The 72089-nt window shown below is 35.0% G+C and overlaps 4 protein-coding genes across 4 annotated transcripts; all 4 read right to left on the reverse strand.

The window, feature by feature from the left end:
* Nucleotides 1–2351: 2351 nt before the first annotated feature.
* On the reverse strand, nucleotides 2352–10873 carry LOC144545493 (monoterpene synthase 8, chloroplastic-like). Its single transcript, XM_078294061.1, has 6 exons — nucleotides 10788–10873; nucleotides 10386–10604; nucleotides 10153–10291; nucleotides 9787–9967; nucleotides 4314–4482; nucleotides 2352–2514 (listed from the first exon to the last, which is right to left on the reverse strand). Exons 1-6 carry the CDS (start codon nucleotides 10871–10873, stop codon nucleotides 2352–2354), a joined length of 957 nt encoding a protein of 318 aa, XP_078150187.1.
* LOC144546010 (monoterpene synthase 8, chloroplastic-like) lies at nucleotides 9071–16908 on the reverse strand. Its single transcript, XM_078294562.1, has 7 exons — nucleotides 16669–16908; nucleotides 11588–11858; nucleotides 10788–11168; nucleotides 10386–10604; nucleotides 10153–10291; nucleotides 9718–9967; nucleotides 9071–9440 (listed from the first exon to the last, which is right to left on the reverse strand). Exons 1-3 carry the CDS (start codon nucleotides 16852–16854, stop codon nucleotides 10972–10974), a joined length of 654 nt encoding a protein of 217 aa, XP_078150688.1. The 5' UTR covers nucleotides 16855–16908; the 3' UTR covers nucleotides 9071–9440; nucleotides 9718–9967; nucleotides 10153–10291; nucleotides 10386–10604; nucleotides 10788–10971.
* A 10489-nt stretch (nucleotides 16909–27397) lies between these two features.
* Nucleotides 27398–29885, reverse strand: LOC144545433 (hydroxycinnamoyltransferase 4-like). The gene is made up of 2 exons (XM_078294009.1): nucleotides 29416–29885; nucleotides 27398–28601 (listed from the first exon to the last, which is right to left on the reverse strand). Exons 1-2 carry the CDS (start codon nucleotides 29803–29805, stop codon nucleotides 27699–27701), a joined length of 1293 nt encoding a protein of 430 aa, XP_078150135.1. The 5' UTR covers nucleotides 29806–29885; the 3' UTR covers nucleotides 27398–27698.
* A 6860-nt stretch (nucleotides 29886–36745) lies between these two features.
* Nucleotides 36746–43496, reverse strand: LOC144545494 (uncharacterized). The gene is made up of 7 exons (XM_078294063.1): nucleotides 43338–43496; nucleotides 40434–40612; nucleotides 40163–40285; nucleotides 39999–40080; nucleotides 39812–39910; nucleotides 39590–39641; nucleotides 36746–36789 (listed from the first exon to the last, which is right to left on the reverse strand). Exons 1-7 carry the CDS (start codon nucleotides 43494–43496, stop codon nucleotides 36746–36748), a joined length of 738 nt encoding a protein of 245 aa, XP_078150189.1.
* Nucleotides 43497–72089: the final 28593 nt, after the last annotated feature.

Genomic DNA, 72089 nt, shown 5'->3' on the forward strand with positions numbered 1-72089 from the left:
TTGAGAAAATAATTATTGAGCCTTCTCCAATAATTTCCATTTCATCACCATTTGCCACAGTTACAAATTTTTTGGTTTCGTATTTCCTAAAAGAGGATAATAATTTCTTATTTCCGGTCATGTGATCTGTGGCACCCGAATCCAATATCCATTTAGAATTATTTGAAAAATAAGTTAGATTTGTAACACAAACCATACCAGAGGTCTTTTGTTTTTCCTGTTTTTGATCTAGCAACATGGAGAGCTGCTGGATCAAATGCCTCATGGCATCCCGTGGGTCTGAAGCTGTGGTGATTTCAGCGGACGGTCCAGATCTCCCAGCGACACATTCGCTCCCTTCTCCATCCGCTAAAAACCCTCTCTTCTCTCTTTCGCCTATGCCCCGTTCCCAGCCGCCTCTTTCCCCTTTTCGATCTCCGGCTCCGCCTTTCTTGTGCCACTTGGGTCGGAGGTGAGGGTAGAGATACCAGCATCGGTCCCTGCTATGTCCCTCTCTTCGGCAATGATCGCACCTCACCGGTGCTTGGTCTCCTCTTACCTCCGACCTGTGGCTAGGGTTTGGTCTCGCCATTACTGAGAATGCCTTGGTTTCAATTTTTTCGGGGGATTGAACCACCATGACAGCCCTTCTCGTTTCTTCCCTATCTACCATGGCTGCCACCTCATATGGGGTTGGTAATTCGGCTAGTAACAGAATTTGAGACCTCACTGCCTCATATGTGGAATCGAGGCTTGCTAGGAACTGAAAAATATCATCTTGCTCTTCTCGCTTTTGAATTTCAGCGAGATCGGTTGTGGGAGGCCGGTATACCCTAAGTTCATCTTTCTTCTTTTGAAGGTAACCGTATAATTCCATTGTTGGTTGCCCTTGTTGCTGTTTTGCTTGTTAGTAATCACGTTGAATTTGGTAGATATGTGAGTAATTTTTTCTATGGCCATATAGTTGTTCGGCTCTTTGCCATATCTCTAATGCTGTATCTTTAAAAGAGAGCAACTCAGATACCTTTGGTTCCATTGTTGCAAGTAACCAAGTGATGACGGTATGATCGCTCACTTTCCATCTTGCAAGTGCTCTCTTTTCGGGTTCAGTTGGGGGATTTGATTGTTTAGGAGCCTTGCCCTCAGGATCTATATGCTCACTCTTTTCTCGGCCACTTAAGGAGAAAATTACTTGCCTTGCCCACACATGGTAATTTCTGCCATCTAGCATTACCCCTGTGAGTTTCTCATGACTTTGTGACATTGTGATTTTCGGTTTACAGCCACTGGTGCTGTTGCTGGTATTGATTTACAGCTGCTTGTGCTGTTGCGAGAATTTTGATTTCGGAAATTTTGATTTACAGCTGCTTGTGCTGTTGCTGATTTTTCTCTCTTGAGTCGGGATTTTAATCCTGCTCTGATACCATGATGTTTTTCAGTAATTCTGAGATAATAGAATTGAGAGAAAAATTCTGTATATTATTAATATTGGCTGAGTTGTTACAATGGGTATTTATATGGTCAAAAGTGAAAAAGGGCTGTTGGAAAGAAAAGTAACGGTAACTTTTTGTAAAGAAAAAAAGGTTGAGTAACTTTATAATTAGTTGCTCCCTTTATTGCCTTAATTTAGCCTATGATGATTATACTCTAAAAAAGGGTCCACTGAGGCTAATCGAGTCCCTAATCCTATCTAATCCTATTTATTATTTTCAACACTTATTCTATTTATTTTCAACAGTACGTAACTCACATTGAAGTTATGGAACGCTTATATGGTGAAGCCCATCTTCACTTAAAACATATAGAGATGGACTCTATTGAAGATATCAAACCCAATTTAATTAGGATCCCTACTAGCTCTCAACCTTACAAAAGTAACCCTTAGGAAATTATAGCTGATACAATTCAGATTGTAATCAAGCAGTATCTAGTAATGTAAATGTCTATTTGTATATTAGGATATGGTAACGGCTAGTTAGCCTTTATAAGCACCTGTAAGCTATGTAAATGAAAAAAAAATCAATAAATACAAAAAAATCTTTCTTTGGTTCCCTGTTCATTGAAACAGACTCATTCTGTCATTCACCGGCAATTTATATTCAGGATATATTTTTTATGAGGAAATTATTTTCAGTATATATGAGTAAATATTTGAAAGTAAATTAAAATACTCCAAAGATTCTTTTAGTTGTAAGTTCAATTACTATATTCAGGCCCTATATATTAATATAAACGATGGAGACTGAAAGAACCTGGAGGAGATAATACAAGGATTGTACAGGTCAGGTGTGCAACCGTCGGTGTTGGAAAAACAGAGTGGTTCATGATAAATTAATTGACAACTAAATTGAGTCCTTCCTCAAAAACTCACCTTATGCACACAATCTTTTCATTTCTTCACGGTCATCAATACCAGTATAAGACACGTCCCTTCTCTTGTCTACACCTCTGCCTTCCACTTCTTCTTCCCCTCGTTTCTTATCTGAAAATTTACTCAAATTACTCCGAAAGCCTAGCACCGCTGCACTGGTATTGCTACGCCATAACATCAAACCCTAGCAAATTGAAGGAGATGCTTAAGGCTTTGAAAAAATCGTGCATTTCTAAACACCATAAGACCCTAATGCTAGGAACATAAATTGGGGATGTCAATCTTTGCAACGATCCATCGTTTCTCATGCATTTTAAGGTACAGATTACTTTCCCTTTAATTACTTGTCATCATGTTTGATCTATTTGCACCTAATACAATACCATATAACACATTAGAGTTTAGACAAAATGATTCTCTGTAGGGATTTAAGAGTTGCTATTTAAGTAGCAAGTTGGGGCTTTCATAGCAATGTAAGAATGTGGGTGCCTCTGTACCAGTCCTCGAATTTTATTTTTTCTGATTTTTGGTGGGAGAATATCTTCTCGTACTAAATACAAAACCTATATATAACTGAACATTCAGAATATTACTATATTACTTCTTTTAATTTCCTTTGTGCACTTACATTTCTTTTTTTTTTTCTTTTGTGTTTTTTCACAGAAACCATGTGCTCAGTTGACAAAACATGACCGGTACGTATGAGAAAATATAACCAAGTGTGTCAGATATGTAATTTTGAGATCAGACTTCGAACCGTAGCTACGTACACCATAAATTTCACATTTCTCATCGTTGTATTATATTACACTGTTTGGCCGCGGAGAGCATGCACTAAATTAAGAAGACGCGGTTCACTTGACTGACTAGCTAGTCCCTTTTCCAAGTCAGTCTTGTATATATGTACAATCTCCATTTATTTGTTGTATTATGACGCGACAACGAAATACGTATCGGGTGCGTATAGGTTCAGTTCAGTTAAAATCGTAATAAATAGAGAAATTTTAATTTTATTTGATTTTCATAAATATAACCAAGGTTCTGAAACTCGGAATCGGAATCGGAATCGGATTTTTGACCGCCGAGTCAGAATCGGATGAATCGGCCGGAATCGGAAGAATCGGATCGGTAACTCGGGTTTTTTTGGCAGAACCCTTGTTTTGTAGCCAAAAAATAGGAAAAAATTGATAAAAATAATTTGAAAAAAACTATGTTAATTAAGTGTTATATTCCAAAATTTTAAAATATTATTTAATTATTAAGTTGATTATTTCGTCTAATTAATTTTTTTATTAGATTAATGGACAATTAGATTTATCTGAGTAACATAAAATGAATCTAAAATTTAGAAATGTAAACGAATCAAATTCGTACATTAAAAATTGGAGGTTAAAAACATAAGATAAAATATAGCACCATAAATAAAGTGTAAATATTCGGTAAATCTAAAATTCGTTACAATCGTGAAACTAAGAAAGGAAATAAATAAAATCATGTAAATAAATAAATAATTGAATTCTAACTAAGAGTAATTAAATTAGGAATTATAAATTGATTTGGTAATTATATGTGTATATATATATATATATACTACTTTAAATTTAATTACTTGGATCTAAAAATCAAATTATAAACACGTAATAATACCTGTACGACATTATAAATTGTTACGAATCTTCGATTCGAAATTTGGACGAAAACAGATTTTTAATAAATTAAATGAATACATATTAAGTTCTGGATTGCTTGGACCATTGGATTTAATCCCAACACGAATCTTGAACTCATCCTACACTTTGATTTTTGAATTGATGAAAGGAAGGGATTTAAACCCATTTGAATAAAAATTTCGGATCCGGCACCGAATTCTCATCCTCTGAGATATGTCATATTTTGCGTGACTTGTTGAAAAATCAAAACCGTTCAAATAAGTTCTGCACAAATCTCGAAGCTCAAATAATACTGGCCCCATGCGCTATCCTTCTCTTTTTCCCTTCTCTCCCGTTCGCGCAAGAAACAGGAAGCGACTCCATGAAACTTCTCTCCAGTGATCTCAGCGATCTCCTCAGCGATCTCCATGAAACTTCTCCTCAGCCGGTCTTCAGCCTTCTCCTCTAGGGACTCATCTCCTCCTACGGCAGAGCATAATCCAGGTTAGTTGGAAATCGGAATTTTTTGAAATGAAATCGGCTCAAATCGGCTCAACTCGGCTTGAATCGGTGTAACTCGGCCGGAAAATCGGAAAATCGGCCGATTCCGGCACTGTTCATCCGAGTTTTTGCCGAAAAACTCGCACGGGCGCGAGAATCGGGTAAAACTCAGCTCGGACGCCGCCGATTCCGAGTCGACTCGGCCGAGTCAACTCGGAATCGGCCGATTTTCGGAACCATGAATATAACTGAACTGATCAAAATAAGGTGATCAATCAAATTAAAACCAAAATGAAAAAAAGCGAATTAAATTTCAGTTTGTTTAATTGAACCGAAATAAGAAGTTAATTATAAATGTATTTTTATAATTTTTATTAATTTTATTTAAGATGGATTTAAAAGTTAGTTTGCTTCCATCTAACTGGTTTCAAACCGAACCAAAAATATACATTATGTGGTAGTTTATTTTTTTTGGTACGGACGGTAGACAAGTTTAAGAATTTCGATCGGTTATGTATTTCTGTCTAATCGGTTTTAAGAAAAAATTAAACCGATCTAAACTGAACAATTAAATCAGGTTTAAAAAAATGGACCGAACCGATCTATTTCACTGGAAAAACTGAACCATTTGATAAGAATTCTTTTGGTTCGGATTAAAACTGATTAAACCGAACCAGATGAACACCGCTAAACAGTTCAATACTCAAATTAATTTTCCTTTTTATTTTTGTTATTCAATTGTTGAAATTTGTAAATTAGTGAATGTTTTTTTTTTCTTTAATATTAAGAATGGTAGGATTTCTATTACAAGAGTAGTAGAAACATTAAACTTCCTATTTAATTAACATGCATTCATCTAATTCTAGAAATATGCGTCAAATTATGGCTTAATTAGAGTCTGACTGTGTCCTTGCATATTTAAATTTTATCCACATCTTGCAAATTATGAGATAATAAGGTTAGCAGTCTTATATATATACATGTCTATCTCTGGAAATCAGAACAATAGCATTGCAATAAGTTCTTACTATTTAATCTTTAAAAGTTGAAGAAATCATCAGTTTCTGATTTTTTTTTAGTTACATAATGGTATAGTTTAGAAATATAAAATAAAATAATTGACTATTGATTGAATCTGTTTACATATTTTAGGGGTTGCTTCAAGATTCGTATACTTGCATGTTTCATATGTATTTACCTTCAGCTATATATGCAATTCTTCTATCGTATTTACTTGACAATTGTAATAAACAACATAAGAAATTGCACGTGCAAACAATTATGATGTAATCACAACGGATTTAATTGGAAATCACACTGACTGATGTCTGCCCCTTACGTTGCATCCTCAAAGTTGACTGGTCAAAATAAATTATATAAAAAAAAGGGGCCTCAAATATTTAATTCATCACTTGTAACGATGTATATATGCTGACGTCACGGCTTAAGATTTTCTACTGAAATACATCACGTATCCAAAATCATTGAAACGGTTGAATAAAGAACTAGGGTGTTTTTGAATTCATTATTGCCCTATTCGGCGGACACATGGGATTGGGAACGGATTTGGAATAAGGGTCAAAATGAACTATTTATTACTATTCCTGTGAGAAAAAAAATTATTCAGTTGAACTGAATTTCTTTCTTCCCATACAAAAAGTAACGCATGCAAATAGGGCCTAAAGAATGGATGAATTTTAAGTCAAAATTCTATCGGAATTATTTCTAATGACGAATTCAAATCGTTGAAATCAAATTACTTACATGTCAAATTATAAAATTTTGAATTAATTTTTTAATAACTTGACTTTATATTTATCTAATTTCATTAAATATAATTTAGTATTTAAACAAATGTCGTAAAGTATATATCGGTTTCAATGATTTAATTTTCTAGTTTAAAATTAATCCGATAAATTTTGAAGTAAACTTTATTATTAAACTTTGTCAACTTAAAAGCATCCTAGTTCTTCTAATAATGGGCTAAAGCTTTTATAACTTGAGATAGTATTTGGGCTATGGACAAAGTGTGTAGTTAATTAATTGGGCTGTGGACAAAGTGTAATGCCCGAAAGGGTTAACCGCAGATATTCAATTGTCTTTCTACTTTGCATAATAATCTATCCAGATTTTTTATTTTTTATACTTGCATAATTGCATTGTGTTAATAATTAAGTCGATTATTTGAGTTTAATATTTTAACTTAACATAATTTTAATAAAAAATATATATGTATTTTTTTTAGCAAAAAAACAAGCTTTTATTTTCGATTGTTTGTCGATCAAAATTGATTGATTCTACTAAATCAGCCCATTTTGATTTCATGGATAATTTTTCGATTTATATTTTACAACCATAAATTACTTGCAACATTCATTTTTTGGCTAAATATTCGATCGAGGAGGTGCATGTTGAATATAAATATTATACATAAATTAATATGATTATATATACTGAAAAATTGTTACTTTGAGTAGGAATAAGTACGTCTTCTTGGATGAAAAGTCAATATTTTGCAATTGTGTGTGAGGTTTAATAGAAATTAAAAATATCATCGGTCCCTTATGAAATATAGAGGATCTAATTTGTATTTTTATTTTTTTTTCAGTTTGAAAGATAGATGTCTAGTTTATCAACTTTCATTTAATTTTTCATAAAATATCATTCATTTGGATTGTGGAACCAACGACCTCCCACACAGAGAGCGTTAGAGAATCTTATTTGTATTGGGCAATTGTGTGGTAAATTCCGAATTCTTAAGAAACTGAGATGAAAAGAGGCATTGTGGCATAGAGCTACATGTACAAAAGCAATGAAATTGAAGTATTACCTAGGCATGTATATTAGGGTGTTCTTCAGGTTATCAAACTTCTTGACGAGTTAATTAGCTCCAAGACTTATCCGAATGACTTCAAACAACGAACTCAAAGACTTATCCGAATGACTTCAAACAACGAACTCAAACCGTTCAACCTGATCCATTTTATCAGTGATCGATGTATTTACGTAAAAAATTTATAAATTTTAGAAGTAATTTAGTGCAAAGTCAAGTGTTAAAAAAACGAAAATCATGGTAAGAGTGCATCTGATACATTTCATCATAAAAATCATGAAGAGATAAACAGATAATCCGAAATAGCTTAAACGATCACACTTTTCTTCACAACTGGAAATATAAACTAAAATATGCATAAGTTTAATTGTGGGAAATATAGAGGCGAATTTCAACTAAATTTAGTGAGTTGTGTGATAGAGTGACACATTCTGGTACAGATTACAGAGCTTCATGTTTAGCAGTTAGATTAAAAACCAGGTATGCCCACTCAACTTTCATATATTTCGGAAGCAAGCAATTTATATTCTCTTTGGAAACGGACAAGCAAAATCAGAAACATTTCTATGCACCAAATGTTATCTGTGAATCCTCTGAACTCTATCACCAACTTATTCGGCGCGGTGCCCCATAGGAATACTCTCCGGTGACCCAAATTAATGTCACACCTGAGCTTAATACAGTCTTTCCCTTTGCCATGATGTATCTATCCTCCACATCACTCTAGCTTTTGTAGTGTCCATGCCTCCTGACAATATTCCTGGCACTGAATATGCGAACCGAGGAATCCAGATGGCTCACCTAGGAATAGCAGTTAGCATGGTAATCATACATTATGACATGAAACCTTATTTTAACCACCGAAGGAGGGGATTCTGAAATTACTGTCCAATGCACAACATTTGCCAGCTTAAGAAAAACCAATGCATGGCCCTCGCTGCCCTCGTCGATTCCGTTGGGGAAATATTGAAGTTGCCACTTGTACGTTCCCGCTTAAAATTTCACGGATGTATTGGAAAGTAAAAAAAAACAAATTCTTCATTACATTAGAGGTACATTATCTCAAGATTTATTTTATTATTATAATAATGAGTTTGATCTTGTTGTATATTTTTCACTAGTGAGTAGTGATTGGAGTAGCGTAATGGATGATAAAAGGAGCACTTCGAGTTTTGTATTTTTCATGGAAAGCACATGATTTGCATGGCTTTCGAAGAAACAATATATTTTTACTTTGTCAACATGTGAAGATCTATATATGTTGATGCATCTTCATGCATATGCCACTAATTTTTTTTTTGTCTACGTAAATTGGTGTGTGTGTGATTTTTTTTTTGTCAAAAGAGAGCACGCTAAGAATAGTGACGTAAAAATGACTCATGTGGCGAGTCATAAGCAAGTGACAGATATTTTCAACAAACCATTACCGGTTGAACTCTTCCACAAATTCAAGAAGATCCACATGATACAAGTTTTTTATTTCAAGAAAATAATTAAATTTAAGGATGAATATTGGAAAGAGTAAACTTAATTTGCCTAGTAGTCCAATGTAATAGTTAATGTTACAGATAATTTTTAAGAAGTTGAGAATAGGCATAGTGAAGTACTAGTTTGCAAAAACGTTTGACATATTTCCAAATAAGAAAGTGAACACTACCAAAAACATCATATTATTTTTACAAAAACTTAACATCATTACATTCAGAAAGAAAAATCAACATCATCCCAAAACGAGAGTACAAGCAGAATGTAAATTATAGGAATGAAAGAAAGAAGAAACAAATTAAGAAAGTAGAAAATAAAAGAAAACATCCTTTTAATTAACTGGTTCAAGCAATATTAAGGTTACCAGATCCTTGGTATCACTGTTGGGCTTTCCATATCCATCACCATGTTGGTAAATACGTTGTGACATGCGACAGATACTGAAAGCAACATTAGTAATGAACTTCTCAAAAGTAGAATTGCCTACAACTTCACCGTTGACTGATTTCCAGTATTTCCAAATCAGCTCCTTTATTTTTTGGCGAGCAACAGATTCTGTAACTTTTTTTTCACGCATATAAAATTGAATGGCTTTGTCGATATCCCCCCGCTCTATCTCGTCCTATAAGTAGAATTGTGATGAGTAATGCATGAAATTTGTTTGAATTCGGTGTAAAATACAAGAAATTGATTTCTTTAGTTCTTCTTTTTCAGATGGTTCGGGATCATAATATTGATAACAACCCCATTTTTGAAAATCTTTTCAGGTCGTCTGAGTATAATTCAAAAGAATAGGAACTAATCATTTGGTTGGTTATGTGCCCCCAAATTTATTTGGTCAACAACGTAAAATTATTTATTATTATCTTGTTGTATCCATATTATTTTAATGGACTTACAGTGGATGTTGCTAAGTCGTTATAAAGTCGTATGTTCATGGATGAATATCGACAAAAAGTCAGGATTACCAGATGAGAACTGCTCTAGATCTTTAGCAGTAACATAATCGTTTATACAGTAGGCATAGGAGAGAGCTATGTGGGCTGAAATTGAGACCCATGCGTTCTCAAGGTATTCCTCTATTGTTGGTGCAAATCCACTGTGATACCACCTTGCTTCCACTATGTATGCTTTGCATAGATCTTTCCACTGCCAAATTGTTTAAAACAATTAATGTACAACAAAAGAAAGTGATTTTCTCCACTGAAGGCTGAAGCCATGATTAATGCAAGTTTATGTCTCAGTCAGCCTTCAATTTCATTATATTGTTCTAATGATTAGATGGTAACCAAATTATGCAGAATAGAAAAACTGTAAATGGATTAATTAATTACCGCTCGTCTGAGATACGGAATAACATTAAGTCCTTTTTCTTTTAAGACTTCATTACCCTGATCTTCGACAGTATTAAAGAGAGCTAAAATGCACATACAAAAGTTTTCAGGAAGCCCTTCTGTAGCAGTGACATCCCATCTTCAAAAGAAAAAGATGATTATATAATAATTGAAATAGCCTATATATTATTCAGAATGAATCAAAATACAAGTTAAACCCATAAAGCATTTACTGTTGGATGGCGTTAGTAAAGACCTCAAGTTCATCCAATGACCCATAAACATCATAGATATCATCCATGGTTGTAATCAGGCAGTTTGCCTGTGTATTTGCTATTCTATAACTTGAATGCTCTGGCTCAGAAGCCAAACCTAAACTCCAGAGGTAGTTCTCAACGAGCCTGTCACGAATAAATGGTAGTTTTTCATAAAGCCCCAAGTCAGTCCACCATCTGCACAAATGATAAGTAAAAAGAAATTTAAAAAGATACGTACAAATAAAACTTTCTCAAAGTGAAATACGTTAATACATCATCATTTTTTAAAGAGCCATAGAATAAAACAGTGATTAATTTGAATCATAGAAATTTCGTTTCCTTTTTAATTGAGTTAATGTATTTATACTTCATATTTACCTTGACACCTGCTTAAGTTCTTTCTTGTACAAGTTTTGAACTAAATTAAAATCCAAAACAGCCAGTTCCCACAGTGCAGGTCTCATCTGTTCTTCTATCTTGTATTGCTTGATAAACCAGCGATTGTGCAGTCTTTGCATACTCCAATTTAGTGGAAGCTCCAGTGCATGGGCAACTTGTTCTTTTAGCTTGAATTATCATACTTGGAGTTCTCCAAAAAATTTGTCAGGTGTTTGGTTGTGAAGTGTCTGGCCTTCTCCAATGCGTCTTCTCCTTCTTTTGCTAGAAAAGAAGCCTGGTACAAGCTGATCATCTCTTTAATGTCTGAATTTAGCTTTGCTTTGCAGTTTCCTTTCTCGTCCAAGTAAATATTGTATATATCTGCTCAATATTATTGAGTACTTGTAACATCAGCCTCATATTTTTAAATTAAATAAAAAATTAAAAAATATTGCGGGCTGGCATTTAGTCTAGTGACACAAATTACCCACAAAGAGTTTCCTTCCGGGTTTTAAACCTCCGATCTCCCAATAGGACACTAGATCAAAAGCCGGTTCTCCATATTTTACAACTATAAGAGCAACTCATATAATGAAAATAACTTAATATAAATTAATTAATGTGTTTCCAATATTATCTCTATTGAAGCTATTAATAATATGTAACCTCGACAGAAAAGGCGTTCCGCCTTCCAAAGCTGATAATTCATCTATAGTTGAATCACTAATTGTCGAAGTGAAATATACAATAGTTGACAATTAAATCTTATCTTCGGAATATATAAAGTTACAAAAATATACCTTCCTGTACACTAAAACCATGCATCCTCAACAGTCTAAAAAGAAGTGATACTTCATAAAGGCCATCAAGTATTGCAGATTGAGAAATATGATCCATTGATTCATGGATGTTGGTAATCACGCAGTTTATCTCGTCCTTGAAATGATATGCAACTCCGAGCTGTTGCAAGGTATCAACAAGCTCTAATTTATCCCTGAGCAACTCTTCCTTGTATATCATTTGACTCACCTCTTTCTTGAGCTTGCCTACTCTTTCCATGTTTTTACTCTCCTTCATGTACAGAAAAAAATAATACAAAAACAACAGAATGTGGGTGTCATTTTGTTGGATTTAAATCTGCTGTGCATTTGGCTAGTTCAAGCTCTCATGAAGGGCAAGGCCAGAAACGTAAGTCAAATTATGGTCAGCAGGGCAAAAAGAGAAAATCATAAGGGGCAAGATCGTGGCAAGGGAAAGGCTTCTCAAAATTTTAAGAAGCATAATAAGGCCAAGATCAAGTGTTTCAATTGTGGCTAGAAGGGTCACTATGCTCGTGAATGCAAAGAGCCCCGCAAGGTACAAATTATAGAAAAACTTTCATATTTTTCATATGTTTCAAGTTCTGTTTTTATTGCTGATTCTCATCCTTTGTGGACTGTAGACTCAGGGGCAACAGACCATGTAGCCAAAGACCGTGACTTGTTTGTGGATTTTCGTCGAATTCCGCAAGGTTCAAAATGGCTTTATGTAGGAAACAACTCTCGTGTACCAGTTAAGGGTATAGGCACATGCAAGTTGGATATGCGTGATGGTCGACGAAATCTTACATGATGTTCTCTTTGCACCTGACATTTGACGAAATCTTGTATCTGTAGTTGTTCTTCTTAGATTTGGATTTACTTTGAACATGTGTGACACTAGTATTAAGTTGTATCTGGATGATGCGTGTTATGGTTATGGATATGTATCGAATGGTTTTATTATTCTGGATGTTATTAATATGATGACTTCTAATATCCATTTTTCTTTAATTACATCATATACTGATGAAAATATTGATGTGAATGTATGGCATATGAGATTAGGCCATATTGGACAGCAACGAATGGATAGATTAGCCAAGGAATGCATGTTAGGCCAAATTGAAAGGGTTAGTCTACCAACATGTGAAAATTGTTTAAAAGGAAAAATGGCAAGAAAACCGTTTGGAACAGGAACCAGATCTGAATTTCCATTGCAATTAATTCATTCTGACATTTGTGGACCAATGAATGTGAGGGCACGACATGGAGGTAGATACTTTATCACCTTCATTGACGATTATATGCGATATGGTCACGTCTATTTGATATCTCATAAATCTGAAGCTCTTGCTTCTTTCACGAAATTTATAACTTTATGTGAAAATCAATTAGACAGAAAGGTTAAAGCTTTAAGAACGGATCGCGGTCGCGAATATTTGTCTGATGAGTTCAAACAAATGTGCGAAGAAAAAAGAATACTAAGGCAACTAACCATGCCATATACTCCTTACGAACTTTGGACTAATAGAAAACCAGATCTTAGTAATCTGAGACCTTGGGGATGCGCTGCCTTTGTTCATGATTCGTCTCATCAACATGGTAAATTGGGTCCACGAGGTAAAAAGAGTATATTTATACGATACTCCGAACATTCCAAAGATTATGTGTTAATTGGTGAACAATCGAGTGGGAGTGTAACAGAATTTGAGTCCCGAGATATCATTTTCTTAGAAAATGAATTTCCAAGAAAGGGTGAGATAGGTCAGGAATTTTCTCTATATGAAGTAGAGGAGCAGGATGATTTGATTGTTGCAAATCGTTTGGTGCATATTCCTGAACCTCCAACAGTATCTCATCCAAGTGGGAGCAAGTCAGTAGATGATGCTGAGCCAAGTTCAGCACAATCACAAATTAGGCATTGCAATAGTGCTAGAGTTCCTAAACGTTATTTTCCAATCGAAAATGAATCTTACATGATTGTCATGCAAGATGAAGAACAACCAAGAAATATTCGAGAGGCTCTCACTTGTCCTGCTAAAGAGAAATGGATGAAAGCAATGGAAGAAGAAATGGAGTCAATGAGATCAAATAATGTTTCGGAATTAGTTGATCTCCCTGAAGGACGCAAGGCAATTGGGAACAAATGGGTTCTCAAGATTAAACGTCTAGCTGACGGCTCAATTGAGAGGTATAAGGCACGTCTTGTTGCTAAGGGGTATACACAACAAGAAGGGATAGACTACGAAGAGACTTTCTCTCCTGTTGTAGGATTTACTTCCATACGGTTGATACTAGCTATCGTTGCCAATTTAGATTTGGAATTGCATCAGATGGATGTTAAAACTGCATTTCTAAATGGCAATCTAGAAGAAGAGATATATATGGAACAACCTGTCGGTTTTGTTGCCGAAGGACAAGAGCACAAAGTGTGCAAATTGTTGAGATCCATTTATGGTCTCAAGCAATCTTCCAGACAATGGTACATTCGGTTTCATCAAGCAATCATATCATTTGATTTTGAAATGATTGATGAAGACCATTGTGTGTATGTCAAAAGATCCAAAGACAAATTTGTGATTATATCGCTTTATGTGGATGACATACTGTTGACTAGTAATAATAAAGAGTATGTACAAATCATTAAGGAATGGTTATCCTCCAATTTTGATATGAAGGATATGGGTGAAGCAGCATATATTCTTGGAGTGAAGATTGAAAGAGATCGTTCCAAGAAGATGTTAACTCTATCACAAGAGCATTACATCAAGAAAGTACTTGAAAAATTTTATATGCAAGACTGTAAACCCATTGATACTCCTATAGCAAAAGGCGAAGGTCTTAGTTTAAGAATGTGTCCAAAGACTTCAGATGAAAAAGCACAAATGGAAAAAGTTTCTTACTCAAGTGCTGTTGGCAGCCTTATATATGCTATAATGTGTACTAGGCCAGATATCAGTTTCGCCGTTGGGATGGTGAGTAGATATCAAGCCAATCCAGGACAGTCCCATTGGAAAGCAGTAAAAAGAATACTTAGATATCTAAAAGGTACTGCAGATTATTCATTGTGTTTTCAAGGAGAAAATCTGCAACTCATGGGTTACGCAGATGCTGATTGGGGAGGAGATTTAGATGAAAGAAAATCTACCTCAGGCTATGTTTTCTTACTTAGTAATGGAGCTATCTCTTGGAGTAGTAAGAAACAAAGTTGCATATCCTTATCCACAATGGAAGCTGAATTTGTAGCATTTTCAGCAGCAGTACAAGAAGCAGTTTGGCTTAAAAGAATTTTGAATCACTTGGATTTCAGTGAGAATGAAACTAACTCAGTGTTGGTATACAGCGATAGCCAAGCAGCAATCGCTTATACAAAAGATCCCAAGTATCACTCAAAGACCAAACACATTGATACTAAGTATAACTTCGTTAGAGACATGGTGGCGAGAAAACAAGTTTGCATGCAATACATATCTACACACAAAATGGTGGTAGATCATTTTACAAAGGCAATACCTAGAGATGTGTTTATTGGCCATGTGAAATCTCTAGGGTTACGTAGATTGTAGTTATATATATATTTTGATTGAACAGTATATATTATGTATATTTGTATTTGTGGGATAAATGCAATGAATGCTATTTACTTATACATTTATGTTATAATTGTTACAAATTATTTAATATCATTATATTTAGCATAACACATGAGATATAAAATGAAAGGTATGTCAGACAGTTGATTGGCCTTCTTACACAGGCAATCGCTTCTATGTCTTGGTAGGACATAGAAATAAGATTGATTTTAAGCTAGACATGATACAAAATGTGAGAGCAAGTGCTTAAAATATACATCTCCTTGATAAAGAATCAAGATGAGGTCATATGAATATATTATTATGACCGAAGGTGAAATACCCACTATTCACCTTAACTGTCTTATGCCAAGTGGGAGTCCTGTTATTGAATTTATATGATAAGTAGAGTTGTGGACTCAAGTTAGATATTATGTATATCTGAACTATCACTTGTACGGTATTGGATTTTAAATTAGACATACGCTCCATAAGAAATGGAGAATAATACCGTAACATATGTTTCATACCATATGTGCAATTGACCAACAGGGTAACAGAAGATATGATCTCTTCTTCTTTGTTGTGTGAGATCTGCGAGATCAAAAGGATCTCATAGTACTCTTCGATTTTTTACTAAATACTTGAAGTTTCTTTTCAATTAGTTATTTTGGAATGTTGCCAATGATCATGAATGATACGATCTAATGAAACATATTTGAATAACAATTGATTTGGAATGAAGAGATTATAGATAAAAGAAAAGATCATTTGAGTGTTACATTAAGTTATATTCACTGGTGCACCAATTATGTTTATGTAACATAATTGTGAATATATAAGTATGGTTATATCAATAAATAAAAGAGATCCTGTGATACTTAAAAATGTAACTTGATGATCTGGGGTACTGCATATTTACTCTACTTAGATGTTGTTATAGATACCTAACAGTTGGATATTTACTCTACTTAAGATATGCTGATCACGGCCTATTTCCTTGTATGAATTTTAACAGAGATTAGAGATTACGTTCTCTTAGTTTATAGCGGTTATCCCATTTTGTGCGAGTGGGAGATGTTGGATTTAATAAAGGGTACGCCCATTATGGGAAACTAAAAACCTGACTCGTTATGAATATGTGCCAACCCATTAAGAAAAGGTGCATCGGGTTTTATATAAACAATGCATATCATTTTCTCTCTGACTCTAATCTGATAATAAATCCAAAATTAGAGACTGTCAAGAAAGAGAGAAAAACACTCTATTAAGGTGAAGGTCTTAGGTCGTGGAAAACGCAAGGCTTCCGGCTTCGACTTGTGATTCCTTGCAAAATCAGTGATACTGCTACGCTAGATTAATGGAGTAATTTGTAAGTTTTATCCGTTAATTAACACATTTATTTAGCTGATAATTAATGATTTTGCATATTGTGTGTGTGTATATATTGATCTTAAGGAGTTAGATACACTAATGAACGGTTTCTCACTGATCTGTTAATTTGCTTACATGTTCGTCTCCACTATTTAATGACTGTATGAAGTTATCATTCCATATGGTCAGTTGATAGTGTGCCGACCGTCGCTCAAACCCTGAAGACTGTAAATTTGCATAAATACGGAACCGACATGAAGCTACACTCATTTGTGTCTGGTGAACCGGCATAAAATATGGAAGTGCAAAGCATAGAGCCATTTATGCAAGGAGCTGTAATAAATTATAGGAGACACTTGTGGGCTTGTGGCTGTGTATGTATTAATTTCAGAGTGCTACACTCCTCTTCCATTTTATAGAGATAAGAGTCTGATTGCCAAACAACTCTCCTACACATGGTCTACCTAGATCATACTCTATTTGGAACAATAGATTTGATAATGACAGAGACCATCACTACAACAAAAACGTTAACCATGCATACACCGCATATCATATAAGGATGTGAAAATATTCAGAATAAAGAGTGTGTAATAGGAGGAGGCACTCGCACAAAAAAAACTCCATCATTCACAAACGGTTTGGAAGTTTTGAACCATGTTCGGAAGTCACCTTTATTTGTAAAAAATTGTAAAAAATGTACCTGATTTAAAAAAAAAAACTATGCACAAGTCATGTTACAGTTTTTGCTTTTCCGTTCCTATGTAGCTACCATGTAAAAGCCTTTATAAGTAATACACAGTTTTTTACTTTTTAGGATCTGTGTTGACTGTGTATATTATACACGGTTTGTTCTATATGATGCCCCTAACGGCACCATAGGAGGATGAATATGGGGCCTTTTAAATTTTTAAAACCCTTTTGTTCGATTGTTCAAGTTATGTAAAACTCAATAGCAAATAAAATAAATACATGAGCTAGAGAAGTGACACTGACACAAGAGGTGTTAATGGAGTCTCCGGGGCGTCGCAACCACTATTGTTGGTGCGTCTTTCTATTAGCCAATGGGAAAGGTTACAAAGTCAAACCGGTGAGCTCTTATAATCCTTCGAGAATTCAAATGGCGTATCAAGCGAGTACTAAAGGCTATAATATTCAAACGGTCAAAGAATATCAAGAATCACACTAATCTGAATCTAGATTAATTTTGGTGAAGTGTATTTGAGGTTGTTGAAAGTATATTGAAGTTTGAAGCACAAGCAACAATGAAGGATTGTAGATCTAGCAGAAAAATGTCTTTCTGAAATATGTGGCAGGTAGAATTGATGGAAGAGAAACAATCAAACATTATATTTATACGACCCTCAATGTTACAACGATGGATAACCGTTACAATAGTTGGAGCATCTAAGCTGAAATTTGAATTAATTTTTTGAATTCAACCGCTATGAGTGGTTAGCAAAGGTCATAACGGTAAGATCCAAACAATAGTTGGAGCATCTAAGGTCATAACGGTAAGTATTTGTTAGATTTGTTAACTAAGACATTAATGCTTGATTACAAACCAGTAGATACTCCGGTTGTACAAAATCTGAAGTTAGAAGAATTTCCAAGTCATGTACCAGCTAATAAAGAAAGATACCAATGGTTGGTAGACAAACTTATTTATTTATCTCAAACCAGGGTAGACATTGCATATGCGGTAAGTGTAGTGAGTTAGTTCATACATGCTGCAAGTGAGCAGCATATGGAAGCTGTGTTTTGAATTCTCATATACCTGAAAGGTATTCCTGGTAATGGAATATTTTTTAAGAAAAATGGGCATTTGAGAGTGGAAGGGTACACAAATTTAGATTGGGCAGGAGACATTACCGATCAAAAATTTACTTCTAGTTATTTTACCTTTGGTGGCGGAAACCTAGTGACATGAAAAAGTAAGAAGCAAAAAGTGGTGGCTCTTTCTAGTGCTGAAGTTGACTTCATTGGAATGGTTAAAGGGTTACAAGAGCTAATATGGTTGAAGAGGATACTGAGTGAACTCGGATTTGACCTGAAAGAAGGAATCAAGCTCTTTTGTGATAACAAGACATCAATTGCCATATCTTAGAATCCTGTGCAAAATGATCTCACAAAGCACATAGAAGCCAGCAGACATTTCATATGACAAAATCTAGAGGAACATGTCACTTATCTACCTTTTGTAAGGACATGTGATCAATTGGTTAATATTCTAAGAAAGGGCATTTCAAGTGCAACATTTCATGAGTCTCTTAATAAGTTCCGTATGACGGATATCTATGCACCAACTTGAGAGGAAGTGTTGATATGACTTATCTTTTATGCTAGTTGGAGGGAGATTTGTCTTTGATTATATTTCCTTTTGTATTAATTCAAATATAGAAGAAGATATGTACAATACAATAAAGAAGATACATCAGCGGCAAAGGGTATATGCCCTAGCTCTCATAATCTCTGTTATAAGAGGAGGATGTTCTCTTTTGTAGAAGGCATGTACTGGGCCCCATGTACTCATATTTTATCATTGAAATAAAAAAATAAAAAACTAAAAGAAAGTTTCATTGAAATTGTGTATTATTTAGTTTATTTCTCATAAATAATTATTAAGAGTGTATCATTAGTTTTTTAGATTGTGTATAGTTGTGTTTTATGTAGCAGTGCATGCACCAAAATGTCATTCATTAACTTTTTTAATTTTGAAATGACTTTTCTCACCGCATGACATCGCCACGTGACACAATCGTAAATATCACATGACAGCAAGAAAATAAAGTTGACTGTACGTGCAATCTGATGACGTAACAAAGTCTCATACACATGGCCCAGGCCCCAGACTATATTTAGAAAGATGTCTTTCGTAATGATGGAGACCATGCACCTGTACATATAATTGATTGAGAATTTTTTATTTATAGAAATTATTGGATAAAAAGAGAAAGAGTGTATGGATGTCATAATATGATTGAAGAGAATACTGAGTGAACTCGGATTTGACCCGAAAGAAGAAATAAAGCTCTTTTGTGATAACAAGGAATCAATTACTATATCTCATAATCCGGTACAAAATGATGCCACAAAGTACGTAGAAATCAGCAGACATTTCATAAGACAAAATCTAAAGGAACATGTCATTTATCTACCATTTGTAAGGACAAGTCATCAATTGGTTGATATTCTAACAAAGGGCATTTCAAGTGCAACATTTTATTAGTCTCTTAATAAGTTCAGTATAATGGATATCTACACATCAATTGAGAGGGAGTGTTGATACGACTTATCTTTTATGCTAGTTGGAGGAAGATTTGTCTTTTATTATATTTCCTTTTGTATTAATTCAAATATAGAAGAAGATATGTACAATATAATAAAGAAGGTAGATCAGCGGCAAAGGGTATATGTCCTAGCTGTCATAATTTCTATTGAATAATTATAACAATCCCCTCAACCCTGTCCCCCCATTTAACCCCGCACTCTCTCTCTCCAAATTAACTCCCTTAATTACCTTTTATCCCCGCTCTAATTTCTCTAAGAATTTCCATTTATCCACGCATTAATTACTGCACTTTAATAACAATCCCCGCATTAATTAACAATCCCGACATTAATTATACTGTCATCTAATAACAATCCACGCATTAATTATACTATCCTTTAATAACAATTCCCGCTAATAAATATTAATCTGTTTATTGATATTCAAGGAAGTATTTATCATTGTTCTGACAAGTATTTATCCTTATATCTGAGAAGTATTTATCATTGTCCCTGACATGATAATACTTTGATTTGATTAAACATTACTTATTGACAAGTTCAAGAACAAAGTTCAAAAAAATATTTATCGTTGTTCTGACAAGTATTTACGATTATATATGGGAAATATTTATCATTGTCACAGATGTTTTACTGTAAGTTGCAATTATGTCTGAGAAGTATTTATTCATGTAACATATAGTATTTATCCATATATCATAAAGTATTTATCCTTATGTCTGAGAAGTATTTATCATTGATATTGTACTAAAAGTTGCAATTATGTCTGATAAGTATTTATCCATGTAACATATAGTATTTATCAATGTATCATAAAGTATTTATCCTTATGTCTGAGAAGTATTTATCATTGGGTGAGGGGATTGTTTATTTAATGGTCCCCAGTTTTGCGGGGACAATCCAGAAAAAAAGGAAAATTTGTGCGGGGATAAATGGCAAGTATTTATGAGGGGATTGCTTATTTAATGGTCCCCAGTTGTGCGGGGACGATTCAAAAAAAAAGAAAATTTTGTGCGGGGACAACTCATGGGTTGATTTATTCTTTCCTAAATAGAGATCATTGCATAGGGATTAATACTTTGCGAATTCAAGATAAATACTTTGATGCTTCAAGTTAAATACTAACAGTTTTTGCGGAGCATTAATGACTGGGCAGTCCCCCCCATGATATTTTTGACAGTTTGTGCGGGGATAGACCTGCGGGGATTGTTATCAGGGTCCATTTCTATTATAAGTGGATGATTTTCTCCCTTGTAGAAGGCATATACTCATATTTTATCATTGAAATAAAATAAAAACGAAAATAAAGTTTCATTGAAATTGTGTATTATTTAGTTTATCTCCATTCTTATATTATGCATGTAGTTGTTCTGATCTGCTAACGGTTGAGATTGGAAGATGAATTTTCGAATTGAATATCAATCCTCCAATCACATAATCAGTCTTCTTTTGATTAAATACATATATTTTATGTGTAGAAATTTAAATATAGTTAAAAACATGCTCGGCACACAGATTGCTACATGATTTATCACATTAAAACTAAATAAATCCTTAGCAATTAGTTTCCTTATTTCTCCTTACAATATTTTCTATTCTTGGAATAAAATTATTTCCTGATTTCTTCTCTATTTCCTCTGTTGCATGTCCCTGCCATCTATAAAAACTAATAATCTGCACATGCGACATTTGGTTAACTCTCAATGAAGTTTTTACAATAATCAATTGTCATTAATGTGTAGACTAAGTTATATAGAAAGTATTTTAAATACCGAAAAATTAACTCACATAATGAACAAAGATAGAAAAATACAATCCAATGCATTTTATGAGATAATTAATAATACTACAAGTTATCTAGAGAATAATCATTATAATGAACATAAATAAATATAAAAAAAATTAATAATAAGAATATCACAAGTTATTCTTTATATGAAGTTATCTAGAGGAGAGTTTCAATATATAACAAATTTAAAATGTGCAATTTAGGATATAAATTTTCAAATATAAACAAAAAATAAAATTTGCTACAAAATGTCGTTTATTATAGAGAATTTTTTATTTTTAGAAATTATTATTAAATAATATAAGAATATATATTTAGTACGTTAATTTTTTTATGGCTTAGAAGGCGTTGAGTGGGTAACTCAGATTTAAATTTTCGAATTGAGTTAGTAGTTTGGGTCCAAAGTTTAAGTCCAAACCACTAATTCGGCTTCAAAGTTTAAAGCTAAACTGCTAACTTGGTTCAAAAGTTTTAACTCAAACCACTAACTCAGAGCCTTCTAGACCATTGAAAATATAATGTACTCAATCTATTTTCCTATATTATTTAATAATAATTTTTAAAATTCAAAATTCTCTGGCAAATTTTTTGTGCTATAAAATGTTCAAAGTTTACTTTTACATTTATATTTGAAAATTTATAAATCAAATTGCACATAAAATTTATTGTATTAGAACTCACTTCTATATAACTTACTTTTTTCATAAAAAAAATATCTTGTGATAATTTATTATAAATTTATTTTACTTGTGGTATCATAATATAAGAATAGAGATTTCATAAAGACAAACTGTATTTTTGTGTTCTATTTTTGTTGACCACATGAGTCAATTCTTCTATGCATAGATATATTAATGACGGATCAAATATTTAATTATTGTGAAAACCATTATTGAGAGGTCTAGAACGTGACAGACCAGGATTGGTTAGTTTTCATAGATGGCAGAAAAATTCTATGCATCTGCCTATCGGTGGATAGAGGATTTGATTCCTTCATTTCTCCTCTTCTTCTATAGTTTCGACAGTGAAAATAAAAACAATCATATATTTCCGTATTTTATTTAGGATTATTGTATTTTTGTGAATAGATGAATATTAGATCTTATGCTAACAAAAGCAATAAATTTTTCTACTCTTAAGAGAAAATGAAGAATCAAGAACTTTCGTGTAGAGAAATTTTTATTGTTAAAGTAATTTTAATAAAAAATATATATGTAGAGAAAATTCTTATTTGAATCATTTAATTATATATTTTTCAAATTTGTTTCTTTACATATCATCTCCTCTAAATCGTTTAATGACCTGTCTCGCTTGTGGAGAATATCAGATATTAAATTGCAATGATATTTAAAAAAAATTCATGTTATATTTGATTTTTTTTTATTTGTTGTTGTTTCTTTTATTGTTATTTATTATTTGGATTTTCATTTTTTTTAATTTGTTTTTATTTTCATTTATTTTTTTTATTAATTTTGTGTGAATTTTAAATAAAAAAGTCTTGTCATATTCTATTCAATCTTATAATATGTCTCCGTTACAATGCACGGACACGATACTAATTACTCATAAATTATTATTCACAGTGTATCATTAGTTTTTTAGATTGTGTGTAGTTGTGTTTTCTGTAGCAGCAGTGCATGCACCAAAATGTCATTCATTAACTTTTTTAATTTTGAAATAACTTTTCTCACCGCATGACATCGCCACGTGGCACAATAGTAAATATCACAAGACAGCAATAAAATAAAGTTGACTCGTAACAGACTCTCGTACACATGGCCCATGCCCCTGACTCAGACTATAGTTAGAAAGATGGATTTTGAAATGATGGAGACCATTCACTTGTACATATAATTGATTGAGAATTTATAACAATCTGATGAAGTAACAAACTCCCATACAAGTGGCCCTTGCCCCTGGATCAGACTATATTTAGAAAGATGGATTTGGTAATGATGGAGACCATGCACCTGTACATATAATTGATTGAGAAATTATAACAATCTGATGAAGTAACAAACACTCATACACATGGCCCATGCCCCTGGATCAGACTATATTTAGAAAGATGGATTTTGTAATGATGGAGACCTTGCACCTGTGCATATAATTGATTGAGAATTTTTTATTCATAGAAATTATTGGATAAAAAGAAAAAGAAAGAGAGTATTTTTTATTCAAAGAAATTATTGGATAAAAAGAGAAAGAAAGAGAAATAAAGAGAGAGTGTATGGATGTGATAATATGGTTGAAGAGGATACTGAGTGAACTCGGGTTTGACCCGTAAGAAGGAATGAATTAAGCTCTTTTGTGATACCAAAGCATCAATTGCCATAACTCAGAATCCTGTACAAAATAGAAACACAAAGCAGACACTTCATAAGACAAAATCTAGAGAAACATGTCATTTATCTACCATTTGTAAGGAAAAGTGATCAATTGATTGATATTCTAACAAAGGGCATTTTAAGTGCAACATTTCATGAGTATCGTAATAAGTTTGGTATAATGGATATTTACGCACCAACTTGAGGAGTGTTGATATGAGTAATCTTTTATGCTAACTGGAGAAAGATTTGTCTTTTATTATATTTTCTTTTGTATTAATTCAAATATAGAAGAAGATATATACAATATAATAAAGAAGGTACATCAGGGGCAAAGGGTATATGCCTTAGCTTTCATAATCTCTGTTATAAGAGGAGGATGTTCTCTCTTGTAAAAAGCATGTACTCATATTTTATCATTGAAATAAAATAAAAACAAAAAGAAAGTTTCATTGAAAATGTGTATTATTTAGTTTATTTCTCATAAATTATTATTAACAGTGCATCATTAATTAGTTTTTTAGATTGTCTATAGTTGTATTTCTGTAGCAGTGCATGCACCAAAATGTCATTCATTAACTTTTTTAATTTTGAAATAACTTTTCCCACCGCATGACATCGCCACATGGCACAATCGTAAATATCACATGACAGCAAGAAAATAAAGTTGACTGTACGTGCAATCTGATGACGTAACAAACTCTTATACACATGGCCCATGTCCCTGGATCAGACTATATTTAGATTAGAGTTTGGCAAAAACCCGGGTCGGGTATACCCGCCCGTACCCGCTGCCCGGGGTACCCGTGCCCGAGCTCGGGTATGGGTCGGGTACTCGGGTACGCGGGTACGGGCAAAAATCGGACCGGACCCGTTATTTTGGACCAATACCCGATCATACCCTACCCGAGTTTATCCGTACCCGATTAAACCCGTACCCGACTAAACCCGTACCCGACTACCCGAGTACCCGTATACCCGAGTTACTGTTCATCCATTTCAAAATTCAAAAATTCTGATTTTTTTCCCCCCAAACCAACAAAAAAAACCAACAAAAAAAAAAAACAAAAAAACCAGAAAAAAAAAAACCAACAAAAAAACCAAAAAAAAAAACAGTAAAAAAAAAAAAAAAAAAAAAAACCCGTACCCGCCCTACCCGTACCCGCCTTACCTGTCAAGGGTACACGGGTAAGGGTATAGGACGGGTAGGGTATGGGTTTTGAAAATTATACCCGCCAGACCCGTACCCGAATACCCTTGTACCCGAGTATACCCATACCCGAGACGTACCCGTACCCGAGACGGGTATACCCGGGGTACCCGTACCCGCCCGAGTATAAATACACTAATTTAGATAGATGGATTTCGTAACGATGCATGAACCTGTACATATAATTGATTGCGAATTTATAACAATCTGATGAGGTAACAAACACTCATACACATGGCACATGACCCTGGATCAGACTATATTTAGAAAGATGGATTTCGTAATGATGGAGACCTTGCACCTGTACATATAATTGATTGAGAATTTTTTATTCATCAAAATTATTGGATAAAAAGAGAAAGAAAGAGAAAGAGTGTATGGATGTGATAATATGGTTGATGTGGATATTGAGTGAACTCGGGTTTGACCCGAAGAAGGAATGAATTAAGCTCTTTTCTGATACCAAGGCATCAATTGCCATATCTCAGAATCCCGTACAAAATGATAGCACAAATTAATTTACATCATCAATCTTATTATTTAAACTAGGTAATAATAATAATTTAAAAACTAGGGCTTAGTTAAAAAAATTTAGCAATTGGGATAACAGTACCAACGTGTACAAAGCTTAACTTCTAATTTTCAGTGACTGTTAATTGGAAAATAGTAGAAGAAAATCACATGGTATTATTTTGTTGATTTTTTTTTTTTTTTTTTGGTGTAATAGATTTGTCCTGTGTATGGGAAGAGTTGGGATGGACTTGGTGGGCCACCTCACGTCACAGCATAGAAGCTTATTTAAGATATCCATTTTTTGTTCATTGTTATTCATATATTTTGGCCTCGGATATCTATTTCATTTACTAGTTTATTGGCTTAAATTATGGCTTAATTTAGATATAATTACATGATTGAGGGTTAATTGATGTATAATTTAGAATCAATTGAGGTTTTGTTGGGTAAAGATTTTAACAGAGCAGGTTTGGCTTCATGCAGCGCACAAACCATATCCAATTCTGTTTTGATTCTGTAATCTGTGTGCTGCATGAACAGTGGAGGCAATCTACGTACCAGTATCACAGGAGAACTACAATTATAATAGGCTGAGAATGTAATCTTTACATTAGGGTCCCTATTTTCCTTTTTCTTCTACTTCTGTAATTTTTCTTGTTTTTTCTGTTATTTTCTCAAAGCTGGGTTTCTAATCAGAAGCTAAAGAATTTGTAACCGATAAGGTACATGAGAGTTGCTTTTTTGTTATTTAATTTCAAAGGGAGTAAATTAGCAAGTTATTTATTAAAAATTTGTATGTACGGATAGAACCGGGGTCAATTTATATGGATGGGACAGTAACATGTGAACTATATGCCTGTCCAATATCAAGTTTTTAGTGTATAGATGTGAAGAACAAGTGTATTATGCAAGAGTCACTATACGTGTGATATCTATTTACAATTAATTATCTCCACAAATAATATATATGTTGACTAATGTATTTTTAATTAATTATCTCTACAAATAATATATTATCAACCGATAAGATTATCATTTGCTCTTATTATTGACTCACACATAATGAAGAAATTGAATAAAAAATAATCATATTAAAAAATAATAAAAATAATATTTCAATTCCCGTTGCAAGGGTACTTAACTAGTATTGATAAGAAAATATTATTTACAAAATTTTAAATTTTATCTCATGTAACATGACAGTAAATATTTACATTCATACTTAATTTTAAAATTTACTTTCAATCTCGCTTCACGACCAGATTTGTTTCTTCGATCGCCATTGCACTTCGACAACGATCAGATCTACTTACCAGGATGTTATCGCACTCTCGACTCCATTTGGCTCCGCTCGGCACTAATACTGCTAGGAAATGTAATTTAGGAGTCAAAATAGGAACACTCAGGTTCTAAATGCTGGATTAATGTCATCCTGTCCTTTATTTGCAGTCTGAAGTAAAGGCTCTTTTAGAAGCCATGCGAGATATATATGGTGTCGTGTGGTGTATCATCATGCATGTTTTGGACTGATAATCTGACCCAATCTAAGGCAGTTTTGGGTCTGCTACCACCTTTGGAAGTTGAATGGCGCACATTTGATGATATCATGCTGACTTGGCGACTGATGAAGGAACACTCAGGTTTTAAATGCAGAAATGTCAGTAGAGAGATGAATGGGGAGGCCGATATATATTTTACCAAAGTTAGGCTCAAGAACAGGGATTGTATGGGATCGTAAGGATTTCACATACCAAATTTTCAGTTTTCTTTATCACAGTTGTATAGATTCTGGGAAGGATACTATAGAGGTTTTATGAAATATATGTAATCTCTCAAGGATTGTGATTAATAAAGCTTTTTCCTATGGGCGTTATTCTCGCAAAAAAAAAAAAAAAAAATTAAATAAAATCCTTGCATTCATAGAATTAAAGATATACAAGTGCCAATATACCGACACCATAAATCTCAGAAATTACAGAAAGTTCTCCATAATTTTGACTAGTTTTCATTGAGCAGACGACATCAGGATATCAACTTAATTTGAAGACGTACTGTCAAAGCACAATTCCTCCTGAAAGACCTTCTTGAACTTTTGCATGGTGGCATAATCGAGCAACACATAAGCTGCTAGTCCAGCATCTTTTCCTGATTCGTTGATGATGTAAACAACTCTATTTCCATTTGCCTCAGCCCATGTCATCAGCTGTGGGGCACCCCATCCGAAATCTGCATCATACACTGGCATTCCAGAAATGCTAGTAATGCGCAGATCGGACTTTGGCAGTTCTCTTACTGGGAATAATCCCTTATCTTTGTTTACCTCCACGTAGTCAATGAAGGATCGAATGAACTCATCCGTAATCCCATCAACTGCAGCTTTCACAGTATTAGCTACAATTTTAATTGGATTGGACCTGACCTCCGATACTTGAGCAGTGGCAGACCTTCTGATGACGGCGTTACCAAAGAAATTCTTGGGTAATGGTGGGTGCATACGATCACGTATGTCTGCTGTAAACAAGAGGTGTGTCTCAATGCCAAGAGGAAGTTCTTGCGCAAGGCAGTAGCACTTCCAAATAAGTGCAGCCACAACACAGAAGGTAGAAACTCTAGTGGTACTACTCCCTTCTTTGCACTGAGATTTTAGGAAAATAATTTGTTCATTCGAGATCTTGAACTTGGTTGTAACACAAGAGATAGATGGGGTCGATGTATGCTTCAATTGGTCGTTTATATACTCAGGGTGATCAAAGGTGATAGATGTTGGAGAACGGGCAAGAAGTGGAGTATAGTCAAAGGAGGGATGTATGATGTTGTTAAGGTAACCCCGAGCAATACTAGCCCATGTCTGGAAAAAATGGAAAGCGCTCCGACCATCAATTAAGACGTGATTATTTGCAGTTCCTAGCACAACTCCCCCACATTTCAGATATGTTATCTGCACACAGTAGCACCAACATTTCGATTAAAATGATGATGACAAGTACAAGACGTGGAAATATTTGTTCCCCGACCTTGGAATAAACTTTAAGAATTTTTACATTTTCAAATCCCAAACAATCGATTCAAACCGTTCAACATTCAATCTATATTAAAATTTACTTGGAGACCAAATTTTACATTTTTTGAATTTTTGATATTTATTAAGCTAGTTTAAAAATCGATTTTAAAACTGACTTAATAAATAATAAAAAAATGTAAAATTTGATAGACTGTTTGAACTTTGAAAATCGAAAAAAGCTACGAAATAAACGTTTTAATATTAGCCAATCTCTCTATCTATATATATATATATAGAGAGAGAGAGAGAGATAGAGAAATATATTGGCTAATATCAAAATGTTTGTTGTGGAGACCCTATTCTACCAATTGGTTTTTTAATTTTCAAAGTTCAAACAGTCGATCGAATTAAGCTGTTAGATGTGATCTCTATATTAAAATGTGCTTGGAGGCCAAATTTTACATTTTTTTTAAAATTTATTTATTATTTATTAAGATAGTTTGAAAATCACTAATTTTAATAAATAATAAAAAACTTATTTCACACACCATGGCTGAAGAACTACCATTTTGATCTTAGCCACTCACTATATATATATCCTTGGTTGGCTTGAAGAGCCAAAATGTTTACACATAAAAAATAAGTCCTTGTGTTCTTTCAAAATCTTTGCTTTTACATCATAGAGAGAGAGATTGAACTAAATGAGGTTCCAATATATTTGTATTTATAGTGAAAATCTAATTTTCTATACCTGAAGCATACACATAAGAGAAGGTGATACCACACTCGGAACAAATTGGCTTCTTAGCTCAGGCGAAGGTTGGAAATTGATATCATCAGAACTGCGATCCGACTGGGCCAGAACAAACAGGACACCTTCAGCATTGCAATCAACCACTCTGCGACAGCCTTCGCCAATCAAAAACCGTCCAGCGAGGGGGTAGAAGAGCACTAGTGTCTTTGCCAAAGCAGCCTTCAAGATCTCAATCGAGAAGAAGTCCCTGGCTTCATTATTCCTATAGTGATATACCGTGCATGTGTATAAATGTGGTGCAGCTTGGTCAAAATTTGATAACCAGAGCTTCTTTCTAGGGGTTTCCTCAGATGGAACCACAAAGGTGGACTCCATTACAGACACCATTTTCTTCCTCTCTTGGTTATCTATATATCATGCACTCGTAATTAAGTTTAGTGTCTACTCTCAGGAAGAGAGCCGAGCAATTGTGTCAAGCACTTGTAAATACACCTTGCCTTATATAATAAAAACTTTGGGTTTAACAGCTTTCAATAGCCTTTCAAGTGGTATATAGTGGTGCTCAGTGGCGTAGCCAGGATTTTTATCAGGGTAGGCAAAAAAAAAAAATTTATTTATTTATTATTATTATTATTATTATTATTATTATTATTATTATTTAATTTATCATTAGTATTTTTTATTAAAAATTAAAATTGGTAAAAGACTTCTTTTTACACAAAAAATTTCAGACACTAATTAAATAATTTGATATTAGTACTCGTGGATTATTTGTATTAAATTTCTACAAATTTATTATAGTAATTAATTCTACCTGTTTAATGTTCTAATGTATTACAAAAAGATTAAGAAAAAATAAAATAGAAAAGGATTAAAAAGAAAAGAGAAATAAAAAAAAACATGAAATATGATTGAAACAGAGATGTATGGGTACGTAGAATTGGAGAAAAAAAACAAATTATGATAGAATTATATTCCAAGAGTAGAGCAGAAAAAGGGAGCTGTTTCTCTCTCATTAAATATTACAAGTGGCCCCCGCTTCCTTCTGTGTGGTTTTGTGTAAGCATGGTTCACAAGGACCCTTTAACAACTTCTTTTATGGTTCATGTAAACCATTATTAAATACTTTAAGGGAATCATCTTCCTCATTTAATCTTGAAAAACAACGGGAAGAGAAAGAACAAAAAAGCTAAAATTTTCTGGCGAAGGAAAGAGAGATAGAAATAAGATCCTTTAAATGTAAACCCTTGCAACAATTAGGCTGATTATACCGAGGGATGAGATCAAATTAGGGGTAGGCAAATTGTATCTCAGGGGTAGGCAGAGGCCCATATTTACATGGGGTATGATTTAAATTTTCAAATCCAGGGATATACAACTGCCTACCCCTGTAACAACATAGCTCCGCCTCTAGTGGTGCTACTTTTATCTTTTTATTTGAGACCGATCCGCCACCGAACCGGAACTAATCTGGATCAAGTTAATTTAAATAGGATATGGTTCATAAAATATAACCAGTTAAATTATCAATACGGTTACAAAATTAATACTTACATATCCGATTTGGATCCGAACCGAAACCGATATTATAATGGATTGGATATTTGATTGATTTAATTATCCGAACCATAACTGAACCGACACAATACCCGTAGAAATACCCAATACAACGCTAATACAATTATTTATAATTAATTAATATGAGTAAAGCTAGGGTGTGATGTGCTCACCAAGAGGGTTTGGTACAATTTCAGTTTTTGTACAAGTTGACCGAAGAGTTAAAGTAATTAACAAAACAGTAATAATTCAAAATATAAAATAAGTAATAATTCAATAGCTTTTGTACAATTTCAGTTTGGCTTCTTATAGCCTTCCTTCACCTTCCAACAGTCACACCTCAATATTAATACTACTTCCAAAAGTATTTTGTTAACCTTCTAAAGACTCACAAAACACACGTTGAAGCAACATAATACTAACTATATAACTATATATATTCTCCAAAAATACTTTAGGCACGTTTGTTTGACCATGCATGATGCTTCATGTTTCTGAGAAAACATACAATTGGTGTAACAAACCTTGTAAGCATTTTACACAATTTTTATCACTTGAATTGAAATTTGTATGTGAAAGTTAAGTTGAAAATACAAACATGTGTCAATATGTCTAGAGAGCAAGGTTCAATGCTGATCCGAATTGAGTTAACATCCTCTAGATATGACAATCAACTTGATCTGAACAAGATCACATTATTGATCACATTATTGCTAATGCTGTTGACATGACATGTGAACATAATTGGAACTATAGCCTGTTTAACACTACGATTAACTTTTCCATAATAGTACAAAATACAAAAAAAAAGCGATACTTTTCCATAATAGTACAAAATACAAAATTAGCGTGATTGTAAATGTTTTTGGTCTGTTTATTGTTTAATTAATAGTCTCTTTTTTTCTCTCTTTTTTACGAATAGCTATCAAGTATGGATTCTGGCCCATTATAAACAACATACAAAAAAAACCCTTACAAATCATACACTGTTATTTCGCATGAACCGTATACAATTGTAATCATACACATATATTCTATAGGAACCGTGTATGACTTCCCTGAATCATACACTGGTGTCGTATAGTAACCGTGTATGTATCTGAAGAGATAATACAAATCATACATCTGTTTTTTTTCTCCTGTTGTAGCGCCTTTTTTGGAGAACTGTTCACAGTTTCTTTAGAACAACCGAGTATATATTCAAAGAGATCAACACCCTTTTAGGATAGTCGTACACGGTTTTAGAACCGTGTAATATTTATCGACACTATCTGCTCGTACATACACAGTTGCAGATCCCTGTGTAATCAGGGTAGTAGTGAACATTTTACTGAGAGAATTTATTGTTTCATTTTATTTATTGATGTGCAGATTAATTGTTATTCTACTTTTAAGACGTCAAATTATTTTTTCAATAATTAGTGACACTGCACAAAAAAAGAACGCTGAACAAAATATTTTTTATGGACAAAAGTTATTTTTGTTCCTTTAGAAAACTAGTTTGATATGCACTTCTAAAATTACCTTTAGAAAACCAAATAAATTTTTTAAAAGAAGGTGGAAATGATGTTAGAAAAAGCCAAAATCAACCACAAATATAGAAGAAACAGAAGTTACTGAGATGGAAAAAAGAAAAGAAAAAAGAAGATGATAAATTGATAATTCATCGGATCGGAGGACTAAACTCCTGTCATGTGGTCCTTGACACAAGAAAGTTGTTCCTGTGGGCTCCACCAAGTGCTTTGAGTCTACCTCGTAAATGCTCAGTCAGCAGACACGTTACATCCTCGGGCATTACTACAAATTAATGGTTTTATGGAAACTACGCTCTAAATTAAACAAGCATTTAGTTTCATTTATGAGGGTCAACTAATTTTCTACCAGCAGACACTTTGATATTAATTTTGAGGTATTGATTCACAATTGACAATCTCGTCATAAGTTCATCACTATCCCCGAAAGATTCCAGCACCTACCCCTTCCTGTCAATTGGAGAAAGCAAGTACAATATTAATGTCACTATTAATTGTGACAATTTAATTTGGTCCCAAAGCAGGTGCTGCCAAAAATGTCACTGTCGGATCCCCAGACACATGTTAGCAGGAAAATCCTGTCCATCACTAAGTTTAATCAATTTCTAATTAGTTTGTATCTAATTAATGTGTTTTATTAGTGTTAATTTCTAAATCACAACTTTCCGTTAATTATACCTTATTATTGAATTAATTTATTAGTTGAAAGTTAATTTGATCAATTTCTTTAAAACATAACCAAGATAAAACATGTTCTTGTAAAGTATCTAATAAAAAATAGTGAAAGTTAAAAGAAAATAAAATTTATCATAAGTTGTCAAACATTCATGTAAAACATGTTCTGAACATTAAATTATGTTTTAATTGTTATTAATCTATATTCGAAAACCTTTTCATTGTTATTAATCTATGTTTCCAATATTTTTTGGTCCATTAAATAAGAGAGAGACTGACTAGTTCAGTTTTCGTACTAATCACATGGGAAACCACCAAAAAGGTGCTAGTATTTGTTTACTCATATATAATTTACACAAAAGACACTTAATATTTTGGATATTGAAAAAGAATCAATAAAAACTATGTCTATTCAGTATTCATATATGTTTTTTTTTTCAAACTAAAAATGGTTATTATTTTATTATTCATCCTATTTTTTGCAACTTTTATAAACATCCATCTATTTTTCGTTAGGAATATAATTTATTGTTAGTATAAAATAAGTAAATAAATAGTTATCAAAAATTAAATTTTGAGTTGTTATACGGTAAAGAAAAACTTTCAGTCATTTTTAATAAATAAATATTATTATTTTATTTAGATGCTAAATTTAAAATATTTTTTAAATTTGGACTTATATTACATTAATTATTGAATATGAATATGTGAATTCTTACGAATTCTATGTCAAAATATAATATTTTATAATAATCACAGTATATTCATTTACATAGTATTTAAATAACCAGCAATTGAATCGGTTGACCCACCAGTCCGACCAGTAAACTGCTAGACCAAAGATTTACGGGGTCGATGTCCGGTCCAGTTCTGATAACATTGCTCAAAACATAATTCTCTAATTCCAATACCTTTTTGTAACAGCATGAGATCCCCAATCACCACACCAACTTCCTTAGCAAACAATTAATAATCAAATCCTGAAAATACTATATATCCAAGTTTCACAAGATGTTATTGAAGGCTCCAACGAAAATGCATGATATGCAGTCGGGAAGGAGTTCACTGAAGATCCTGACCTGCTGTCAACAAGACCTCTAGCAACTATTGTAACAAAAAACTAGCTTACTCTTCGGCTTCCTGTACTAGGCATGTTGCAACAATTCCACAAAATCTAGCATATAGAAGCTTTTATTAAATTTAGTTTATAATAATATATTATGTGAGATTTTTAAGAAATTATAGTCGCATTTAATAAATAGAGTGTTCTTCAAATGCTTGTGACATGTACCCGCCTCCGATAATACTAGTTAGACACATAATGTCTACTACTATATATGGTCTCTGGATTCGGATCCAATCCGGTTTGATAACAATAAGTATATGGATCAAAATTCGGATCTGAATACTTTTAGGATACGAATCGAAATAGAGTAATATCCGTGCCTGACTTATCCTATTCTTACCTCTAATTTGTTAAAAGAGAATTGCTAAGGCTAGCTTAAGCAATCTCGAAAAATTTCTTGAGTTGAAAAACTATCAAATTTTTTATTCTATAAATGCTTGTGTATATATTATTATCAAGCTTTTATTTGACTATAAATACAATTCTGACAATTTGTTGGGTACAAAGAGAAGGCAAAATATAAAATAATTTCAATAAATATGGAAGTCATTTTCTGTTACATGTTTTAATTTGATTAAATATACAAATTATAAAAAAAATTATGTATGAGGGCTTCTATTATTTTTTTTTATTTTCTTCTTTCCTTTGTTCTTATCGTTCGTTGGTGTTGAGAAGTGAAATTTTTGTTTGTTTTATTAAGTCTCAAAGGGAAGGTCAAGATATCGAGGACATAATCAATTAATTCAATAATAAGGTATTAATTAACGGAAAGTTGTGATTTAGAAATTAACACTATTAAAACACATTAATTAGATACAAATTATTAGAAATTGATTAAACTTAGTGATCGACAGGATTTTCCTGCTAAGATGTGGCTGGAGATCCAGATAGTGACATTTGGCATCATCTTATTGCTGTGGGACCAAATTAAATTGTCAGTTCAATAGTGGTGCTCGCATTTTAAATTGTCAGTATATTTGGCATCATCTTATTGCTTAGGTACATTAATTTTATGAGCATAAGTATTGAACAACTCTTCAATATCGATTTAAGATGACACTGAAAGGGTTACTTTTACTATTTGTTGTGTATATGATCCATTAGTGATAGTACAAAGTAATAATAACTCATTACCATATTGAACTGATGACATATTTCCAAGGGGAATGCTTTGTAAATAATTAGAACCTTGGGTCTAGTATACACTATCTGCTCCATATGTTGAACCGATGGTGATGTTGTTATATTATATATATATCCCAGTAAACCCTAAGTCGATCAATTTATCTCTCCACAGCCTTTGAGTATGTCTCCAATTAAGTATTGTACTAGTTCGCTATGAATTTTAACTTTCCAAAATCAACGAACAAAGATCAGCATTTCATCTCCCGGAGTTATTATTTTGTATGCTAGATCACTCTTTTCTCCTTTATTTTATGTTTACTTTTATTATTATTTTGAATGGTTTCTTAAATTAGGATATAATTTATTTAAACTAGGTAATAATTAATTTAAAAACTAGGGTTTAGTTAATTAATATTTTTTATTTTTTATAAGCGGAATGAGTAGCCAAAAATAGTCGTCACTCATCATATCATCCTTATTGCAATTGATGTCTTAAGCCGACTATTGTGAAGCTTTCGAAGATCAAAAAGAATCTGAGAAGAAATTTTATACATGTTCATAATATAATTAATGGATAGGTTGGTGCAACAACACTGACAATTTAAGTAACGTAAGTTAAATCCTCATATAAAACCTTGCAGACAGTTGCAAGATACTGAAATGAGACAAAAATATCTTTGATTCTCAAGAAACAACTAGCAGTATTAATTGTATTTTATATGTTGATGTTTGTCATCTGTTTTTTAATTGTTGTGTTATTGTTTCATGTAAAGTAGTTTATTAAATGAGATGTGTGTCACAAGCTGTCCAAAATTCATGCAAAACATGTTCTTAAAATTAAATCATGAGTGTTTTGAACCCAAGTTTTTTGCCGTGTACAAATGGTACACGACAGTGCATTGTTGTTTGATCTTTTACCCAAACTCTCTTTGAATTAAGTGGCAGTTTGCGAAAGAGTTCAAACAACAACGTAAGTCCACTGTTATATGTCCATTTTTACACTTCGAAAAACTTGAGATTAAAACATAATTTAATGTTCAGAACATGTTTTACATGAATGTTTGACAACTTATGATAAATTTTATTTTCTTTTAACTTTCACTATTTTTTATTAGATACTTTACAAGAACATGTTTTATCTTGGTTGTTTTAAAGAAATTGATCAAATTAACTTTCAACTAATAAATTAATTCAATAATAAGGTATAATTAACGGAAAGTTGTGATTTAGAAATTAACACTAATAAAACACATTAATTAGATACAAACTAATTAGAAATTGATTAAACTTAGTGATGGACAGGATTTTCCTGCTAACATGTGTCTGGGGATCCGATAGTGACATTTTTGGCAGCACCTGCTTTGGGACCAAATTAAATTGTCACAATTAATAGTGACATTAATATTGTACCTACTTTCTCCAATTGACAGCAAGGGGTAGGTGCTGGAATCTTTCGTGGATAGTGATGAACTTATGACGAGATTGTGAATTGTGAATCAATACCTCAAAATATCAAAGTCTCTCGTAGAAAATTAGTTGACCCTCATAAATGAAACTAAATGCTTGTTTAATTTAGAGCGTAGTTTCCATAAAACCATTCATTTGTACTTTGTAGTAATGTCCGAGGATGTAACGTGTCTGCTGACTGAGCATTTACGAGGTAGACTCAAAGCACTTGGTGGAGCCCACAGGAACCACTTTCTTGCGCCAAGGACCACATGACAGGAGTTTAGTCCTCCGATCCGATGAATTATCAATTTATCATCTTCTTCTTCTTCTTTTTTTTCCATCTCAGTAACTTCTGTTTCTTCTATCTTTGTGGTTGATTTCGGCTTTTTCTAACATCATTTCCACCTTCTTTTAAAAAAATTATTTGGTTTTCTAAAGGTAATTTTAGAAGTGCATATCAAACTTGTTTTCTAAAGGAACAAAAATAACTTTTGTTCATAAAAAATGTTTTGTTCAGCGTTCTTTTTTTGTGCAGTGTCACTAATTATTGAAAAAATAATTTGACGTCTTAAAAGTAGAATAACAATTAATTTATTGATCTGCACATCAATAAATAAAATGAAACAATAAATTCTCTCAGTAAAATGTTCACTACTACACTGATTACACAGGGATCCGCAACTGTGTACGTACGAGCACATAGTGTCGATAAATATTACACGGTTCTAGAACCGTGTACGACAATCCTAAAAGGGTGTTGATCTCTTTGAATATATACTCGGTTGTTCTAAAGAAACTGTGAACAGTTCTCCAAAAAAGGCGCTACAACAGGAGAAAAAAAACAGTTGGATGATTTGTATAATCTCTTCAGATACATACACGGTTACTATACGACACCAGTGTATGATTCAGGGAAGTCATACACGGTTCCTATAGAAAATATGTGTATGATTACAATTGTACACGGTTCATGCGAAATAACAGTGTATGATTTGTAAGGTTTTTTTTTTTTTGTATGTTGTTTATAATGGGCTAGAATCCATACTTGATAGCTATTCGCGAAAAAGAGAGAAAAAAAAAAGACTATTAATTAAACAATAAACAGACCAAAAACATTTACAATCACACATATATAGAAGAAAATAATTTTACAACACTAATTACAACACTAAATTACCTATCTATCCCCAAATTAATCGACATGGAAGTGTCCCGACTCAGTAAACATTTACAATCACAAACTAATTAAATGCTTGTAACGGCCTTAGGAAAACTGATGCAGTACTAGGAATAAAATATTTGCATGTATCTTCATATTTTCGATATATCGCTTCCTTAATATTTTCGGGTTTCGAAGACAGTAAAATTGATATCAAGTGAAAAATATTGATAGCAATTTTAAGTTTTTCAAAAAATCAGATATCAAGTGAAAATGAATATGGCATGCTGCGGATTCCTACACATGTTTAGAATAAGTATCGCTTTTTTTGTATTTTCACTACTACAGAATAAGTGATTATACACGGACAGAAACAAGCGAGCTACACGGATTTCCCGCCGCGTGGGCTGTCACGGTTTAGAAATCCTTGTATATATACACACGGATATTTACCGCGTACAATTACTGAATAGCTACACGGATTATTACATACACAGCCGTTTACAAATCCTTGACACTGGCGCTCTCCATAACCGAGCTTCACGGATTATTACATAAAAAGCCGTGTACAATTAGATTTCTACACGGTTATTTATCTAAATATCCGTGTAGCTCTCTTATTTTTAAATTTTGTTTAATATTGAAATATCTTTCTACACAGATGTATAATTAAATATCCGTGTAGCTCTCTTATTTTTTAATATTTTTTTAATATATAATTTTATGTATTAATTTTCTTCTTTATTTTTTTAATGTGGAAAAACCTTTCTACACGGATGTATAATTAAATATCCGTGTACCTCTCTTATTTTTTAATATTTTTTTAATATTGAAAGATCTTTCTACACGGATGTATAATTAAATATCCGTGTAGCTCTCTTATTTTTTAATATTTTTTTAATATATAATTTTATGTATTAATTTTCTTCTTTATTTGTTTAATGTGGAAAAACCTTTCTACACGGATGTATAATTAAATATCCGTGTACCTCTCTTATTTTTTAATATTTTTTTAATATTGAATGATCTTTCTACACGGATGTATAATTAAATATCCGTGTAGCTCTCTTATTTTTTAATATTTTTTTAATATATAATTTTATGTATTAATTTTCTTCTTTATTTTTTTAATTTGGAAAAACCTTTCTACACGGATATATAATTAAATATCCGTGTAGCTCTCTTATTTTTTTAATATTTTTTTAATATTTAATTTTATGTATTAATTTTCTTCTTTATTTTTTTAATGTGAAAAAACCTTTCTACACGGATAATTTTTAAAATGTCCGTGTATAATTGAACTACTGTTTTTTTTTTAAAATTTTGCTTTTTTTTTGGCTAGCCTCCAGTTTTGCCAGCCATTTAAAATCAGATCAATTCCAGAACAGAGAATTTCCAAAATAAGAATACCAAAACCCCTAAATTTTCGAAATTTCCAAATTATATCAAAAATTAATACAAAATTCATGTACACTAAATTATACAAAGATCATACAAATCCATATTCTGGTTTACAAAATTGTTTTATAAAAAAATATGCCCACATACATCTAAACTGATCTAACTGCTCCTTGGAGTAACTCTTTAACTCTGATGAATACTACAAAAAATTCAAAACATGCAAGTTACAAAAATATGGCAACTACATCTCTGTTTTGCTTTATAGAAATAAATTATTGCAATTATAACAATGCAACTAATAAAACAAGTTTAGAGGAAATCAATATTAATTGTATGGACAAGTCAAGGCAAAACATATGAATTACATACCGGATATGCAGGCCATTTGAATTGTATGCTCTCAACAAAGTGAAACATAAAAATCATCGTGTAATAACCGCATTCCCAACCGCCAATCTGTTGCGGGCACTGAAATTTACATTCAGCAGCCTATGTCAGAATGACAATAAATTTTTGAACCCAAAAATATGAAATTATAAAATTATAGTGTGCTCACCTCCTTCCAGAGCCCATTCATTTTATTTCTGCTCTTACCCGTGCTTTGCACTCCACCCTCTTGAAGATATTGCCGAAAAGCCCTTACAAAATTGAGTGACTGTAATTAGCAATTCCACAATTATAAAAAAAAAAATCAAACCAAGTGATATTTAGATAACTTACTTAATTATAACAGGCATGACTCTTTTGGACTGGTGAGTGGTGATGGATTTGTCGGGCCGGCTTGAATCCATGACATAAATCGTATTTTCAAGTGGCACAATCACCAACAAACACCAGTGGGAGCTGTGGGGGGAGAAGAATTGTAGTACTTTAGCATAAAATTAGTGACATATATATTTCAGCATGTAATGGTGACACAAGTGTTTGCTATGGTTCATTGTGTAATTCTTTAACTGAAAATATAAACAATTAAGGGTTACAAGTAACCTACCTTTGGTGGTATGGCAGGAGAAGAAATTTCTTTTGATCCCCACGAGCATGATGCATCGCTTTACGCAAATAGTCGACACAATCATCCTCATACCATTCCAACATGTTTCCATTAATTATGCCGGGGTCCAAAAGTGCACACAAGTTCACCTTACCTTTCGATGCAGTCTCACGGCATTTCTGGACTAGGAACCTGAAAAATCATCATTTTACATTAGAGTATATATTTGAGTGCTATACACATGATATAAATAATTGATTGGTCACTAACATGAGGAAAACGGTGATGACTCCCACATCGAGCCATTTATCGCTTGACGAGGCGCCCTGTAGAAAGTCGTTGAATTCTGTGAAAGGCAGCACGACCTCCCTGCCATCGTGTAGAAACATACCGGGGGGGACACTGAAGGTAACAGCCGTCATGTCCTTGGGATAAGGAGAAATGCTGACGAATTTTTCTCAAACACTAATTAAATCCCGCTAATATGTGTTCACATCCTAAATGAGACACAATATTCAAAGAGCAGTCCCAAACGGGGGACTATCCAAAATTAATCCCTATTAGATTAATTTTGAACGGGCATGGACCTAAAAGCATCAATAGGTCGGTTATTGGACGGCAATACACTAATTATTTACATTACCTAAACAGATCAAGCATGCATGCTTTCGATGCGGTCTCACGGCATTTCTGGACTAGGAACCTGAAAAATCATCATTTTACATTATAGTGTATATTTGAGTGCTATACACATGATATAAATAATTGATTGGTCACTAACATGAGGAAAACGGTGATGACTCCCACATCGAGCCATTTATCGCTTGACGAGGCGCCCTGTAGAAAGTCGTTGAATTCTGTGAGAGGCAGCACGACCTCCCTGCCATCGTGTAGAAACATACCGGGGGGGACACTGAAGGTAACAGCCGTCATGTCCTTGGGATAAGGAGAAATGCTGACGAATTTTTCTCAAACACTAATTAAATCCCGCTAATATGTGTTCACATCCTAAATGAGACACAATATTCAAAGAGCAGTCCCAAACGGGGGACTATCCAAAATTAATCCCTATTAGATTAATTTTGAACGGGCATGGACCTAAAAGCATCAATAGGTCGGTTATTGGACGGCAATACACTAATTATTTACATTACCTAAACAGATCAAGCATGCATGCTTTCGATGCGGTCTCACGGCATTTCTGGACTAGGAACCTGAAAAATCATCATTTTACATTATAGTGTATATTTGAGTGCTATACACATGATATAAATAATTGATTGGTCACTAACATGAGGAAAACGGTGATGACTCCCACATCGAGCCATTTATCGCTTGACGAGGCGCCCTGTAGAAAGTCGTTGAATTCTGTGAGAGGCAGCACGACCTCCCTGCCATCGTGTAGAAACATACCGGGGGGGACACTGAAGGTAACAGCCGTCATGTCCTTGGGATAAGGAGAAATGCTGACGAATTTTTCTCAAACACTAATTAAATCCCGCTAATATGTGTTCACATCCTAAATGAGACACAATATTCAAAGAGCAGTCCCAAACGGGGGACTATCCAAAATTAATCCCTATTAGATTAATTTTGAACGGGCATAGACCTAAAAGCATCAATAGGTCGGTTATTGGACAGCAATACACTAATTATTTACATTACCTAAACAGATCAAGCATGAATGCATTAATAAATAATTGACCTAAATAATTAAGCAATAATAAGTACCAGAAAATTAGCGACAGAAAAGAGGAAGACTAACCTAGCAGGATAGAGAGGAGAAATGCAAATTAACTTCAAATATCTCAGCTCCGGTCTCAATCCTTGTGCCCAGAAATCAGACCAATTCAATATAGAGAGAGAGAGAGAGTTATTGATCAAAACGGCGCTGGAAGCCTGCTCGAAGAAGCTTTTTGTAACCCTAAACTTTTCTACACGGACATTTAGCTATAAATGTGTGTAGAAAGTCGAGAGAGCTACACGGACTTTTATATAAACAGCCGTGTAGAATTGTTTTTACACTATTAATTAAAACGAAAAACCTTTTTTTATTCTACCTTTCTACACGGCGCTTTATTAAACGTCCGTGTAGCATTGTATTTTTTTTAAATGTTTTTCGGATAGCAAAACAAACAATTTCCAAAACAGAGGAAGACATTTAAAATCCACAATTCCAAAACATACATAGCAATTTGAACAAAAAATTCAATAACACTAATTTATACAAAAATTACAAATTCTTATTGAGCATTAATTACAAAAGTTAAATCCATATAAACTAAAAAATTCTATTAAGGACTGGAAGAGGTGGATATATGAAGGACACTCTGAATCGGATGGAGAGTCGGATGAAGTGTCGGACGAGATCGTCCGACACTTCATCGACTCCCCATCCGGCTCTGGTCCTTCATCCGACTCTTCATCCGGCTCTGAAATTATCCTCCAAAAACACTTTAGCGCACAAATCAGACCGGCTCTTCATCCGGTTTGAAGGTCCTTCTCCAACTCTTCATCCGACTCTTCATCCGGCCAGCTCTGAAATTATCCAGTAGGGTTCTTTTTCTTTAGGATGAAGATACATATTTTAATAAAGAAAGAGCTAGCTGAAAATAAAAAGTTGGATGGACCTTCAAAAAAAAAGGGAAGAGGTGGATGAAGAACCTTCGAAGTCAGATGAAGAGTCGTTCGACTCTTCATTCGACTCTTCATCCGGTTCTTCGTCTGGCTCTGAAGGTCCTTCATCTTTCCTCTTCCTTTTTTTTTAAAATCTTCATCCGACTCTTTATTCGATCAGCTCTTTCTTTATTAAAACATGATCTTCATCCGCCTCTGAAATGATCAGATCACAGAGAGAGAGAATTCATCAAATCGGCCCTGGAAGGATAAGGCCTTTTATATGACCAACTCTTCATCAATAGGACCGTCAGAGCCAGATAAAGAGTCAAATAAAGAGCCAAACGAAGGACCATCCGACTCTTCATTCGACTCTTCATCCGGTTCTGACGGTCCTTCGTCATCCACCTCTTCATCCGGTTTGAAGGTCCTTCTCCAACTCTTCATCCGGCTGGCTCTGAAATTATCCAGTAGGGTTCTTTTCTTTTGGAGGATGAAGATACATGTTTTAATAAATAAAGAGCTAGGTGAAAATAAAAAGTTAGATGAAGGATCTTCGAAAAAAAAGGGAAGAGATGGATGAAGAACCTTCAGAGTCGACTCTTCATCCGGCTCTGGAGGTCCTTCATCTCACCTCTTCCTTTTTTTTCGAAGATCTTCATCCAACTCTTTATTTGATCAGCTCTTTCTTTATTAAAACATGATTTTCATCAACCTCTGAAATTATCAGATCACAGAGAGAGAGAGAATTGATCAAATCGGCGCTGGAAGGAGAAGGCCTTTTATATAACCAACTTGGTGATGGAAAAGGCGCGCCCTTTACCAAAACCCTAAAATAACCTTTCTACACGGCCTTTTTTATTAAACGTCCGTGTAGCTCTCTAACAGCTATCCACACTATTAATTAAACAAAAAACTGTGTATAATTGACACCTTTCTACACGGCGTTTTATGAAACGGCCGTGTAGCTCTCACAAGCTTTCTACACTTTAATTTAAACAAACATCCGTGTACAATGCCGACCTTTCTTTACCGGTCTTTAATTAAATATCCGTGGAGCTCTCTCAAGGCTTTCTACACTGTTATTTAAATAATAATCCATGTACATTTCCTGATAAACGTCCGTGTAGCTCTCTCACGGCTTTCTACACTGATTCTTTAGTAAACATCCGTGTAGAGATCCCACACATATTTCGGACTTCCAAAAAATTAGAATTTCTCCACGGTTTTTAGGTAAAATTATCAAATCCGTGTAGAATGTGCAGTGTACAATGACCATTTCTGTAGTAGTGTTTGTATTATTATGGAAAAGTTAATAGTAGTGTTAAACAGGCTATAATTCCAATAATGTTCACATGTCATGTCAGCAGCATTAGCAATAATGTGATCTTGTTCAGATCAAGTTGATTGTCTTATCTAGAGGATGTTAACTCAATTCGGATCAGCATTGAACCTTGCTCTCTAGACATATTGATACATGTTTGTATTTTCAACTTAACTTTCACATACAAATTTCAATTCAAGTGATTAAAAATTGTGTAAAATGCTTACAAGGTATGTTACAACAATTGTAAGTTTTCTCAGAAACATGAAGCATCATGGTCAAACAAACGTGCCTAAAGTATTTTTGGAGAATATATATAGTTAGTATTATGTTGCTTCAACGTGTGTTTTGTGAGTCTTTAGAAGGTTAACAAAATACTTTTGGAAGTAGTATTAATATTGAGGTGTGACTGTTGGAAGGTGAAGGAAGGCTATAAGAAGCCAAACTGAAATTGTACAAAAGCTATTGAATTATTACTTATTTTATATTTGAATTATTACTGTTTTGTTAATTACTTTAAACTCTTTCCTTATCTTGTTATTTTCCACCTAGTTCATGATATTCATTTAATATTTTGTATTGGTATATATATATATATGCACAATTTTTATTTTCATGGCAATATAGGATCGATGATCTTAATTAAGGCTGTGTGGCTTGCAAGGTCAAAACGTGGTTATATTAATTCCTCATGATCATGATATTCGCCTACAACGACAAAGATATTCATTTAATTATTGAAAAGCTCCGAATTTATGGATAATTATTGCATAAATAAGGAGTTGGATACCGACTAATAGATCTATGGTGATTTAATTAAATATAGGTAGAATGAAGTGATAATTAACAAATTAATTTAATTCATAATTCTGATCTTTCAAAATATTATATAAATTGAAATTTCTGACAAACTACAGAAACATTTATATGATATACATATTATACATATTCACCAAAAAGAATAAAATTTGAGGCAAGTTTTACCGTTCATTAAATTATCATGATATGAAATATAGAATGTTTCATATTTAACATGCGTTAAACTCAGATTAGTTCTGCGTTTCACCCTTGGTGAAACGTAAATTATGTTGGTGTTCACTTGGTGAGACCCAGACCTAGCTAGTTTGCATCTCGCCTGGCCCATAGCTGGAATGCATATTAGATCTACGTTTCATCTAGGAGTGGCAAAAAGACTTGTAGCTCATGGCTCGATCTTGACTTGTACCTGACTCGTTCGTTACTGGATCGAGTTGTTAATGAGCCAGCTCTCCACTAGCTTAGTTCAGAATTAACAAGTTCAAACTGGGGCCTAGCTTGCTCATCAGCTCGCAAGCTAGTTCGGTTAGGTATCAATTTGTGAATTTGTATGAATTTATGTGCATTTTATATTGTCTAGCTCGGTCCAGCTTAATTCAGCTTGATTCAAAAAGTTTGTAGAATTCATTTTCTTCTGAAAACAAGATCCAGCCAGACCCAATGAGCCAGCTTGTCAGCTCGCAATCAAGCTCAGACTAGCTTGTTACGATTTCAAGCTGAGGTTTTAGCTCGGATGCCCTAGATCCAACTCGCTGATCAACTATATAGCTCTGTCTAGAATTAACAAGTTGAGCTAGGACTTAGCTTGGATCAAGCCAGCTTGTTGCCACCCCTAGTTTCAGCTAGTTTTGACTTTTCCCCAACTTCAAGCTACTTTATAATTTCAATGTTTTAAAATGCTACAAAAAAGAAATTGGTCTTCAGATTATAAGATAAGCTTACTATTACCATATAAAAGAATTTAAATTTAACATAGTAGATTAGAGATCATGTCATGCTTAGTCTTTCTTCAGGATAAAAACAGCAAAGTAGGTTACATATTTTATACTGGCATCCTCCATATACCAATTAATAACGAAGAAAAATATCAACTAATCTTAATTAGAGGTAGATGCTCCAAATATCTATTAGCAACATTGCTGACTCAATTTGAAAGCAATAATCAATTTACATAGCTCGATTCACCATTTCCAATTGATAGAGGGAAAAGGACAAGAATCAAGAAAATTACTAGCAAATATATAAAGTTCATATGATTTTGCAAATATCTAAAATTCAATACATTAATACACTACTACAAAAAAAACACATTTATTATTGCTCATTTACCATCGCATGTGCTTCCACACAGATGGTGTATGTAACGAGTGGCAGCGCTGTAATTACTTTAAACTTTTCATAGTCTGTTAGGTATAAACAACCGATGGCGTTGATGCGCCACCTCCTTTTCCATCGGTTTAATTTTTCTAACAGTTAGTATTGAGCGACTATTCAACATTAGTTTAGCTAAACAAGATGGCACTAAGGGGGGTTACTTTTACCATCTGTTGTGTACATTATTCATTGGTGATAGTACAAAGCAATAACAACTTGTTACCATATTGAACCGATGGTATATTCCAGGGGCAACGCTTTGTAAATAATTACAACCTTGGGTATAGTATACACTATATGCTCCATATGTTGAAACAATGGTGATGCTATTATATTATATATATTCCAATACCCTAGGTCGATCGATTTATCTCCACAGAGCTTTTGAGTATAACCCCAAATTAAGTATTGCACTAGTTCACTCCAAATTTTATCTTCCCAAAATCGATGAACAAAGATCAACATTTCATCTTCCGAAGTCATTAATTTATATGCTAGATCACTCTTCTCCCCCTTATTTTCTGTTTATTTTAATCGTTATTTTAAATAGTTTCTTAAATTAGGGAATAATTAATTTAAACTAGGGTTTAGTTAATTAATGTTTTTTTTTGTTTTGTATAGGCAAAATGCGTAGCCAAAATAGTCGTTACTCATCAGATCATCCTTATTACAACATTCCAATTGAAGGTCTTTGAAGCACACTAGTAGTGTCTCTAGATGGCAACATAATACAATAGTTGCAACCCTAATACAATACTACAATTGAAGGTATTTGTAAGCACTTTATTAGTGTCTCCATATAGCAAGAGAAGAGGATTGTTGCAACCTAATGCAACACTCCAATTGAATGTCATTGTAACACTCTAGTAGTGTCTCTGAATAGCAAGAGAAGATGGTAATTGAAACTCAAATACAACACTCCAATTGAAGTTAAAGCATAGTAATAGTATCTCAAGATGGCCACCAAATAGGATAGTTGCAACCCTAATACAATATTGCACTGGAAGTTGTTTGTAAGCACTCTAGAAGTGTCTCTAGAAGGTATCATAATAGGGTAGTTGTATCCCTAATACAACACTCCAATTGAAGGGCTTTGCAGCACACCAGAAGTGTTCCCATATGGCAAGAGAAAAAGGTGGTTGCACCCCTAATACAACACTTCAATTGAAGATATTTGTAGCAGACTAATTGTGTACCCAGATGCCTAGATAACAAGAGAAGATGGTAGTTTCAGCCCCAATACAACATATGAGAGTAGACTATTAGTTTCAGCCCCAATACAACAATCCAATTGAAGGTCTCTGCAGCATTATAGCAGTTTCTCCATATAGCAAGAGAAGATGGTAGTTTCAGCCCCAATACAACAGTCCAATTGAAGGTCTCTGCAGCATTATAGCAGTTTCTCCATATAGCAAGAGAATATGATAGTTGCAACCCTAATACAATACTCTAATTGAAAGTCATTATAACACTCTAGTAGTGTGTCTGTATAGAAAGAGAAGATGGTAGTTGCAACCCAAATACAACACTCCAATTGAAGGTCTTTGAAGCACACTAGTAGTGTCTCCATATAGTAAGGCAAGAGGGTAGTTGCAACCCTAATACAACACTCCAATTGAAGGTCATTGTAGCACTCTAGTAGTGTCTCCATATGGCAAGAGAAGAGGGTAGTTCCAACCCCAATACACTCCAATTAAAAATATTTGCAGTCCTCTAGTAGTATCTCAAGATGGTAAGATAAGAGGGTAGTTGTAAACCTAATATAAGACTCTAATTGAAGGTCGTTGTAACACTCTAGTAATGTGTCCATATGGCAAGAGAAGAGGGTAGTTGCAACCCAAATATAACACTCCAATTGAAGGTCTTTGAAGCATACTAGTAGTGTTTTAAGATGGCAAGATAATATGGTAGTTGCAACCCTAATACAACACTCCAATTGAAGATCATTCTAGCACTCTAGTAGTGTCTCTATTTGGCAAGAGAAGAGGGTAGTTCCAATCCCAATACAATACTCCAATTGAAAGTCTTTTTTAGCCCTCTAGTAGTGTCTCGAGATGGCAAGAATAGAGGGTAGTTGTAGACTTAGTACAACACTCCAATTGATAGTCTTTGCAACAGTTTAGTAGTTTCTCTAGAAAACAAGAGAAGACAATGGTTATAACACTCTAACTAAAAGCCTTTGCCGCAACCTAGTAGTGTCTCCAAATGGTAGGTATACCTAATACAACACACCAATTGAATATCTTTGCAGCTCTCTAGTAGTATCTTCAGATAGCAAGTGAAGAGGGGGTAGTTGCATTCCCAATACAATACTCCAATTGAAGGTCTTTGTAATACACGAGTAGTGTCTCCATATGGCAAGAGAAGACGGTTGTTGCATCTTCAATCCAACACTTTAATTGAAGGTCATTGCAACCCACTTGTAATGTCCTCCATATGGCAAGAGAAAATGGTAGTTGCAACCCCAATAAAACACTCCAATTGAAGGTCTTTGCAACAATCTAGTAGTGTCTCTAGATGGCAAGCGAAGATGGCAGTTGTAAACCAAATACAATACTCCAATTGAAGATTTTTACAACACTATAGTAGTTTCCCCATTTGGCAAAAGAAAAAGATGGTTGCACCACTAATACAACACTACAGTTGAAGGTCATTGTAGCACACTAGTAGTCACCAGATGGCAAGAGGATGGTGGTTGCAACCCTAATACAACACTTCAATTGAAGGTCTATGCAGCACAATATTAGTGACTCCAGATAGCAACATAAGAGTGTAGTTGTAACCCTAATAAAACACTCCAACTGAAGGTGTTTGGCGAACTCTAGTAATGTCTTCACATGGCAAGATAATACGGCTTTTACAACCCTATTACAACACTCCAATTAATGGTGTTTGCAGTACTTTAGTAGTGCCTCTATATGGAAAAATAATAGGGCATTTACAACCCCAATACAACATTCCAATTGAAGGTGTTTGGAGCACTCTAGTAGTGTTTGTATATGGCAAGATAATAGCGCATTTACTACCCTAATACAACACTCCAATTGAAGGTGTTTGGAGCACTACTGTAGTGTCTCTAGATGGCAATATAGTAGGGCATTTACAACCCTAATACAACACTCCAATTGATGGTGTTTGCAGCACTCTAGTAGTGTCTGTATGACAAGTTTATAGGGCATTTACAACCCTAATACGACACTCCAATTGAAGGTGTTTCGAGCACTCTAGTAGTGTCTCCAGATGTCAAGATAAATAGGACATTTACAACTCCAATACAACACCCCAATTCATGGTGTTTGGACCACTCGAATAGTATCTCTATATGGCAAGATAATAGGGAATTTACAACCCCAATACAACACTCCAATTGAAGATGTTTGCAACACTCTTGTAGTGTCTCTACATGACAAGAAAAAATGGCATTTACGGACCTAATACAAGTCCAATTAAAAAGTGTTTGAAGCACTCTAGTAGTGTCTCCATATGGCAAGATAATAGGGCATTTACAATCCAAATACAACACTCAAATTGAAGGTGTTTGGAGCACTCTAGTAGTGTCTCCAGATGACAAGACAATAGGGCATTTACAACCCTAATACGACACTCCAATTGATGGTGTTTGGAGCACTCTAGTAGTGTCCGTATATGGAAAGATAATAGTGCATTTACTACCCCAATACAACACTCCAATTGAAGGTGTTTGGACCACTACTATAGTGTCTCTAGATGGCAATATAGTAGGGCATTTACAACCCTAATACAACACTTCAATTGATGGTGTTTGCAACACTCTAGTAGTGTCTCTCTATATGGCAAGATAATAGGGCATTCAGAACCCCAATACAACACACCAATTGAATGTGTTTGGTGTACTTTAGTAGTGTCCCTATATGGCAAGATAATAGGGAATTTACAACCCTAATATAACATTGGAATTAAAGGTGCTTGGAGCACTTCCATGATGTCTTTAGATTGCCAGAAAATAGGGTATTTACAACTCTCATAAAACACTCCAATTGGAGGTGTTTGGAGCTCTCTTGCAGTGTCTCTATATGACAAGTTTATAGGGAATAGGGTATTTACAACCATAATACGACACTCCAATTAAAGATGTTTGGAGCGGTCTAGTAGTGTCTCTAGATAGCAAGATAATAGGGCATTTACAATCATAAAATGCAACATACCAATTGATATGTTTGGAGTACTTTAATAGTGTCCCTATATGGCAAGACAATAGGGCATTTACAACCCTAATACAACATTCAAATTGAAGGTGTTTGGAACACTTCCGTAATGTCTCTAGATTGCAAGATAATAGGGCATTTACAACCCTAATACAACTGTCGAATTGAAGTTGTTTGGAGCACTCTAGTATTTTATCTATACGACAAGTGAAGAGGAAAGCTGCAATCCTAATACAACAATCCAATTGAAGGTGTTTGGAACACTATAGGAATGTCTCTATATGGCAAGTGAAGATGGTAGTTGCAACTCTCATACAACACTCCAATTAAAACTTTTTGCAGGACTATAGTTGTGTCTCCCGATGGGACACAATAGGGTAGTTGCAACCCTAACACAACTCTCCAATTGAAGGTGTTTGGAGCACTCTTGTAGTGTCTCCAGATGACAAGATAATAGGGCATTTACAACCCTAATACAAGAGCCCAATTGATGGTGTTTGCGGCACTTTAGTAGTGTCTCTATTTGGCAAGATAATAGGGCATTTACAAGCCAAATACAACACTCAAATAGAAGGTGTTTGGAGAACCCTAGTTGTGTCTCCAGATGAGGGCATTTATCACTCTAATGCAACACTCCAATTAAAGGTGTTTGGGGAACTCTAGGAGTGTCTATAGATGACAACATAGTAGGGAATTTACAACCCTAATACAACACTCGAACTAAAGGTGTTTGGAGCGCTCTAGTGGTGTCTCCAGATGACAAGATAATAGGTCATTTACAACCCTAATATAACATTCGAATTGAAGGTGTTTGGAGCACTTCCGTAGTGTCTCTAGATTGCAAGATAATAGGGCATTTACGGACCTAATACAAGTCCAACTGAAAGTGTTTGGAGCACTCTAGTAGTGTCTCCAGATGGCAAGATAATAGAGCATTTACAACCCCAATACAACTTCAATTAATGGTGTTTGGACCACTCGAGTAGTGTCTCTATATGGCCAGATAATATGGCATTTACAACCCTAATTGACACTCCAATTGAAGATGTTTGCAGCTGTCTTGTAGTGTCTCTATATGACAAAAAAAATATGGCATTTACAAACCAAATTCAGGTCCAATTGAAAGTGTTTGGAGTACTCTAGTAGTGTCTCCATATGTCAAGATAAGATGGCATTTACAACCATAACACAACACTCCAATTGAAGGTGTTTGGAGTACTCTAGTAGTGTCTCCATATGGCAAGAAAATATGGCATTTACAACCCTAATACAACTGTCCAATTGAAGTTGTTTGGAGCACTCTAGTATTTTATCTATATGACAAGTGAAGATGGAAGTTCCAATCCTAATACAACAATCCAATTAAAGGTGTTTAGAGCACTATAGGAATGTCTCTATATGGGAAGCGAAGATGGTAGTTGCAACCCTCATACAACACTCTAATTAAAACTTTTTGTAGGACTCTAATTGTGTCTCCCGATGGAACATAAGAGGGTAGTTGTAACCCTAATAAAACACTCCAAATGAAGGTGTTTGGAACACTTTAGTAGTGTCTCCAGATGGCCAGATAATAGCGTATTTACAACCCTAATACAACAGCCCAATTGATGGTGTTTGGGGCACTTTAGTAGTGTCTCTGTATGGCAATATAATAGGGCATTTACAACCCAAATACAACACTCAGAGAGAAGGTATTTGGAGAAGCCTAGTTGTGTCTCCAGATTAGGGCATTTACCACCCTAATGTAACACTCCAATTGAAGGTGTTTGGAGCACTCTAGCAGTGTCTCCATATGGCAAGAAAATATGGCATTCACAACCCTAATACAACTATCCAATTGAAGTTGTTTGGAGCACTCTAGTATTTTATCTATACGACAAGTGAAGAGTGCAATCCTAATACAACAATTCAATTGAAGGTGTTTGGAGCACTATAGGAATGTCTCTATATGGCAAGCGAAGATGGTAGTTGCAACCCTCATACAACACTCCAATTAAAACTTTTTGCAGGACTCTAGTTGTGTCTCTCGATGGAACATAAGAGGGTAGTTGTAACCCTAATAAAACACTCCAAATGAAAGTGTTTGGAACACTTTAGTAGTGTCTCCAGATGGCCAGATAATAGCGTATTTATAACCCTAATACAACAGCCCAATTGATGGTGTTTGGGGCACTTTAGTAGTGTCTCTGTAGGGCAATATAATAGGACATTTACAACCCAAATACAACACTCAGATAGAAGGTGTTTGGAGAACCCTAGTTGTGTCTCCAGATTAGGGCATTTACCAACGTAATGCAACACTTCCAATTGAATGTGTTTGGGGAACTCTAGGAGTGTCTCCAGATGACAACATAATAGGGAATTTACAAGCCTAATACAACACTCGAACTGAAGGTGTTTGGAGCACAATAGTAGTGTCTCCAAATGACAAGATAATAGGGCATTCAAAACCCTAATACAATACACCAATTGAAGAAATTTGGGGCACTATTGTAGTGTCTCTATTTGGCAAGATTATTGGATATTTACAACCCTAATACAACACTTGAATTGAAGGTGTTTGGAGCACCTAAGTAGTGTCTCCAGATGGCAAGACAATAGGGCATTTAGTACCCTAATTCAACACTCCAATTAAGGGTTTTTGGAGACAAGATAATAGGGCATTAACAACCCTAGTACAACACATTAATTGAACGTGTTTGGAGTGCTTTAGTAGTGTCCCTATATGGCAAGATAATAGGGCATTTACAACCCTAATACAAAATTCGAATTGAAGGTGTTTTGAGTACTTTTGTAGTATCTCTAGATTGCAAAATAATAGGATATTTACAAGCCAAATACAACACTCCAATTGAAAATGTTTGGAGCACTCTTGTAGTGTCTCTATATGGCAATATAATAGGGCATTTACAACCTTAATACAACACTCCAATTGAAGGTGTTTGGAGCACTCTTGTAGTGTCTCTATATGACAAGATTATAGGGTATTTACAAACCAAATACGACACTCCAATTGAAGGTGTTTTGAGCACTCTAGTACTGTCTCCAGATGGCAAGATAATAGGGCATTTACAACCATAATACAACACTCCAATTGAATGTGTTTGGAGTACTTTAGTAGTGTCCCTATGTGGCAAGATAATAGGGCATTTACAACCCTAATACAATACTCCAATTGAAGGTGTTTTGAGCACTATTGTAGTGTCTCTATATGGTAACATTATAGGACATTTAGAACCCCAATACAACAGTCCAATTGAAGGTGTCCGTAGCACTCTTGTAGTGTCTTTATATGGCAAGATTATAGAGCATTTACAAGTCTAATACGACACTCCAATTAAAGGAGTTTGGAGCACTCTGGTAATGTCTCTAGATGACAAGATAATATAGGGCATTTATATCAATAATACAACACTCTAATTGAATGTGTTTGGAGCACTCTATTAGTGTCTCTAGATTACAAGATAATAGGGTCGTTACCACGCGAATACAAAACCCCATTTAAAGGTGTTTGGAGCACTCCTGTAGTGTCCCTATATGGCAAGATTATAGAACATTTACAACCCTAATATGACACACCAATTCAAGGTGTTCGGAGAACTCTACTAGTGTCTCCAGATGTTAAGATAATAGGATATTTACAACCCCAATACAACACCCCAATTGATGGTGTTTGGCACACTCGAATAGTGTCTATATGGCATGATAATAGGGAATTGACAACCCTAATACAACACTCCAATTGAAGATGTTTGCAACACTCTTGTAGTGTCTCTACATGACAAGAAAAAAAGGCATTTACGGACCTAATACAAGTCGAATTGAAAGTGTTTGGAGCACTCTAGTAGTGTCTCCGTTTGGCAAGATAATAGGGCAATTACAATCCAAATACAACACTCCAATTAAAGGTGTTTGGAGCACTCTAGTACTGTCTCCAGATGACAAGATAATATGACATTTACAACCCTAATACAACACTCCACTTGAAGGTGTTTGGATCACTCTTGTAGTGTCTCTATATGACAAGATTATAGGGCATTTACAACCCTAATACAACACTCCAATTGAAGGTGTTTGGAGTACTCTTGTAGTGTCTCTATATGGCAAGATTATAGGGCATTTACAACCCTAATACAACACTCCAATTGTAGGTGTTTGGAGCACTCTTGTGGTGTCTCTATATGTCAAGATTGTAGGACATTTACAAACCTAATAAAATACTCCAATGGAAGGTAATTGGAGCACTCTAGTAGTGTCCCTATGTGGCAAGATAATAGGGCATTTACAACCCTAATACAACACTCCAATTGAAGGTGTTTGGAGCACTCTTGTAGTGTCTCTATATGGTAACATTATAGGTCATTTAGAACCCCAATACAACAGTCCAATTAAAGGTGTTCATAGCACTCTTGTAGTGTCTTTATATGGCAAGATTATAGCACATTTACAACTCTAATCCGACACTCCAATTAATGTCTCTAGATGGCAAGATAATATAGGGCATTTACATCCATAATACAACACTCTAATTGAATGTGTTTGGAGCACTCTATTAGTGTCTCTAGATTGCAAGATAATAGGGTAGTTACCACCCTAATACAACACTCCATTTAACGGTGTTTGGAGCACTCCTGTAGTGTCCCTATATGGCAAGATTATAGAACGTTTACAACCCTAATACAACACACCAATTCAAGGTGTTCGGAGAACTCTACTAGTGTCTCCAGATGTCAAGATAATAGGATATTTACAACCCTAATACAACACCCCAATTGATGGTGTTTGGACCACTCGAATATATGGCAAGATAATAGGGAATTGACAACCCTAATACAACACCCCAATTGAAGATGTTTGCAACACACTTGTAGTGTCTCTGCATGACAAGAAAAAATGACATTTACGGACCTAATACAAGTCCAATTGAAAGTGTTTGGAGCACTTTAGTAGTGTCTCCGTTTGGCAAGATAATAGGGCATTTACAATCCAAATACAACACTCCAATTAAAGGTGTTTGGAGCACTCTAGTACTATCTCCAGATGACAAGATAATAGGGCATTTACAACACTAATACAACACTCCACTTGAAGGTGTTTGGATCACTCATGTAGGGTCTCTATATGGCAAGATTATAGGGCGTTTACAACTTGAATACAACACTTCAATTGAAGGTGTTTGGAGCACTCTTGTAGTGTCTATATGGCAAGATAATAGGGCTTTTACAACCATAATACAACACTCCAATTGAATTTGTTTGGAGTACTTTAGTTGTGTCCCTATGTGGCAAGATAATAGGGCATTTACAACCCTAATACAACACTCAAATTGAAGGTGTTTGGAGCACTCTTGTAGTGTCTCTATATGGTAACATTATAAGTCATTTAGAACCCCAATACAACAGTCCAATTGAAGGTGTTCATAGCACTCTGGCAAGATTATAGCGCATTTACAACTCTAATCCGACACTCCAATTAAAGGAGTTTAGAGCAGTCTAGTAATGTCTCAATATGGCAAGATGATATTGCATTTACAATCTTAGTGCCACACTCGAATTGAAGGTGTTTGGAGCACTCTAGTAGTGTCTCTAGAGGGCAAGATAATATGGCATTTACAACCCCAATACAACACTCCAATTGATGGTGATTTGAGCACTCTAGTAGTTTCTCTATATGGCAAGATAATATTACATTCACAACCATAGTGCAACGCTCAAATTGAAGGTATTTGGAGCACCCTAGTAGTGTCTCCAGGTGCCAAGATAATAGGGCATTTAGAACCCTAGTACAACACTCCAATTGATGGTATTTGGAGCACTCAAGTACTGTTTGTATATGCCATGATAATAGGGAATTTACAACCCTAATACAAAACTCGAATTGAAGGTGTTTAGAGTAGTGTAATAGTATCTCCAGGAAGGAAGATAATAGGGCTTTTACAACCCTAATACAACAATCCAATTTATGGTGTTTCGAGAACTCTAGTAGTGTCTCTATATGACAAGATAATAGTGCATTTACAATCCTAACACAACACTCCAATTGAACGTGTTTGGAGCACTCTTGTAGTGTCTCTATATGACAAGATTATATGGCATTTAAAACCCTAATACAACACTCCAATTGAAGGTGTTTGGAGCACTCTAGTAGTGTCTCTAGATTGCAAGATAATAGGGTAGTTACCACCCTAACATAACACTCCATTTAAAGGTGTTTTGGAGCACTCTTGTAGTGTCTCTATATGGCAAGATTATAGGGCATTTACAACTCTAATACGACACTCCAGTTCAAGGTGTTTGGGGCATTATAGTAGTGTCTCTATATAGCAAGATAATAGGTCATTTACGACCCTAATACAACACTCCAATTAAAGGTGTTTGGGGCACTATTGTAGTGTCTCTATATAGCAAAATAGTAGGCCATTTACAACGCTAATACAACACTCCGATTAAAGGTGTTTGGAGCACTCTCGTAGTGTCTCTATTTCGCAAGATAGTAGGGCATTTACAACCCTAACTCCAAACTCGAATTGAAGGTGTTTGGAGTAGTTTAATAGTGTCTCTAGATTGCAAGATAACAGGGCAGTTACAACCCTAATACAACACTCCGATTAAATGTGTTTGGAGCACTCTAGTAGTGCCCCTATATGACAAGATTTTATGGCATTTAAAACCCTAATACAACACTAGAATTGACGGTGTCTTGAGCACTAGTAATGTCTCCAGATGGCAAGAAAATAGGACATTTTCAGCCCTAATACAATACTCCAGTTGAAGGTGTTTGGAGCACTTCAGTTGTGTCCCTATATAGATAATAGGGATTTTAAAACCCTAATACAACACTCGAATTGAAAGTCTCTGGAGCATTCCAGTAGTGTCTCCAAGTGGCAAGATAAAAGGCCATTTACAACCCTAATACAACACTCCAATTAAAGGTGTTTGGACCACTCTAGTAGTGTATCCAGGTGACAAGATAATAGGGCATTTGCAACCCTAATACAACACTCCAATTGATGGTGTTTGGAGCACTCTAGTAGTGTCTCTATATGGCAAGATAATAGGGCATTTGCATCCCTAATACAACACTCCGATTGATGGTGTTTGGAGCAATCTAGTACTGTCTCTAGATAACAAGATAATAGGGTGTTTACAACCCTAATAGAACACTTGAATTTAAGGTGTTTGGAGCACTCTAGTAGTATCTCTTGGTGGCAAGATAATAGGGTATTTTCAATCCTAATAGAACACTCGAATTGAAGGTGTTTGTAGTACTCTAGTAGTGTCTCGAGGTGGCAAGATAATAGGGCATTTTCAAACCTAAGACAACACTCCAATTGATGGTGTTTGGAGCACTCTAGTAGTATCTCCATATTGGAAGATAATAGGGCATTTACAACCCTAATAAAACACTCTAATTGAAGATGTTTGGTGCACTTCAGTAGTCACTTTATATCAAAAGATAATATGGCATTTACAATGCTAAGACAAGACTCCAATTGAAGGTGTTTGGAGCACTCTAGTAGTATCTCCATATTGGAAGATAATAGGGCATTTACAACCCTAATAAAACACTCTAATTGAAGATGTTTGGTGCACTTCAGTAGTCACTTTATATAGAAAGATAATATGGCATTTACAATGCTAAGACAAGACTCCAATTGAAGGTGTTTGGAGCACTCCAGTAGTATCTCTAGATTGCAAGATACTTGGGTATTTACAACCCTAATACAACACTCCAATTGAAGGCGTGCGGAGAACTCTTATAGTGTCTCTATATGATAACATTATAGGATATTTACAATCCTAATACAACACCCCAATTGAATGTGTTTGGAGTACTTTAGTATTGTCCATATATGGCAAAATAGTATGGTATTTACAACCGTAATACAGCACTCCAATTGATCGTGTTTGGAGCACTCTAGTAGTGTCTCCCGATGGCAAGATAATAGGGCATATACAACACTCCAATTAAAGGTGTTTGGGGCACTATAATAGTGTCTCTATATAGCAAGATAATAGGTCATTTACGACCCTAATAAAACACTCCAATTGAATGTGTTTGGAGTATATTTGTAGTGTCCCTATATGGCAAGATACTATTGAGTTTACAACCCTAATAGAACATCGAATTGAACATGTTTGGAGCACTCTTGTAGTATCTCTGGTTTGCAAGTTAATAGGGTATTTTAAACAATAATAGAACACTCGAATTGAAGGTGTTTGGAGTACACTAGTAGTGTCTCCAGGTGGCAAGATAATAGGACATTTACAAACCTAACACAACACTCGAATTGAAGGTGTTTCGAGCACTCTAATAATGTCTTCATATGGCAAGATAATAGGGCTACAACCCTAATAAAACACTCTAATTGAAGGTGTTTGGAGCACTCGAATAGTGATCCTATATAGCAAGATAATATGGCATTTACAACCCTAATGCAAGACTCCAATTGAAGGTGTTAGGAGCACTCCAATAGTGTCTCAGATTGTAAGATAGAAGGGCATTTCCAATCCTAGTACAACACTCCAATTGAAGGTGTTTTGAGCACTCTTGTAGTGTCTCTATATGGTAGAACTATAGGACATTTACAACCCTAATAAAATACACCAATTGAAGGTGTTTGGAGCACTCCTGTAGTGTCTCTATCTGGTAACATTTGGACATTTACAACCCTAATATAACACTCCAATTGAAAGTGTTTGGAGAATTCTTGTAGTGTCTCTATATGACAAGCTTATAGAGTATTTACAACCCTAATATCATACTCCAATTGAAGGTGTTTGGAGCACTCTTGTAGTGGCTCTATATGGCAGATATTAGGGCATTTACAACCCTAATAAAACACTCCAATTGAAGGTGTTTTGAGAACTCTTGTAGTGTCCATATGGTAAGATTATAGGGTATTTATAACTCTAATATCACACTCCAATTGAAGGTGTTTGGAGCACTCTTGTAGTGGCTCTATACTGCAAATAATATGGCATTTACAATCCTAATACAACTCTCGAATTGAAAACGCTTCGAGCACTCTAGTAGTGTCTCTATATGGCAAGATAATTGGGCATTTACAACCTTAATACAACACTCGAATGGAAGGTGTTTGGAGCACTTCAATAGTGTCTCCTAGGGGCAAGATAATAGGATATTTACCACCCTAATACAACACTCCAATTGAAGTTGTTTGGACCACTGTAGTAGTGTCTCTATATGGCAAGATAATAGGGCATTTACAACCCTAATACAACACTTGAATTGAAGGTGTTAGGAGCACTCTAGTAGTGTCTGCAGATGACAATATAATAGGGCATGAACAACCCTAATACAACACTCTAATTGAATGTGTTTAGAGTACGTTAGTAGTGGCCTTATATGGCAGGATAATATGGCATTTACAACCCTAATACAACACTCGAATTGCAGGTGTTTGGAGCACTCCAGTAGTGTCTCCAGATAGTAAAATAATAGGGCATTTACAACCCCAATACAACACACCAATTGAATGTGATTGGAGTACTTTAGTAGTGTCCCTTTATGGCGAGATAATAGGGCCTTTACAATCCTGAAACAACACTCGAATTGAAGGTGTTTTGGGAACTGTAGTAGTGTCTCCAGGTGGCAAGATTATAGGGCATTTAAGACCCTAATACATCACTCCAATTGATGGTATTTGGAGCACTCTAGTAGTGTGATGGCAAAATAATAGGACATTTACAACCATAATACAATACTCTAGTTCAAGGTGTTTGGAGCACTTCAGTTGTGTCCCTATATGGCTAGATAATAGGGATTTTAAAACCCTAATACAACACTCGAATTGAAGGTGTTTGGAGCACTCTGTTAGTGTCTCCAGGTGACAATTTAATAGGGCATTTACAACCCTAATACAATACTCCAATTGTAGGTGTCTGGAGCACTCTTGTGGTGTCTCTATATGGCAAGATTATAGAACATTTACAAACCTAATAAAATACTCCAATGGAAGGTAATTGGAGCACTCTAGTAGTGTCTCTAGAGGGCAAGATAATATGGCATTTACAACCCCAATATATGGTGATTAGAGTACTTTAGTAGTGTCTCTATATGGCAAGGCAATATTGCATTTACAACCTTAGTGCAACATTCGAATTGAAGGTGGTTGGAGCAATCTAGTAGTGTCTTCAAGTGGCAAGATAATAGGTCATTTAGATCCCTGTAGTAGTGTCTATATATGGCAAGATAATTGGACATTTACAACCCTAATACAACATCGAATTGAAGGTGTTTGGAGCACTGTAGTAGTGTCCCTATATGGCAAGATAATTGGGCATTTACATCCCTGAAACAACACCTGAATTGAAGGTGTTTGGAGCACTCTAGTAGTGTTTCTAGATGGCAAGATAATAGAGCATTTGCAATCCTAATACAATACTCTAATTGATGGTTTCTGGAGCACTCTAGTTGTGTCCCTATATGGCTAGATAATAGGGCATTTAAAACCCTAAGACAACACTTGAATTGATGGTGTATGGATGGCAAGATAATATGGCATTTACAACCCTAATACAACACTCCAATTTATGGTGTTTGGAGCACTCTAATAGTGCATGTATATGGCAAGATAATAGGGCATTTACAACCCCAATACAACACTCGAATTGAAGGTGTTTGGAGCACTTTAGTAGTGTCTACAAGTGGCAAGATAATAGAGCATTTACAACCCTAATACAACACTCTAATTGATGGTGTTTGGAGCACTCTAGTTGTGTCTCTATATGGCAAGATAATTGAGCATTTCAAATCCTAATACAACACTCGTAATGATAGTGTCTCGAGTACTCTAGTAATGTCTCCAGATGGCAATAAAATAGGGCATTTACAACCGTAATACAATACTCCAATTAAATTTGTTTGGAGCGCTTCACTTGTGTTCCAATATGGCTAGATAATGGAGATTTTAAAACCCTAATACAACACTCGAATTGAAGGTGTCTGGAGCACTCAAGTTGTGTCTCCTGGTGGCAAGGTAATAGGGTATTTAGAACCTAGTAGAACTCTCCAATTCGTGGTGTTTGGAGCGCTTTAGTAGTGTCTTTAGGTAACAAAATAATAGGGCATTTACAACCTTAATAATACAATCCAATTGATGGTGTTTCGAGCACTTCAGTTGTGTCTCTATATGGCAAGATAATGGGCATTTAGAACCCTAACACAACACTCAAATTGGAGGTGTTGGAGCACTTTAGTATTGTCTCCAAATGACAAGCTAATAGGGCATTTACAACCCTAGTACAACACTCGAATTGAAAGTGTTTGGAGCACTGTACTAGTCCCTCCAGGTGGCAAGATAATAGGGCATTTACAACCCTAATACAACACTTCAATTGATAGTGTTTCGAGCACTCTAGTACTGTCAATATATGACAAGATAATAGGGCATTTACAGCCCTAATATAACACTCGAATTGAAGGTGTGTGGAGCACTTTAGTAGTGTTCCTATATGCCAAGATAGTAGGGCAATTAAAACCCTAATACGACACTTGAATTGAAGGTGTCTGGAGCATTCTAGTAGTGGCTCCAGATGGCAAGATAATAGGGCATTTACAACCCTAATACAACCCTCCAATTTAAGGTGTATGGAGCACTCTTGTAGTGTCTCTATATGACCCACATTATAGGGCATTTACAACAATAATATAACACTCCAATTGAAAGTCTCTAGAGCGCTCAAGCAGTGTTCCCATATCGCAAGAAAATAGGGCATTTACAACCCTAATACAGCACTCCAATTCATAGTGTTTGGAGTACTCTTGTAGTGTCTCCAGATGGCAAGATAATAGGACATTTACAACCCTAATACAACACTCGAATTGATAGTGTCTGGATGACAAGACAATATGGTATTGACAACCCTAATTCAGCACTCCAATTTATGGTGTTTGGAGCACTCTAGTAGTGTCTACAAGTGGCAAGATAATAGAGCATTTACAACCCTAATACAACACTCCAATTGATGGTGTTTGGAGCACTCTATTAGTGTCTCAATATGGCAAGATAATATTGCATTTACAATCTTAGTGCAACACTCGAATTGAAGGTGTTTGGAGCACTCTAGTAGTGTCTCTAGATGACAAGATAATATGGCATTTACAACCCCAATACAACACTCCAATTGATGGTGATTGGAGCACTCTAGTAGTGTCTCTATATGGCAAGACAATATTGCATTTACAACCTTAGTGCAACATTCGAATTGAAGGTGTTTGGAGCACTCTACTAGTGTCTCCAGGTGGTAAGATAACATGTCATTTAGATCCCTAGTACAACATTCCAATTATGGTGTTTGGAGCACTAGTAGTGTCTATATATGACAAGATAATTGGGCATTTACAACCCTAATACAACACTCAAATTTGAAGGTGTTTGGAGCAGTGTAGTAGTGTCTCTTTATTGAAAGATAATAGGGCATTCACAACCCTGAAACATCACTCGAATTGATGGTGTTTCAAGTACTCTAGTAGTGTTTCCAGGTGGCAAGATAATAGAGCATTTACAACCCTAGTATACACACTCTAATTGATAGTGTTTGGAGCACTCTAGTTGTGTCCCTATATGGCAAGATAATATGGCATTTAAAACCCTAATACAACACTCGAATTGATAGTGTCTGAATGACAAGACAGTATGGTATTGACAACCCTAATACAACACTCCAATTTATGGTGTTTGGAGCACTCTAGTAGTGTCTACAAGTGGCAAAATAATAGAGTATTTACAACTCTAATATAACACTCCAATTGATAGTGTTTGGAGCACTCTAGTAGTGTCTCAATTTGGCAAGATAATATTGCATTTACAATCTTAATGCAACACTCCAATTGAAGGTGTTTGGAGCACTCTAGTAGTGTCTCGAGGTGTCAAGATAATAGGGTATTTAGAACCCAGTAGGACACTCCAATTTGTGGTGTTTTGAGCATCCTAGTAGTATCTCTAGTTGGAAAAATAATAGGGCATTTACAACCTGAATAAAACAATCCAATTAATAGTGGTTTAAGCACTTCAGTTGTGTCTATATGGCAAGATAATAGGGCATTTAGAACCCTAACACAACACTCAAATTGGAGGTGTTTGGAGCACTTTAGTTTTGTCTCCAGATGACAAGCTAATAGGGCATTTACAACCCTAGTTCAACACTCAAATTGAAAGTGTTCAGAGCACTGTAGTAGTCTCTCCAGGTGGCAAGATAATAGGGCATTTACAACCTTAATACAACACTCCAATTGATAGTGTTTCCAGCGCTCTAGTACTGTCAATATATGACAAGATAATAGGGCATTTACAGCCCTAATACAACACTCGAATTGAAGGTGTGTGAAGCATTGTAGTAGTGTTCCTATATGGCAAGATAATAGGGCAATTAAAACCCTAATACGACACTTGAATTGAAGGTGTCTGGAGCACTCTAGTAGTGGCTCCAGATGACAAGATAATAGGGCATTTACAACCCTAATACAACCCTCCAATTTAAGGTGTATTGAGCAATCTTGTAGTGTCTCTTTATGACCCACATTATAGGGCATTTACAACCATAATATAACACTCCAATTGAAGGTCTTTAGAGCACTCAAGCAGTGTCCCCATATCGCAAGAAAAGAGGGCATTTACAACCCTAATACAGCACTCCAATTGATGGTATTTGGAGCACTCTTGTAGTGTCTCCAGATGACAAGATAATAGGGCGTATACAACCCTAATACAACAATCCAATTGAAGGTGCTTGGGGCAGTTTAGTAGTGTCTCTATATAGTAAGATAATAGGACATTTAACACCCTAAAACAACACTTCAATTGAAGGTGTATCACTCTAGTAGTGTCTTCAAATGACAAGATAATAGGGCATTTACAACGCTAATACAACATTACAATTGACGGTGTGTGGTACTTTAGTAATGACCCTATTTGGCAAGATAACAGGGCATTTACAACCCTGATATAACACTCCAATTAAAGGTGTTTGGAACACTCTAGTAGCGTCCCTATATTGCAAGATAATAGGGCATTTACAACTCTAATAGAACACTCCAATTGAAGGTGTTTGGATCACTCCAGTAGTGTTTCTAGATTGCAAGATAATATGGTATTTACAACCCTAATACAACACTCCAATTGAAGGTGTTTGGAGTACTCTAGTAATGTCTTCAGATGACAAGATAATAGAGCATTTACAACCCTATACAACACTCAAATTGAAGGTGTTTGGAGTAATTTGGTAGTGGCCCTATATGGCAAGATAATAGAGCGTTTACAACGCTAATACAGCGCTTGAATTGAAGGTGTTGGAAGCACTCTGGTAGTGTCTCTATATGGACAAATAATAGGGCATTTTCAATCCTAATACAAAACTTGAATTGAAGGTGGTTGGAGCACTATTGTAGTGTCTCCAAGTGGCAAGATAATATGGCATTTACAACCCAAATAAAACACTCCAATTGAAGGAGTTTGTAGCACTCCAGTAGTGTCTCCAGATTGCAAAATAATAGGGTATTTACAACCCTAATACAATTATCCTGTTGAATGTGTTTGTAGGACTCTAGTAGTGTTTTTAGATGATAAGATAGTTGGGCAATCACATCCCTAATACAACACTCCAATTGAAAGTGTATGGAGTACTTTAGTAGTGTCTTGATATGGTAAGATAATAGAGCGTTTACAACGCTAATACAACACTCGAATTGAAGATGTTTTGAGCACTCTAGTAGTGTCTCCAGATGACAAGATAATAAGGCATTTTCAATTCTAATAGAACACTCGAATTGAAGGTGTTTGGAGCACTCTAGTAATGTCTCCAGGTGGCAAGATAATAGGGCAGTTACAACCATAATAAAACACTCCAATTGAAGGTGTTTGTAGCACTCCAGTAGTGTCTTTCAGATTGCAAGATAATAGGGTATTTACAAGCCCAATACAATAGTCCAGTTGAAGGTGTTTGTAGCACTCTAGTAGTGTCTTTAGATGACAAGATAATTGGGAAATTACATCCCTAATACAACACTCCAATTAAAGGTGCTTAGAGTGCTTTAGTAGTATCGCTATATGGCAAGATAATAGGATGTTTGCAACCCCAATACAACACTCGAATTGAAGGTGTTTGGAGCACTCTAGTAGTGTCTCCAGATGGCAAGATAATAAGGCATTTTCAATTCTAATATGACACTCGAATAGAAGGTGTTTGGAGCACTCTAGTAGTGTCTCTAGGTGGCAAGATAATAGGGCATTTACAACCCTCAACACTCCAATTAAAGGTGTTTGTAGCACTCTAGTAGTGTCTCTATAATTCAAGATAATAAGACATTTACAATCAATTGTCAAGTGGAGTCTTGCTAGAGAGACCATCATAAATACTTGGGCTATACTATTTATTCGACCTCATGTTTTTTTTTTTTTTTTTTTTCAGCCCGTAGGGACATAACACCCCACACAACTCACTCTCTAAAGTCCTGCGCAGAGGCAAGATCGAACCTATGCCCTTTCCAAGGAAAAGGCTATGCCATAACCTCATGTTATTTTATAATTGTTTATGTGGTTACATGTTTGAAATAATCACTTAGCCTCTTCAATGCAGGTCATTAATTCTCACACCATCCCCTATCTAATCAAATTAAACTAACCGATATAATACTTTGTTGATGTTCCCATATCATATCGGTTAGTTAATTATAGCGGTATTATTAAACTAAATGATAGAATATTGTATTGATGTTCTCATATCATATCGGTTCATTTCATTAGTATATGTGGATTGACTTTCCGCACCTCTTCAATGCAGGTCATTAATTCTCACTAGGCCTGCTAATGAGCCAACCCAAAGTCAAATTCGGCCGAGCTCATTCAATCTTTATTAAAAGCCCGACTCGATTCAGCTCCAATAGGAAGAGTAAAATCCGACTTGGTTCGGCTTGTTGAACTCTCTAGGCTCGGCTCGAACTTGGCTCAAACTCATTTGGTTTGGCGTGATTCTGATTTTATTTAGCGTAATTCTGAATCTCCAAATAGGGCTGTAAATGAGCTGGCTCGGGCCGAGCTGGACCTTAGCTCAGCTCGTTTATTTTGGCCCGAGTCTGGACCGAGCGAGCTAGACCTAGATCATCCGAGCCAAAATCCCTGGCTCAGCTTGTGACAAGCCAGCCCGAGCTAGCTCGCGAGTTGACGAGCTGGCTCGTTGAGCTTTATTGGGCTGTTATTATACAAATTCAAAAATAAAAAAATAAGAAATCCCATTCAAAAAATTTAAGAAATTGTCCAGCAGGTACATCTTCAAGCAACTAAAGCCATATCCTTTCTTCCCAAACCGAAAATACATCAATTTTGCATAATTGCGCCTTTAAAAATGAGACTGGACTTAAAATTATACGGGACTAAACCCTAAATTCACTATAGCTTAACGAGCCGAGCTGGCCCGGTCCGAGCTGACCCCTGGCTCAGCTCGTTTATTTTGACCCGAGCCTGAGCCGAGCTGGCTCGTTAACAGCTCGGTCCACTACCGAGCGAGCTAGAGCCGAGCCACGAGCTTTTTTGACAGCCCTATCTCCAAATGTGTTGCACAATGTGGATTCTGAATCCAAAACACGTGATTTGTCTTAAAAAAAATTTATCAACTTATTTTGACTAAGAAAATACGTGATTTAATTAAGAAAATTTTACTAGTGAAAAATATTTTTGGATGAAAAACAATCAGAAAATAGGCTCTAATGATTTTGACAATAGTATAAACAATCAGAAAATACGTGATCTTGTTATGCTACTATGGTACTATATTATGCTATTATATATAATATTAAATCTTAAATTATGTTAGTTTTAAAATTTTAATAATTATTAGGTGTTAAAATTTCTTCACAATAGAATCCTTTATTCGCTCCTTTCGCATGGATAAATACCTGAGCTTATTAGTATTGAGACTTATATTGTTAGGTGTAAATACTTCTGAAAATTTTACCTGTCTCACCTGTAAATTAAAATACCTGAATTGTTGGGTATTAAGAATTCTGAAAACAACAAGATGAAGAATGTGTTCTTCACGGGCATAATTTTTTTAGATCTGTTAGTACTAAAAATTGAATTGTTAGATATCCATAATTTGCTTTGATAGGTAGTCCGGATATTTTGGTCTCAGAATGTGTTAGTAGCCTCCATTCTAAAGGAGGTGAACTAGGGCCTACCTAGCTATTGTTTCTTAAAAAAAATAGTTTTAATAGAAACGGTAATAAAATTGGTAATTTTGCGTGTGTTTTTTATATAAATTAGAAGAACAAGTTATATCAAGGTTCTAAATAGCAATTATAGCGGCATAGCGGGGAGACCAAAAAAAAAGCTATTGCGAATAGCGGAAGCTATCACACATAGCGATTTTTCCTTTTCAAACTTTATATTCTATATTTCTACTAATTATCAACATAATCAATATTAGAGAATTGATGTAACAACTAAATAACAACTAATCTAAGTCTATATTTTTTTATCAATTACGCAAATAAGAAGGAATTTTTTTTTAAAAAGTAACATTATTTAATAGTTTATACTTCATGGTATTACATATTATAATAGACAAAGAGCAATTAATTTTATAAGGTAAATGAAGTCAATATGCATATTTAAACATTTTATAATTATAATAATAATCAAAATAAGCTTTCAATTGAAACAAATGATAATAATTTTACAAATGAATACTATAAAAAGAGTAATCAAAATGAAGAATTAGTATTTGAATATTTCTCGATATAGAATGATAGAATAAATCACAAATAAAAATAGAAGCATATAGTTTGGTTTAGTATACTTGTCGTAGAAGACCATGTAGCATTAAAAATAAGAATAGAAGTACAAAAGTTCATATAAATTGCAAAAAAAAAAAACCATGTAGCATAGCGGTAGCTATAGCGGGTCTCATTTAGCGGTAATAGCGGTCAGCTATTATAGCTATAGCGGTCGTAGCTGAGTTAGCGCAATTTTATCTCATAGCTTAGCGTTTATGGTCCGGAAAAGCTATAGCTAGCTATTTAGAACCCTGAGTTATATCATGAATTTTAAAAGGAGAAATATGTAATTGCATGATTTTTGAAAGGTATAATGAAATTTTCCCATTAAAGACTTAAAGTAAATGTCCTGTCAGATACTCAATCTGACTAACCCGTATCCACTCGCAATTGAGCAGGAATTCCAGCTGCTTGGACGAATTTCAACAATTGAGCTCAGCTTAGTAATAATGGCGAAAGAGAAGATAAAAGGAAAATAGGCAAAATTGATATTTCATTTCATAATCCATTTTGTTACAACTGTCACCCTTATATAGGCGATTCAGAAAGGGAAAACATTACAGAAAAAGGCTCGACAGATTCGTTCATTGAATCGCGAGCTGCCATCTCAGCGCCACATGGCATCTAGAGCTTATTTGGCCTAACTAACATAACGGCCTCATAATTCTGACTAATAGGGCCCACTGGTCAAAGCCATTTATTCCTTAACGGTTCTGTTCTTCAGGCCCCACATTCAGCGGTAGAATAATTTAGCGATGGCTGACCGCTCTCTGCCCGCTTGCCTATTCTCCCTTCTTCCTCTTCAGCTCTGTTAACGGATCCCAATTGATTCATGTCAGTACCCGATATTGCGGTATCTGACAATCCCTTCCCCTTGAGCTGATTCTCGACCTCGAGAATAAAATTCAGAAATCGCCTCACCATACTGTAATAGTCCTCCCAAGTTGCGTCTTCTTCATCTTGCCCCTTCCATTGAACCAGTAACTGAGTCACAGCAGAATTCCGCTTCTTCACCATTCTTTCAAAAGTGACACATGGAAGACAGGATGTATAGATGACCCGTCTGGTAGATTAAGGCGGTACGCACAGGTACCCACTTTCTCTATGATTTCAAATGGGCCGAAGAATTTAGGATTGAGCTTTTGATTCCCCATTCCTGACACAGTTACTTGTCGATAGGGTTGCATTTTTAGATAGACCCAGTCTCCCACGGAAAAATTTCTCTCGGTACGATGTTTGTCAGCATAGAACTTCATTCTTTCTTGCGCCTTTATCAAATTGGACTTTAATTGAGCTAGAGTACTCTGGCGATCCTTCATAAATGCATTTACCGACTCGATTTTGCTTTTTGGGGCACTTCCCAATCCCAATTGGGGTGGCTGATACCCGTACAATGCTTCAAAGGGTGTCAGCTTCGTAGAGCGGTGGAATGTTGTGTTGTACCACCATTCAGCCAGTGACAGGTACCGGTACCAATCCTTTTGCTTATCAAACACCATACTCCTGAGATAGTTTTCTAAACATTGGTTAATTCTTTCTGTTTGACCATCAGTCTGTGGGTGATAGGTCGTACTCATGTTCAATTTAACACCCAACTGGTTCATCAGCTCCTGCCAGAATTTACTGGTGAAAATTGGGTCTCTATCTGTAATCAGTGTCTCAGGCAAGCCATGTAACCTATACACATGATCAATATAGTTTTGAGCTACATCAGCAGCATGGTATGGATGAGACAGGGGTATGAAATGGGAATACTTGGTCAAACGGTCAACCACCACCATAATAACCTCCTTACCCCGAGATTTAGGCAGGCCTGTTATGAAATCCATTCCAACACTATGCCATGCCTCTTTGGGAATAGGAAGGGGATGCAATAAGCCTGGAACTGGAATATTCTCCCCTTTATTCATTTGGCAATTCTCACATTTTCTGATGAACTGGTATATGTCTTCTTTCATTCCTGGCCAGAAAAACAGCTTCTTTATTCGTTGATAAGTTGCAATCATGCCAGAATGGCCTCCTAATGTAGAATCATGCATCTCCTGCATTATTTTTTCTCTCCAGTCACCCTTATGGCCTATACAAATCCTTCCTTTCCATCTCAAAATCCCTTGGTGTTGAGTCCAATTCAGCTGCACTGTTTGATCTGACCCTTCTCCACTTGTACTATTGCCTTGAAACTTGTCTTTCAATTTGTTAATCCAATCATCCCCTTCATAACTACTGAGTACTTCTTTTACCCAGCTTGGTGTGAGCTCACTAATGGCCATGATACTAGCATCAGAATCAATACTGCCTTCCTCCTTCCTTGAGAGTGCATCAGCCAATCTATTTTCACAACCTCTTTTATATTCAATTACATAATCTAACCCAAGTAACTTGCTTAAGCCCTTATGCTAAGTTGTTGTGTTGAGCTTTTGTTCAATCAAGTATTTCAAACTGATATGGTATGTCTTAATGACAAATCTGCCCCCCATGAGATAATGCCTCCATTTCTCTACGGCTGAAACCAAAGCTAGGAATTCTTTTTCATATGTAGATAGATTCTGGTTCTTTGGACCCAATTTCTTACTAAAATATGCTAATGGATGCTTCCCTTGCATTAACACTGCCCCTATTCCTTCTTTGCAAGCATCAGTCTCAATGGTGAATGGTTTTGAGAAATCCGGTAAGGCTAGGACAGATGCTTGAGTCATTGCCCTCTTTAACTGAGCAAATGCCTCCAAGGCTTCCTCACACCATACAAAAGCATCTTTTTTGAGCATTTCAGTCAGAGGTTTGGAGATTATTCCATAACCCTTCACAAATTTTCTATAATACCCGGTCAGTCCAAGAAATCCCCTCAATTCTTTAACTGTTTTTGGCACAGGCCATCTCACCATGGCTTCAATTTTGTTTGGGTCAGTAGCCACACCTCCTTTTGCTATAACAAAACCCAAATATTCAATTCTTTCTACTCCAAAGTCACACTTACTTTTTTTCACAAACAATTGGTGTTCTTGAAGGACCTGGAATGCTGTTTTCAAGTGTTCAACATGGGATTCAAGGTTCTGGCTGTATACCAGAATGTCATCAAAGAAAACCAGTATAAATTTCCTGAGATAAGGCTTAAAGATTGAATTCATGAGTGCTTGAAAAGTAACTGGGGCATTGGTGAGGCCAAATGGCATCACATTGAACTCATACAGCCCTTCATGAGTTTTGAATGCTGTTTTATATCTATCCTTTTCACTCATCCGGATTTGGTGATACCCGGCCCTCAGATCAAGTTTAGAAAAGACCGTAGCATGTTTAAGCTCATCTAAGAGATCATCTGTCACAGGTATTGGAAATTTATTTTTGATGGTGTTGTCATTCAATCTCCTAAAATCCACACACATCCTCCATGTATTATCCTTTTTCTTTACTAACAGTATGGGAGAGGAATAAGGGCTGGAAGAAGGTGATATAAAAGAGTTCTTGAGCAATTCATCGACTATCTTTTCTATTTCCAATTTCTGAAAAAATGAAAACCTGTAAGGTCTGAGACTAACCACCTGTTTTTCATCT

Source organism: Carex rostrata, chromosome 28 (assembly GCF_964058835.1).
Source record: "Carex rostrata chromosome 28, lpCarRost1.2, whole genome shotgun sequence".
NCBI classification, from domain to species: domain Eukaryota; kingdom Viridiplantae; phylum Streptophyta; class Magnoliopsida; order Poales; family Cyperaceae; genus Carex; species Carex rostrata.

What these genes read in the sequence shown, in the direction of transcription:
- LOC144545493 (XM_078294061.1), bottom strand. Translation starts at nt 10,873, where the DNA reads ATGAGACCTGCACTGTGGGAACTGGCTGTTTTGGATTTTAATTTAGTT. An exon ending in GAACTTAAGCAGGTGTCAAG is followed by an intron (nt 10,605 to 10,787) that starts GTAAATATGAAG and finishes TCATTTGTGCAG; the next exon opens with ATGGTGGACTGACTTGGGGC. An exon ending in TTCCGTATCTCAGACGAGCG is followed by an intron (nt 9,968 to 10,152) that starts GTAATTAATTAA and finishes ACAATTTGGCAG; the next exon opens with TGGAAAGATCTATGCAAAGC.
- LOC144546010 (XM_078294562.1), bottom strand. Translation starts at nt 16,854, where the DNA reads ATGGCTCTATGCTTTGCACTTCCATATTTTATGCCGGTTCACCAGACA. An exon ending in TAAATAGTGGAGACGAACAT is followed by an intron (nt 11,859 to 16,668) that starts GTAAGCAAATTA and finishes CTGTACATGAAG; the next exon opens with GAGAGTAAAAACATGGAAAG. An exon ending in TGGTTTTAGTGTACAGGAAG is followed by an intron (nt 11,169 to 11,587) that starts GTATATTTTTGT and finishes AATATTGAGCAG; the next exon opens with ATATATACAATATTTACTTG.
- LOC144545433 (XM_078294009.1), bottom strand. Translation starts at nt 29,805, where the DNA reads ATGGTGTCTGTAATGGAGTCCACCTTTGTGGTTCCATCTGAGGAAACC. An exon ending in CTCTTATGTGTATGCTTCAG is followed by an intron (nt 28,602 to 29,415) that starts GTATAGAAAATT and finishes TACTGTGTGCAG; the next exon opens with ATAACATATCTGAAATGTGG.
- LOC144545494 (XM_078294063.1), bottom strand. Translation starts at nt 43,496, where the DNA reads ATGAAGAGTTGGAGAAGGACCTTCAAACCGGATGAAGAGGTGGATGAC. An exon ending in GTCCTATTGATGAAGAGTTG is followed by an intron (nt 40,613 to 43,337) that starts GTCATATAAAAG and finishes TTCCTAGTCCAG; the next exon opens with AAATGCCGTGAGACTGCATC. An exon ending in TCAAATGGCCTGCATATCCG is followed by an intron (nt 39,642 to 39,811) that starts GTATGTAATTCA and finishes AATTTTTTGTAG; the next exon opens with TATTCATCAGAGTTAAAGAG.